Genomic DNA, 72,089 nt, shown 5'->3' with positions numbered 1-72,089 from the left:
TACCCCCGATGATGTACCTGATTTCAACAGTTCTTTTTCGGCTTCGGGTACGAGGGCTGGTGTGAAATTGGCCACGAAGTCTGCTAGGACTTGAGACTTGATGGCCGTGAGGGGTTGATATTCTATATCATACCCACCGAGTTCGACGGCCCATTTGGCCAGTCGGCCTGATAACTCGGGTGTGTGCAAAATATTACGAAGCGGGTAAGTAGACAATATGCATATGGGGTGACATTGGAAGTATGGCCTTAACTTCCTTGAGGCGCTTATCAGTGCAAGCGCCAACCTTTCTAGGAGCGGATATCTAGTTTCCGCCTCTCCTAAGGTTCGACTTGTATAATAAACTGGGAATTGCGTACCTTGCTCTTCTCGAACTAGGACACCGCTTACGGTGACTTCCGATACTACCAAGTACAAACAAAGTTTCTCATCGGTTTTTGGAGTGTGAAGCAGTGGTGCGCTTGATAGATATCGTTTTAGTTCTTCCAATACTTGTTGGCACTTCGGGGTCCAAGAAAAATCGTTCTTCTTTTTGAGTAGAGAAAAGAAATTATGACTTCGATCGGATGATCTCGATATGAATCGTCTTAGGGCGGCGATCCGACCCGTTAGTCTTTGCACGACCTTCACGCTGTCTACGACGGTGATGTCTTCGACAGCCCTAATTTTATCGGGGTTAATCTCTATTCCCCGATGTGATACCATGAAGCCGAGGAACTTGCCCGAACCGACCCCGAAGGCACATTTTCGGGGTTGAGCTTCATTTTGTATTTCCTCAGAATCTCGAACGTTTCCTGCAAATGAATTAAATGGTCCTCTGCGCGCAGGGATTTGACTAACATGTCATCAATATAAACCTCCATTGATTTTCCTATTTGTTCTTCGAACATTTTATTCACTAGGCGTTGGTAAGTGGCCCTTGCATTTTTTAGCCCGAAGGGCATCACATTATAACAATACGTTCCATACTTGGTGACAAATGAGGTTTTTTCCTAGTTCTCCGGGTTCATCTGTATTTAATTATACCCGTAATAGGCATCGAGAAAAGTGAGGATCTCGTGACCGGCCGTGGCATCGATCATGCAATCGATGTTGGGCAACGGAAAAGAATCTTTGGGGCATGATTTGTTCAAATCCCTATAGTCCACGCACATTCTAAGTTTGTTCCCTTTTTTAGGGACTACCACTACGTTGGCTAACCATTCGGGATATTTTACCTCCCGAATGGACCCTATTTTGAGAAGTTTGGTTACCTCGTCCTTTAGGAAGGCGTTCTTTCTATCGGACTGGGGTCTTCTTTTTTGCTTCACCGGTCTGAACCTATGGTCCAAACTTAGCTGATGCGTCATTATGTCCAGCGGGATCCCTGTTATATCTAAATGGGACCAGGCAAAACAATCGATGTTATTGATAAGAAATTGAACGACTTTCTTCCTGAGTTCAGGGCTCAACCCCGTTCCCAAGTATACCTTTTGCTTGGGCCGGCGCTCGATTAATATGACTTGCTCTATCTCCTCGATCGTCGATTTTGTGGCATCGTAGTCATCGGGAATTACGAAAGATCGAGGGACCCTTTGGTCTCCCTCCTCTTCGACTTTCTAATTGTCTGGCTGGGTTGAAGTCGCTGTCTGTGATTGCTATTTGGTGTCCCGTTCTCCTTTCGGGCCCGATCCTTTTATCGGCAAAAGTGAGGACATTGGTTTGGCTTCGTCGACGGCGAACATTTCTTTTGCGGCTGGTTGCTCTCCGTATACCATTTTGACATCTCCCGATGCCGGAAATTTGAAGACCTGGTGTAGGGTCAAAGGCACGGCTCTCATGTTGTGGATCCATGGCCTTCCAAAAAGGGCGTTATACCTCATATCGTGTTCGATCACGTTTATTGGTAAGGCTATCTCCCCTTTGGTGGTTTCGCATGCCATATTGAACCCGTTTAGGACCAGAGTTGCAGGTACGATCCGATCCTGCAGGCCGAGCTGCTCTACTACCTTCAATCGGATGATATTGGCCGAGCTACCTGGATCGATCAACACACGCTTAATTTTAGTTTTATTTACGAGTACGGATATTACCAGTGCGTCGTTGTGAGGTTGGATGACCCCCTCTGCATCTTCATCACCGAAGGACAAAGTCCCCATGGGTGCGTAATCTTGAGTCCGAGATCGCTTTTCCCTCACCATCGATGTTTTTGTACGCTTAAGCATCAGTCCTCGGGGGGTATCGGTGCCGCCAATGATCATGTGGATAACGTGCTATGGTTGTTCTTGCTCGTTCTGCTTGCTGAAATCCCTACTTCTAAAATGGCTCTTTGCTCTATCACTCAGAAACTCCCGAAGATGCCCTCGAGCTATTTCCTCTCTTAGTTGCTTGCAATCTTCTATTCTGTGGCCATGGGTACCATGATATTCGCACGTTTGATTGGGATTTCTCCGGACAGGATTGGTTTGCATTGGTCGAGGCCATTTAGTGTCTTCGATGTGTCCGATGGCCGACACGAGAGCAGATGCGCCAACACTGAAGTTATATTCTGATAATCGAGGTGCTTCTATAGGCTCGGCATATTTGTCGAAGCCGTTCTTACTCATAAGCCCCCGAGAATTTTATCCCCGATCAATTCTTTGACTGTTCCGAACTGCACTGCATGTTGAACCATTGTTTACTCGATCGGTGATGTACGGTCGATATCGGTCTATGTTTGACCTTTGCTCTCTGTCGATCTGCTTTTGATTAATAACTGCCCTGTTCTGATGAACAGGTCCGTACGGGGTCCCCGACTGATCATCCTCGACCCTAATTTTTGATTGATATCGGTTGTGCACATCTGCCCAAGTTACCGCCGGATACTCGATCAAATTTTGCTTCAGCCGATGTGATGTTGTCGAACTTAGCTCGTTCAACCCTTGGGTGAAAGCTTGTACGGCCCAGTCTTCGGTGACCAGGGGTAATTCCATGCGTTCCATTTGAAATCGGGATACGAATTCCCTCAGCATCTCTCCCTGCCTTTGCTTTACTTTGAAGAGGTCTGATTTTCTCGTTGCAACCTTTATGGCTCCATCTTGCGCTTTTACGAACGAATCTACTAACATGGCAAAAGAATCGATGGAATTTGGTGGTAAATTATGGTACCAAATCATAGCTCCTTTCGAGAGGGTCTCCCCGAACTTTTTCAATAGCACGAATTCGATCTTATCATCTTCCAGATCGTTGCCTTTTATGGCACACGTGTAAGAGGTGACATGTTCGTTAGGATCGGTCGTACCGTTATATTTGGGAATTTCAGGCATACGAAACTTTTTGGGGATTGGCTTCGGTGCCGCACTCGACGGAAAAGGCTTTTGTATGAATTTTTTTGAATCAAGCCCTTTTACCATTGGTGGAGCCCCCGAGATTTGATCGACCCTGGCATTATACGTTTCCACCCTCTTGTCGTTTGCTTCGACTCGTTTTGTGAGTTCCTCGAGCAATTTAGTAATTCCGGGAGTAGTCCCTGATTCCTGCTCGTTAGATTTTACTATGGCAGGCTCTGTTCTGGGGGTGACCTCTCGAAGTAACCCCTGCCGGACCTCTCGAAGTGGATTGGAAACCGGCCTGCTTTGTGCTTGAGTTTGGCTCTGTAGCCGAGCTATCACTAATTGCTGGGCTTGCAACATCTCGAAGATCATGCGTAAGCTGGCCCCGATCTCCTCTGGGTTTTGGGTGTCTTGGGCTATGGATCGAGCACCGCCCTGAATGCTTCTTTCCGGTTCGGAACGCTGGTTTGCTTCCAAAGTAATTTGTGAATTGACATCTAGTGGTATTTCGGCTCGAATCTCGGGTAGTGCCAAGTTGTTGGTTTCATCTTGAAGGCCAGCTTCGTAATCGGTCGGTGAAGCCATTCGGTCGGTGGCTATTCGTAGCCGAACCTGAATTGAAGGTGTTTTCGAAAATAAGTGACCATTGTTATCCTTGGCCCCACGGTGGGCGCCAAACTGTTTTCTCAAAAAATGGATAGAGTTGAATTTATACGCAGTTTCGAAGATATGTGGTACAACTTAACACAGAATGCTAGAATAAATAAAAGGGATGAATATAGGTTGGAGAAAACGTAATCCAGGCGAATAAATTATGAATAGTGAATTTAGGATTTTACGAAATAGAATCAATCTCAGAAACTAGAAAGATCACTCTTTTTCTTATAGAGGAAATAATACAGTTTGTGATAGTCTATGGCCCCTCAAAAGGATCCCCTGCAAGAATGATAAACAAGCCCTTTTATAGTGAAGGGGTTTGGCTACAAGTATAATAAAATAACCATTCAGTGGGAGACCCATGATAAATCAGCTTTTTCATAATTTCTGCAAGATTCCCTCTAGTGGGATTACAACGACTTTTGCCTGCGAGCTCGATCTTTCTTAGAATCCTCGATTTTGGTTCGAGCTTAATTTCGACTCGAACTCGTGATCTTGGTTCGAGCCTGATCCTGGTTCAAGCCCTCGGATGGATTCCAGGTCGATGTAGGTTGGTTTTTGGATTATCAGCACAATACATCTACCCGCGCCATGGTTCGATTCTTGTTCGAGTTTGATTATGATATCGATCTCAACACGGACCGGCCTCCCCGGACTCTAGGTTAGTTCGTGCCCCACCTTCGGGATCTTACTTCGATATACCACCATTCGAACCGTACCGGACATGCCAAGGCTGAAATCTATTTCGGTCGTATATAGATAGTCCCCTCGTTTCTCAGAAAGAAATATATGTAATATTAATGTATTGGATTCATCTAGATTGAGTATTTTCGACGTAGAATATAAATTTATATATATATATTTGATAGAATTCGAGGGTCCACCAAACTATATAGAGAACCAGGTTCTCTATTAGTTCCCACAGAACACACTCACACTACAGTAAGTAAATGACACAGAGAAATTTTACGTGAAAAATTCTCAGCTCACGGGATTAAAAACCACGACCTACCCTTGTAGGATTTCAACTTCACTACTAAGCAAACTTTAGATTACAACTTATTGTAACCTAGAAATTAACCTCTTAATCTCTCACTAACTTGTAACAACTCTATTACAAGTCACTTTGTAATAACTCTATTACAAAGACTTTACAACTCGACTAACTCTAGCCAAGACACAAACACAAGGGTTTATGATTTATAAAGGATTTCCTACGCAATGCTTCTAACTAAGCTAAGTAGGAATTACAGGTAAAGAACTTTGACAAAGGTACAACACAACAAAGGACATGTAATAACTCAATACAGGGAATTGGTCTGTTGCTATGTTGTTCTTTGTTCTTGATGCACTTGAGAATCGTTTGGCAGATGATCAATCACTGTGTAGAGTGCTTGAGAAAATTCTCTAAATGTTCAAGTGATGTTTTGTCTTGGTTTAATGTTAATATAACATTGATGACATCACTTGAATGATGTAAGCATCTTGGGTACATGATCATTCCCAATGAAGCTGACTGCTGCACTGTGCTTGTACTGTTACGTGTGCAGGCAACGACTTTACACTTGTTGGAGAATTGACTGGTACGATCACTAGGTGAACTGATGTCCATCTGTTCCCCTTGTTGATTCTTTGACTCCTAAAGCGTTGATTTACAATTCCAGCTTAAGTCTTGTTGTTTCCACAAACTTGAAAATGTGTATTATGTTCCTTATCTGGTTTTTGTCATTAAGTTTGTTAGATCATCAAAACATAACAAGGTACATATAGCTTATCAAAATCTTACTTTGGCTGATTTTATTTTCAACACATATAGTATAGGTATGTTTGTGAAAAATCACTAAAATTACAAAAGAACAGAATTTTGAATCTATAATTTCAAAAGTATAATGGGTTTACGGTAAAAGCATAAAGTTAAAATCCATCAATTGTGAATTTTAAATTCACATCTTTAAAACGGTGCACACGTTCTCTTAGAAATTTTAGATCCCCATGTCGTAACAATCTTACTTTATAATTTTAATCCTTGCATCTAAAAGAAATCCATCGTGAATTCGTGCCTTTGGCCTATCCCGCGACAAAAAGGAGAGTCCCACTCTCCCATTCTCCACCTGGCACTTTATCAGGCATAGACCTTTTTTTTAACGAAGAATTGACCAATCTTTCTTGAACGTACAGATACACCGCACCAAATTCAGTCTACTTAATTGGAAAAAATGGTTTTACTTATCGTCGTAGGATATAATGCATGCAATTGAAAAGTGATCCTGATTTTGAAATGGAGATAGTGCATGCAGTCGAAAAGTGCTCAGGGTTGAATTGCAACATTTATAGTAAAAATGTTTGAAAAATCATAATAAAAATTATTTGACTTCTTAGGTATATTGTAACAGTATTATTATTTGTGAACGAAGAGTGTAACCGAGTATTTTCTGTTTTGCGATAAAAGAAAAATAAAGTACCGATCATTGGAACAAGATGCAAGAATTAAGTTTTCTTGACCATTTGATATATAGTCAATACAGATGAACAAGAAGAATGTATATAAAAAATGTGATTATTAAACTTTTAAACTAGTAGTACGTGGATAGTTGCTGATATAGAAAAAATGCTCCTACAGCTGGTCAAGATCAAATTTGTCCGCCGGGTATCTTAGCTATTGACATTTAATACCAGAAGAATCTGGTCCAAATAAGTGATAATGAATAATTTGCTCATCTTAGGAAAGAAACAAGGAAATACACATTCATCATCCTACTAAAAGAATACAACAACTAGTCCTAGTACTGTCAAACATTTCTATAACAGCATACTTTATAAAATATTCATTCATTACAAAAGTCAAGTTTTTATCAAAACCGATTTTTATATTATATTTACCTCCCTGTGACGGTTTTTTAGCTATAAAAACAACATCCATCTTTATAGAAATTATCTCTATATAACAACCATGTAGAATCTCTATGATCACCAATAATAAAATTAAAGATTTTGACCTCAACCTACTGTTAGCGTTATCTTTTAGTCTATTAGTTGTATTAGGACTTTATTTGATTTATCCTTATAATTATCCTTTTCATATATTGTTGTAACTTCCTTTCCTTATATTATTGTAACTTTATCTTATAAATATAAGTCCGGAAAGGTAGCAAGACTCACGCTTTGACACTTTAGTTTATCTATTTCATCTTGGTATCAGAGCCAGGCTCATCCCAATTATTGTTACCGATATTGGGCCCCCATTTATGTTGTTCACGCTCCAGTTTGCAGGCCTGGGCGTGAGGGGGTGTTGAGTTGTCCCACATCGGTGGGATTTGAGGTCCTTGGTCTCCTTATATGGTCTTGGGCAATCTTCACTTCATAAGCTAACTTTTGAGGTTGAGTTAGGCCCAAGGTCCATTTTATCTTAGTATCAAGAGCCCTAAACGATCCCCTTCAATGGCTCCAAAAAATTCCTCCTCCTCCTCTACTCAAACCGCCATGAATCAATCTTCTCTCGGCCTCCCCATTCCCCCTCAAACAGCTTCCAATATCAAATGTTTTGTTCCTATCAAATTGACATATGTCAACTACCTTACCAGGAAGAGAGTTTTACTCACAGTCCTTAAAAGTCACAACCTTCTTTCCTTAGTAGATGAAACCATACCATGTCCATTACCAGACCATGCTGATTATAAGCTATGGATTCAATGCGATACTATTGCATTAAGTTAGATTAATGCAACACTTTCTTCTGATGTTCTTGACACACTTTTGAACTATGCTTGTAAGACATCTAAACAGGCTTGAGAAACCCTCGCATCACTATATTTGGATCAAGTCTCTTCCTCCGCCATTCACCTTAAGTCAAAATTCCAAAATTTCAAGAAAGGTCCCATTTCTATGGAGGATTATCTTCAGCAACTTCACTCTATTGCCTGCTCTCTCAGGGAAATTGGTAAACCTATTACTGATGATAATTTATACCCTGTTTGGCCAAGCTTCTAAAATCAACTTATTTTGAGAAGTGCTTTTCTTAAAAATATTTTTTTTAAAAGTACTTTTGGGGAGAAGCAGTTTGTACTTGGCTAATTAATTTAAAAAATACTTTTGAGCAGTAATTAACTTTTGGCCAAGCTTTTGAAAATTGCTTCTAAGTGTATTTTTTTCAAAAGTGCTTCTCAGAAAAGTGCTTTTGGAGAGAAGCTATTTTTTTCTACTTCTCAAAAATCGCTTCTGCTTCTCTTCAAAAGCACTTTTTTTCCTTCCAAAAGCTTGGCCAAACACCTCAATATTTGGCCAAAAAAGCACTTTTGACCCTAAAAGAAGCTTGGCCAAACAGGCTATTAGTCGCTCAAGCTTTGCAAGGATTTCCTTCATCTTATCGTACCTTCGTGTCTGGATTAAATGTTACTGGCTCACTTCCTTCTTTCATTGTATTACGACCACTACTTCTCACTGAAGAAGCTCACATTAATGCAAATGCTTCTGAAGAGTCAAATGCTCAAACTGTTTTGCTTGCGTCAACTCAAGCGAAGACCACTTCTAATTTATCATCTTCCTTCAATGAAAATCAGCCTACAAAAGGATACTTCCATGGACGAGGTCGTGGAAAAAATAACAAGGGACAATATGGTAGGGGTCGTGGATACCACAATTCTTCATGGTCTGATTTCCAACATCAATCTCGGCCTCCTTCCCCCGCTACTGGTATTTTGGGTATACCACCTTCCGCTCTTACTAAACAATGTCAAATTTATTTTTATTATAATCGCACTGCGTTGGAGTGCATAAACAGGTTCAACCATTCCTTTGTGGCTAATAATATTCCTAAACCATTTGCTGCAATAAATTTGGAGGAGGTTCAACCAACAGTTTGGTACCCAGACTCTGGGGCATCTGCGCACATGACAAATTATCCTTCTACTCTTACTTCTCACACTCCCTATTCTGGTCTTTCTCAAGTCTTGGTTGGAGATGGTACTCTTCTCTCAATTAAATCTACTGGTTCATCTACCCTTCCAACAACTTTTAAGCCTCTTCTCTTAAAGAAAGTTTTATATGTTCCGTCCCTTGCTAAAAATCTGTTTTCTATTCAACGCTTATGTGCTGATAATAATTATTTTATTGAATTTACTAACTCTGATTTTTTGTCAAGGACTTGAAGACCAAAACAATGTTGCTCCACTGTAATAATTCTAGGTCTCTTTATCCTCTACGTGTCGCTCCATCTTCCTCCTCCATCTTTGGTCTCTTTGCTAAAGTTTTGCGTGCTTCCCTTTGGCACCAACGTTTGGGACATCTTGATCGAGAGTCTCTTAGTTCGTTAGTTTCTAGAAATTTAATTCGTAGTACTTCTTCCATCAATAATAAATCTAGAATGTCTTTTCCTTTATCAAGTAGTAATGCAAATTTCCGTTTGCTTTAATTCATTCAGATGTATGGCATGCTCCTACTTTCTCAAATTCGGGATATCGTTATTATATTTTGTTCCTCAATGATTATACTAAATTCCCTTGGGTCTACTTGATGCGCGAAAAATCTGAATCCTTTGAAAATTTCAAAGAATTTTATGCAATGGTTAAAAACGTTTTTCATAGCTCTATTTCTTATTTCCAGTCCGATGGCGGTGGGGAATACGTTAACAAAAATTTTAGTTCATTTTTTAAACAAAATGGCATAGTCCATCGTTTTTCTTGCCCTCACACTTCTTCTCAAAATGGTAGGGTGATCGAGGCCAAACCTACACCACTATAGAGTAGCGAAGATGATCGATGCAGTTTTACCCAACGAGGTCGGGATCGATTTCCATATTGAGTTAATTTGGCTTGGAGTTGGGTATCTAACTAATCTAGATGTGCGTGTTTTTTCTAATTGCACTTCCAAGTATTGTTGCGATTTATTTTATTCTAATTTTTATACTATTGTATGCTGAGTATAAGCTAAGTACAATATTTTTGGTAAAAGTTTTCAAGTGTTAAAAGGCACTAGGGAAGTGACTTCCGCCTAGGTGAGTATCTAATGGGTATCAAGAATGTAGGACAAACTTGTTATGATTGGGGTCGTGATATAACCATCACACATAAGTGCTCACTCTATACCTCTCGGTAGTTTGAATGACTTTGCCCGATTTGGCTTTCTCAAACCTAAATGGTTGTTCATACAATACAAGTGAAATTGGCTCAAGTCGGGTATTACTATCTCTAGGTTTAACCCTTTAATTGGGGCTATCAATCTCTTGAGCTCACCCCAATTCCTTGTTAGCCTAATTTTCCTAGACTTAGTACCTCTTTTTCAAGAAGAGCCTAAGTCATAAAGGCATGAGTCAGTGTTTGCAACTACTAATTCTACAATTTTAGCATGAATTAGGCTAAATATCACTAACCCATAAATAATTAAGCCCTAAAATTCAAGACCCATTAAATACTCACACTAAGGTTGGGTCACAACCCTAGCTATGGGGTCTAGCTACTCATAATAATAGCAGAAATCAAAGATAAAGATGAAATATAAGCCATAATATTAAAGTTCAAAATGAAAATCTAAAGTTTGAAGGTAAATCTATTCTAAAATTGCCCAAAAAGGAAAAAACCAGCCGTTCACGTGCTCTGCTAAAAAAAACTTAACCTAAAAATGTCAAAAAGGTCTATTTATACACAGCTAAAATTTTCGGACAAAAATACCCATGCGGAGGATTCGCGGATGCGTAATTCTGACCGCGTCCGCGCTTGAGCTTTTGCGGCCGCGTAATAATGAACGCGGTCTGCGTTTCTTCAATACTGGGCTTGGATTGGACTTAGTTTCGCGGATCGCGTAATTTCAACAGCGTCCACGTGGCTTCCATCGCGGCCGCGTATTTTGGACGCGGACCGCGTTCTTCAATTAAGCCCGACTTGCAGGGTCTCAGAACCTCAAGATGCGCTCTCAGCGGAATTCCCTTCGCATCCATGTAAGATCAATTCGCGGCCGCGTAATTTGGACGCGGGCCGCGTTCTTCATTTGAGCCCAAACTGTAGAGTCTTTAAACCTCGAACCACGCTCTCGGCAAAAATCCCCTCGCGGCCGCGCCAAAGATTTCGCGGCCGCACTTTTCCAACGCAGTCATCGGTGATTTTAGTACTGAAAGCAGCTTCTTTGAATCTACTTTCGCGGTCCGCGTAATAGTGGCTACCTCAGTGGTGGTCCTTACGCGGCTGTGCTTTTCTGCCGCTCTCAGCGCTCCAGTCTCAGCCTTGGATTCGTGCAAGTTTGAATCCTTTATGAGTTGATTATGGCTTCTTTGCCTCATTTCGACCAAAGCCTGCAAGCAAGCACATTAAGTTAGTTTTCGGGAATACCTTTACGTATTTTTGACCCAAAACCTAAGCAAAAGAGAGTAAATAATAGGCTAAAATGCCTAGTTATCATAGGGTCGAGCGAAAATATCGTCATATTGCAAATGTCCTACGGTATCTTATTTTTCAAGCATCTATGTCTTTTCAATTTTGGGCTGATTCTTGTTTATATGTTGTCTTCCTTATTAATGTTACTCCCCTTCCAGTGCTGCGTTTTAAATCTCCGCTTGAACTAATGCCAGATTATAATTTAATTCGTGTATTTGGGTGCCTATGTTATCCCTTTGTGGCATTTAGTCATCGTTCTAAGTTTCAACCTCGATCAAAACCTTGCTTATTTCTTGGTTCGTCGGATAAACACAAAGGATTTAAATGTTTGGATCCTTGCTCAAATAGGATTATAATCTCTCGGCATGTCCATTTTGTTGAGGACTCATTCCCGTTTCAAACTTTATTTCCTACTCATACTCCAAGTACCTCACCTAATTCTAAATAACCAGTCCATACCACACGTCTTGGTGGAATTCTCCCCCCTTCTCTTTCGCAACAACCCATTTCAAATAGGAAAAATCTTCAACTTCCTCCAACTTTACAGAATCCTATTTTAAATGGGAATAGTCATCCTACTTCACCTAATTTGCAGCACCACATTTCAAATAGGAGTCTTCAAACTCCTTTGAATCACGAGAATATTTTCAGCATTTCTCCTTCTTCACCATGCACTTTTTCTCCTTCCTATTCTCAATCACCTTTGGATCACGTAACTTCTAATAATCAACCTATCGTATCCACTTCGAGTTGCTCCTCTCTCTCTCCTATTGCACGTGATTCTTCATCTCATGCACATTCTACGCCAACTCTTTACTTCACCCGACAACCTTCAAGTATCTCGTACACAATCAACAACTGTACAACCTCAAACTCATCATATGACTAATCGCTCTAAAACAGGGTCTCTCAAGCCACGCATTCTTCCTTCCTTGATGGCTTCTACATGTCCCATTTTATCCGAACCTTCCTCCTTTGCTCAAGCTTCTAAAGACACTCGTTGGATGCAAGCAATGAGTTCTGAATTCGATGCTCTCATCCAAAATAAAACTTGAACTTTGGTGCCTCCTCCTCCTAATGCAAATACTATTGGCAACAAATGGGTGTTTCGAATCAAGTTTTGTGCAAATGGCTCTGTTGAAAGATTTAAAGCTCGTCTAGTGGCTCAAGGTTTTTCGCAACAGCCTGAAGTGGATTATTTTGAAACTTTTGCTCATGTAGTCAAGCCTAGTATAGTGCGTTTGGTCTTATCCTTGGCTCTTCAGCAAAATTGGTTCATGCACCAACTCGATGTGTCAAATGCATTCCTTCATGGTGAGTTATCTGAGACTCTTTATATGCGTCAACCTAAGGGGTTTGAGCATCCAGATTATCCCCATTATGTCTGCAAGTTGTAACGTGCTCTATATGGTCTTAAACAATCTCTGAGGGATTGGTTCCATCGTCTTGCTCGTTTTCTTCTTGATCTCGATTTTAAGCAATGTGTTTCGGACCAAAGCATGTTCATTTTTCACTCCGGGGGTGATTGCATTATTCTTTTAATTTATGTGGATGATATAGCTATTTTTGGTTCTTCAAAGTCCTTAATATCACAATTTATCTCTTCCAGGAGTACAGAATTCTCAATGAAGAACTTGGGACAGCTTCACTACTTTCTTGGCATTGAGTTAAAACATTACTCTTTGGGACTTCTCTTACTGCAACATCGTTACATTACTTCGATTCTGCATCGCTTTAAATTGGAAAAGTGTAAACCAATGCTTACTTTGCTTCATAGTAAGCTAGATTGGAATTCCACCTCTTCCCCGTTGCTTGAAAATCCTTCTATCTATCGTCAAATGGTTGGAAATCTACTATACTTATCCTTTACTAGGCCAGATATTCAATTTGCTGTCAACCTTGCTTCTCAATTCCTTCACCAGCCGAGACAATTGCATTTTCAGGCGGTAAAACGGATTTTTCGGTATCTTAGTGGCACCATCGACTGGGGCTTACAGTTGTATAAAAATTCTCCCTTGGCACTTACTGTTTTCTCTGACTCAGATTGGGCTGGTTGTTCACTAGGCGGTCTACAACTAGATTCTGCATTTTTCTTGGCTCCAATCTCATCTCTTGGTATGCTAAGAAGCAACCTACTGTTGCACGCTCAAGTACTGAAGCTGAATATCGAGCTCTTGCTATTGCAACTGCTGAAGCTACTTGGCTCCAGTATATTCTTCGTGATCTTGGCGTTTTTCTTACTTCTCCAGTCTCCGCAAAATGTGACAATATTTGAGCCATTCATCTACCTCACAATCCAGTTTTTCATTCCCGTTCCAAACATGTTGCATTGGATTATCATTTTGTTCGTGAAAAGATTAGTCATGGTGATCTGGTGGTCTCTCATGTTCATACCTCTGAGCAACTTGCAGATTTATTCACCAAAGTATTGCCCTCTACCCGTTTTCCTGAGCTGATAGCCAATCTTCACGTTCATTCTTTCCGGTCAGATTGAGGGAGGGTGTTAGCATTATCTTTTAGTCTATTTGTTGTATTAGGACTTTATTTGATTTATTCTTGTAATTATCCTTTTCATATATTGTTGTAACTTCCTTTCCTTATATTGCTGTGACTTTATCTTATAAATATAAGTCTGGAAAGGTGAGCAAGACTCACGCTTTCGTCACTTCAGTTTATCTATTTCATCTCCTACTACTACTTGGACTAAAATAGAAGATTTATGAATTGTTAAGCTCGTAGATTGCCTTCAAGGGAAAACCATCAAATACCCTTTTGCTAAAAGTTTAGACACAAATTTTCGCCAATTCAAGCGTTATATTGTTAGTAAAAGACTGAAATCTACGAAACAAGCTATAATTACAGAGTTCTTCCGTCAATCTTGAAAGAATTTAATCTTCTAGTAGCTTTGAAATATGTTCCTTAGATTTTAAATTTTTGCACATTTAATTTGAATTTATGAATAATGTTTAGGCTTTTTTTAATATTTAATTAGTGAAATATGTTTTTTTTTATCTTACATGTAACAATAAAAAATAAAAAATAATTTTTGGATAATTTTTATTTATAACAATCAAAAAATAGTTAAACATCAAATGTTGTTATAGGTGTATTACACCCATTCACTATAAAAGCTATAAAATATCGAAACAAGCGATGATCTTATAGAGATATTTAACTGTATATACAAAGAATCCTTTGGTATAAAACACAGAGGGAAATATGTGTACTTACAATTTAAATTATTTTTGTAGGATCATGATCATAAATTGATTCATAACAGTAGGTAATTCTTTATATTAAGCTTAACTAATATAAATAGCATTGATAGTGTAAAAATTCTTACATTATTAGCATTGATAATATAAAAAATTTTACATTGTTATTAGTGATAGTGTAAAATTTCTTATACTATATAACCAAAACTCAATAAAGAATACTATCATGTGTTGACGGCTGAATCTCCCAAAAACGAATGTATAGTCAGATAAAGACGCGGGGCTACTGAAAAATTAGAAAAGTATAAGACAGACAAAATACATGTTCCTAATTTGACCAATTAAGCCTACCCATGCTTTGAAAAGAATAAGAAAAATAGCAAATGATCGATATGCCGGCTTTTAGCCATCTCCTAACTTCAAACCAAATAAAAAACCTAAGCTATTTAAAAAGACTCCAACTTTTCATTATTCAACATGCCCATCCCTTCATACTCTACTACTAAATTCTTTATACTTGTGTTTCCTCTCCATCATTATTCATTAATCCCACTACTGTTTATAATAATTGATTCATTTCATCATTAATCATGTTTCTCTATTTGTTAGGAATCATCCCTCTGTGTTTCTTTCTAAAGTTTGCATCAAAAACCTCCCTACTTGACATCCTCAAGAAATGGTTGAGGTTATTAGAAGAAAAATGCTGTGTGTACCAGTACTACAAGGTCCCTCAATTCAACGACAACATGCAAGAAAACCAACTCTATCGACAAATTAGCACGTATCTGAATTCTTTACCCTGTCTTGAAGATTCTAATTTCATCAACCTTTTCTCGGGATACAAATCGAATGAAATCAACCTCCTTCTCGACGACTCCAATCAGAACATCATCGTAGTAGACAATTTCCTCGGCGCCAGAGTTTGTTGGATCAACGAAAAGGATGATAAAACCGGTCTGAATTCATTTGTTCTGAAGATAAGGAAGAAGGATAAACGTCGACTCCTTCGTCCTTATCTTCAACACATTCACACAAAGTTTGATGAAATCGAGCAGAGGGGAAATGAAGTGATGATGAGATTATTCATCAACATAAACAGACGGTGGATATCGGTGCCTTTTACTCATCCGGCAACATTTGACACGGTCGTAATGGAACAGGATCTCAAGAACAAAGTCAAAGCCGATTTGGACACGTTCCTAAAGTCAAAACAGCATTATACTCGTATCGGTAGAATTTGGAAACGGAATTATTTACTGTATGGACCTTCTGGTACAGGAAAATCAACCTTCATTGCTGCAATGGCAAATTTCCTAAGCTACGACGTGTACGAGATTAATTTATCAAAAGTATCTAACAATTCGGATCTGAAGTTACTGCTGTTACAGACCATGAACAAGTCGTTGATTGTCATCGAAGATCTCGATATTTACCTATCATATTCATGTGACAAATCAGCGGCTCTTACTTGGTCGTCCGCAATTCTCAATTTCATGGACGGAATATTTTCGTGTTGTGGGGACGAGCGAGTTATGATATTCACGATGAACAACAAAGATCAGATTGATCAGACGGTTCTAAGGCCCGGAAGAATTGATTTTCACATGCATTTTCCTTTATGTGATTTCAATGCTTTTAAAAGTCTAGCTACTAGTCATTTGGGTTTGAAAGATCACAAGCTTTTCCCACAACTAGAGGAGGTTTTCCAAAACGGGTCGGTTTTGAGTCATGCTGAGATCAGTGAAATCATGATTTCGAACCGAAGTTCGCCGAGTCGGGCGTTGAAGTTGGTGATTTCAGCTCATCAGAGTCATACTAAGCTCCTCCCGTCCACAACATCTGATAAAATTAAAACGATACAGACTAATATTGAGGCCAACGTGGCAACTAAGCCTCCACTATGGTTAAGCAAATCTAGATCGGTTCGACCAGTGGAGGAATCGGCTGTGTTTCCACAAGGTTTACGCAAATCTCAATCGGTTCGACCCGTGAATGAATTGGGTACATTTGGCAAGGAAAGTGTGAACGAGCTTAGTAACTTCTATGGACTTATAAGGATAAGGAGTAGCAGAGGTGGATCTAGAATTTGAGGCTTAATGGGTAATTTCAGCCACCTTTATTGATTATGAACATGTGTTTGTTTGTTCAAATAGGTAACATGAATTTTACGTTTAGGGCTCCAACAATTAGTGGACCCTTTGTTAGATAATCGTTAGTTTCTTTAGTGTTTCAATAGTCAAAGTAAATTTAGAGTTAGACGTTCACGTGAGTTGATGTATATAGGATTCATTATTATCCTATTATTTGATTCAAGTTTAGAAACTTACTGATGGCTTTATCTGATGATGTTTTCTCCTTTTTGCAAAGCGAGTGAACTTAATCACCTTTTTGAAGCAATAAATTAATACTTCAATAATAATGTTAATTCATTTATTTTGCATCACTTAATATGCATAAGAAGTAAAAGTCTAGCCCTCCTGATCCAATATATAGACTTTCGGAGCCCTTTATTTAGTAATTTGAGAAGGTACACGTCAAGAATATAATTTAGCATTGACAAATTAAACTAGCTGAGTTGTTAGCATCTTTAACTATTACTCTGAATACGTAAGTCAAATTTGAGAATGGAATCGTATCAACGATAAAGTTATTTCCGTGTAGGTCACAAGTTCAAGCCGTGAAAACAGTCATTAATACTCGTATTAAGGTAAACTGTTTACATTGCATCCCTTGGGTGCGATTCTTCCTCGGACCCTACGTGAACTCAGGATACTTTGTGTACCAGATTGGCCTAAATCAATTTTGACTCACTACATTTACTTATTTAGATAGAGATGGAGCAGTCAAAGCCGTTAGCCGCAAGGTACTTCAAATCAGTCATCTTGGGATAGTTAATTATATTATTCATATGTTCAAAGTTTAGACATTTTCTTCCAGTAAGCAGCTCCCTCGATGTCTGATCATTTCATGCCCAGATCACTTTGACGACAAAAAGAAAAGGAGAAAAGGAAAAGGAAAGAGGAAAAAGATAGAGACCCCATAACGTTGATGTTTTTTTTTTCTTTTCAATAAAGGGAGTTCCGTGGTTCTTTCTTCTTCCAATTCACTATTAGGAAGCTGTCTTAGGTCACACTACATATCAGCAACCTTTATTGATTATCAATTGCGATAAGGTATAGGTGACTGGACGGAGAAAAGAATCATACCAATTAATAAAAATCGTGGACTATGTGTGGATTGCCACCAGTATAGGTATAAAGTCTATTCTTTAGCTTGGCCAATTAATAAAATCGTGGCTTAGCTTCTCCAGTGCCGCCCGTTTTTCTTGTTGACATATTCCTGGCATATTTCATAAGTTGGGTCTTGACATTGCGCACAACCAGGGTTTGGCTATGGACATGTCAGTCCTTCGCCTGGCACTGAGCGTCACTCTCGCGCGCACAGTTCAATCCTCAAGCTTGACACTTGTCTAGCCGTGCTTTGTCCGATTAGGGCAACTTTCAATCCTTGGCCTTTGTCATGTACGTCTTTCTTAAGATGCCTATGGTTTTCGTATGGCATTGGCAAACATAGCCCTCACAACATACATCCATCCCGCATAGTACAGCGTCACTCCACGACTGCACGTCTAGGCCAATGGACCCTTGCTTCCAAGGCTGAACCCAAGCCATGCTCATAATTCAACACACGAAGAACTTAAAAGTTGTGCCTCGAGTGTCCAATCGGTACAGAGGTCTTTGTCCTTCCCTACGGTAGCCCGCATGGCCTAGTCGTTCCATACGTCAAGCCTATGGCACTAGTTGTACGCCCAAACGCTAGCATTGAGGCGCGACACCATCCATAGAGTTCCCTAGCTCGTATGGATACCTTGGACACTCCTTAGAAATGTCTAGGAAGGCCCTTGACATTCCCCCTCAAGGTTGCTCGCTTGGTGCGGTTTGGTTGCAGCGCGCACGGGGGAGGTTAGCTGAGCAATCAACACCTCTGCTCCCCTTATATATATGCTTAAAAAGAAGAAGAAAAACCATGTTCCCCCACTTGATATGTTTTGGTCAGAGAATCATAATGGACCTTTCTCTCTACTCTGAACTCCAAATGAGGCGCTGTTTGTTCTCAATGATTTGTCTTGACTTCCTTCACACATTCATGAAGTTTCATATCATTCCCATATCCTAGGAAAGAGATATAGCCTTCGCAAGATTCAGCTAATTACGACAATGCGACTAAACTTGGCTAAGTCAAGCCCATAGATAAACGAACTCCAAATGACGCCGAACTTGGTAAGCATATATAAGGACATATCAGGAATACGGCCTTAGCCTAAATCCTTACATTTCATCAATGGCTTGAAAACGTGCGGTTCTAACATTCACGGCACGCACGCGACCGTCGCCCATAGGCTAGACCCTTAGGCTCCTCCCAAGTCCTTGCTATACTTCCTTGGCACTCTTAGGACATTCAATACAACATATATGGATGGTCGTTGCCTCTCGCAAAGTCCCTTTTCCTGATGCTCCTTCTTGAAGCCTATCGTCAGTACGTGTCACCTGCACGGCTGACACTCGTAGAGCCTACTCGAGGCGCACAAGAGCGCTGAGAGTCAACAAAGGCAACCTGTAATATGTTCCCCCACTCAAACTTGCCATCGTCCTCGATGACATAGCATGCCTACGACAACCCGGAGTCTGTCCCCTCGAGGTCTTACATCGTGGCTCCCAAATCCTGCGGGTCGGACTTCTCAAAGCCCATCTCAAAATGGAGTCGCGCCCCATGCATTGTGAAGTGCCTCCGCACTTGCACCCTCTGGTGGTTAATTTTGTGGTGACATATATGTCATCCACACCGTGACCCTCACGACCTTCATCTCCATCTGGATCTCTCGACTCCCCTCTTGGTAATTCAATAAAGCATCCTCTAGTATGGCATGCGTAGTCCGACCGCGACTTTATCGGTCCCCTTACCTTTGGAATCCTTCAAGCAGACACCCGTTCCCAATGTCTCTTCATAGGCGGACACTCCCACACTCAAAGTGTAAGACACTCTTGTCGCCACTGCGATGTTGGCTCTCATGGTCCAGGTAGACATCACTCGATGTGGCCACTCTTGCCAACCATTCTCTCATGGTCCTAGTCATCTTCCCTCTGGAAGATCTCACTGTAGCAACTCTGCAAACAAGGTCAAATCTCGATCCCATAATTCAGAGTGACTTGCAATTTACTTGATCGCACGCTCAAGAAGACAGATCACGGCTGATCCAACATCTTGCCCATCACTGAGGGGCGATTCAACACCCAACAATGTCCCAATTGAAATATAACATGGCATGTGGAAACCCATGCTGCAACATGGTATCTTCGACCTTCACACGCTTTGCACCTTCTGGTACTAAGCAAGCTTGGGACGTAATCCTGGTGAGTACTGCATATTCTCAAAGTGATAGCTTCGCAACATTCCCGAACAACTCTTTGTTCTCAAGTCGCCCCTTCCTCAGCAATTAACCAATGTTCCCGGTAAGTACATTTGTACTCAGCCCCATAGCAAGAACCCTCTTGATTCTCCTATCAATGGGCCACCTGGTCTGATGTGTACATGGACCCAAATTGTTCGTTCCCCGGTGGTTATCCGTAAGTCTGGGAAGACCACGCTTTCAACTTGGAAATCTGTTCATCTCTGATGCTTAGCTATTCCTACCCTGATCCTGCCTCCTCACATTTGTGATTCATTGCAATGCATCCCTACATGGTGGTTTGGCAACCTCGTATATCCCCACCTCAGTGGGTTCGACACTATTCCCACACTTTTCTCCCTAGACGAAGTGGTTGACCCAACACTCAAACTCCCCACAAAGAAGCTTGCTCACAAGTCCTCCCTTACGGTTGTCGTGGCCCTCTAGCATACCCTGCTCTAGCTTTGGCATCACACAATACATAGAGCTCAAATTCTCAACCATTGTTCCCCCGCGATGGTAGGCACTAACATCTATTCGCCCAAAGTGATTGTTAGTGTGGCACTTGTGCCAACACCCCCACGCTAGCTCAGCATCTGCCTCACATAGCACTCAAACTTACAAGCCCATCTTGCCCCATGCTCACTTGTCTGGCTTGGTTGTTGAGGGACTCACCTACCATCCATTGAAACCTTTAAGATGGCTAGGCTTCAATCACAATGTTTAACTCATTGGAAGGACCCACCTCAATGCCCTCAAGTTGTACCCAAGTCTACCCATCTAGAAAGATGCTCAAGTGATGTGTCGCTCGCATCTATGGCAAGATCTACGCATGATCATAGCCAGAGTTTGTAGTCTGTGGCTCACACTCTTCGCAACATGGTTGCTCGACCTGCAAACATGGCCTTTTCTTAGCCACCCGACTCATTGGCATATCAACATTCTCAACGGAAGCCCAGACTGTACGAAAGAAAATTTGTGTTTACCAATTGCCCCTTTTCAAAATGGCCAACAACTCTGACTTGATGCATAACATGAACAAAAAATCGTGAACTGCAAGTTTTCGATGCAAATGAACCCTCTAGAACAATCATAATCTTCACTTAACATTCTAGCCAAGTCCACGCCTCGCTTAGTAAATTTTCTAACCCACTGCTAATAGATTTTCTTACTCACTGTCAGATTATCACAATTAAGAACATTGGCGCATCAGCTAATGGTGCAATCGTTGATCAATCGCACTTAGCGCTATAGCTAACCAAACATGCCTTAATGGATCCTTATGAAAATAGCACCCACTGCACGGAAGATCCCTGACGATAGAACATTCAAACTAGGATGCCCTAGAACCAACTCCCAAAACACAGACGATGGCAGAAACAATGGCTATGAAATGGCTTGATACTGAAAGTCGTAGTTCATTGCTGACAAAACAATTCTACCATAATGCACACAACCAATCCCTTGTAACTAGCGGTATCGGGTTCTCTACTCGAATGGCATGAAGAATATCATTCATGCTTTGCTGTGATATATGCACTGATATTCCGTCGATGCGCTAAAATATTTTAGCCCTCATAAGCTGTGACATTCAACCAAAGTTTCATTTTGATCCATTTGCGCTAATATCAATCTTGCATGGCATCAACTCAGCCATATAACGAGCCTTACACAATGGCTTCATCTCACATTACAATGCAATGCTTTGCTCTGATACCAACTGTCACGAGCCGACTCCTCCAAAGTGTCAGCGGCACACAAATAGCCCGTACAAGCTATCCTTTTCTTATCCCGGATTTTCTATCATGATCTTGTGCCTATGTCGAAGCTTGCCCCAGAGGCTTAGCTTCTCATGTGATTCTCGTTGGATGCCAAGGCTTTAGCGTTGTCTTGTTGACATATTCCTGTGACGCATTTCATAAGCTGGTTCTTGACATTATGCATACCCGAGGTTTGGCTACGGACATTGTCAGTCCCTCGCCTGGCACTGAGCGTTTCTCTCGCGCACAGATTCAAATCCTCAAGCTTGACATTTGCCTTGTGCCTTGGCACGTGGCTGTGTTTTGCCCTAGTAGGGCAACTTTCAATCCTTGGCCTTTGTCATGTGCGTCTTTCATAAGATGTCTATGGTTGTCATATGGCATTGGCAAACGTAGCGCTCGCAACATATTTCCATCCCATATAGTGCAGCATCGCCCCATGACTGCACGTCTAGGCCAACGGACCATTGATTTTGCAAGGCTGAACCCAAGCCATGCTCACAAGTCGACATACAAGGCTCTTAAGAGTGGCGCCTCGAGTGCCCAATCGTCACAGAGGCCTTTGTCCTTTCCTACGGTAGCCCGCAGGGTCTGGTCGTTCCATACATCAAACCTTTGGCACTAGTTGTGCACCCAACGCTAGCCCTGAGGCATGGCGCCATCCATATAGTTCCCTAGCTCGTATGGATATCTTGGGCACTCCTTAGAGATGCCTAGGCAGGCCCTTGAGGTTCCCCCTCAAGATTGCTCACTTGGTGCGGCTTGGTTGTAGCACGCACGAGGGAGGCTAGTTGAGCATTCAACACCTCTACCCCCCCCCCCCCCATATATATATGCGTAAAACAAATGTCCATGCTCCCCACTTGACATGTTTTGGCAAGAGAATTATAATGGACCGTCCTCTCTACTCTGAACTCCAAATGAGGCGTCGTTTGTTCTCAATGATTTGTCTTGACTTCCTTCACACGTGCATGAAGTTTCATTCCATTCCCATATCCTAGGAAAGAGATATAGCCTTCGCAAAATTCAGCTAATTACGACAATGCCACTGAACTTGGCTAAGTCAAGCCCATAGGTAAATGAACTCCAAAATGATGCCGAACTTTTTAAGCATATATAAGGACATATTAGGAATACGGCCTACAGCCGAAATACCTATCTTCCATCTATAGCTCAAAAAAGACAGCCCGTAACAGTATATATGGCTATTGCGACATACGCACCATTTAACCTGACCAATTGTGCTGTAGACTGAGTCAATAGATAAAATCAATGTAGCATCACGATTGACACATCATATCCAACCTGATTAACTATGTTGTTAGACAGAGTCAACTACAACGATTTTGACGCTTCACCATGGCAACAGACTCTTAAAATCTAGGGGATATGTACATCTTCATTTGTCAAAGTTTTAACTTGGAATTGTAGCTGATTAACTGTGTCATGCCTTAATAGAAGCAACTTGTAGCTGCTAAGAAAGAAGTCCCTTTACGGGACTTGGAATAAGCGTATCTTTGTTAGATGGTTTCCACTTATTTTTGTAGCAACAACTCTTCTCTACTTCATAGATGTAGGAGAGCTTTTTACTTTTTGACAGATGAAACTAAATGCACATGGGCAGAGATCTTTTGGATGATGTAAAAGACATCGACAGATAGTTCTCTTATGGAAAAGAGAATTAGTATTAAGGGAAGGATCATTTGTTAGGTCTTCCATTAAATCTTACGTTTGAAAGAACATTTTAGGATGTATTTAAGTTTTTGGTTAAACTTAAACGAAAGTTTTGGCTGAATGAAAACTCTTTTTCAATGGACATTATATTGTTGTTTTTTCAACTAGTGTAGTCTCTAGCAAAATCTTGTAGACCTCTTTGTCATTGCATGTGTCGGTAATAAAGACAATGAAGATGTAAATTAGAAATGGTAGTGGACACATCAATGGAACGCATTAAACTCTCAAAACTTGATAATCTACAATATCAATCTCAGCAAAAGTAATGGAGGGTTCGATATGTACAAATTAGGAAATTGGTGCAGCAATTGTGATGAGTAAACTTCACTCTTCAGAAACTGTTGGTAATCCTTGTTTGAACCAATTATAGAGCCCTCCCTCCAAATGAAATACGTTAGAATAACCATTGAGAATTAGCAAAAATGCAGCAATAAGTGACCTGCACAAGAAAATTTAGTAAGTCTTTTCTCTTCTCTTGTATATATCATGCAAGTTTCTTGTTGGTACGCAAGTGTAAAATAGGAAAAGAAGCAGAAGAATTGAAGAAGAACCTTGACTGTTGTCCCTCGGGAAGATTTTGGGTAGGCTTCATTGTACCCCCAGATGAGCAAGCCACTATTATCTTTGCATCCTTGTTTATTTTTGATTCAACCACTGCTTGACAATATGAAAATTGTTAGTTATCAATTGATGCTGTGAATCAATCCGAAAGTAGATTAGTATTACTTTGTATGAATTCGGGGTTTTCTTCAGTTCCAGAAAATATGCCAAAAAAGGCAAAAGCAACCCGTCTAGCAATGTCCCATGCTGTCCATTCCTTTATTAGCCTGTATATCTGGACATTAATTGCTCCTTCTGGATGAGCCTGCAAATTATTAAGTCTTAAATTGAATTACTCTTCATTCAAACACTATATATAATTATATAGTCATGGGACTGACTGACCTCTTTGAACTCGGCTTCTGGTCGTACGTCAAGAATCACAAAATTGTTCTCTTTCTGAAGTCTCAGTGCTTCCTTTGCCTCTACACTTCTTACCTGAAATTATTAAGCCTTGTTACAGCAACTACTACTACAAGAAGTAAATTTGAGTTATATTTCTTAAGTTGTAATCAAAAGCTCCTCCATAGTGCTAACAACTTGGCATTTTCTGCACAGAACTAGGATAAAGGTCATATCGATCAATTCTTGATAAACATCGATTTTATGTGCCAATGATAAAACAAGCACATATCATGACTGAAAGAGAGAGAGTTTCGTTTACCCTTTTCTCAAGCAGATATGCCCGTTTAGTTGACCACTCTTCTTCAGCTATTCCATCCAACAATAAAGTAGTCAGAGATTAACTTGGAACACTAATTAACAATATAGAAGAATTATGATACACTTCATTATTGCCTTAAACAGAGAAATTAGGTGGGGTTGGTTGGGTACCTGGTGATTTTGCAGGTTTGGTTGCTGCATTTCTGATTCTGAGGGTTGAGGGGTAGTAGCTCAGTGAGAATCTTCTGCTTACTGTTGTAGCTAAGCCATATGTCACAGATTCTGAATAACAACTAGTAGTAGAATGAAATCGGTGCTGTAGAGATGAGCCTGCGCTAACTGAAGTTATAGCAGCCATATATCTCACTACCAAATCTGGACCTTCTAATTAAGATTGAATAATGAAAACTTGATGTGTCTGCTTTCTTTTTTGTCTTGAAATGGCATCCCTGGCCTTGTAAATATCTAGACATGTGGATATTTTAGGCAATCTGAGTTTGTGGTGCTAGTTGGATTTCATTGTGTCCATGTCATCTTTCTTTTTGAATTTTGATCCCTCATTCTAGAGGTGAAAATCATTTTTCAAATTACCTCTTCAACTTTGAAATATACATGCTTTTTCATCTATACATGTTTTTCTTCTCCCAATTCTAAGCACTATCTATTTAGTCTTTTTAGATTACTAATTTCACCGCTGCCCCTTCCCCGCCCCGCTTATGTAGTTTTTTTTTCTACTTACTTATTTTAACCTAGCTAGTTGCCTGAAGCAATCTTTTAATTCCTAATCCAGCTAGGGCTTCCTTTTGCTAACTTTTTAAAGGAAACCGATAAACAATTTGTTTCTAACTGATGGCCATAATTGGCTCCTTAATTTGAAAAAATACCCCTTGGGAAAAATAAGGTCTTTGATTCAACAACCCTATACCAATCAAATAAGTTCGAAATTCAACACTTTTAAGTTTTGATCTTTCCTCTTCATTAACTATTGTAATACTTAACAATTGTAGCATAAAAGAAAATTAAGGAACACTAACCATTGAAGCATAAGAGAAATTAAAATAATGTTTAAGCAATATTAGAAGCATATAAAAGAGAAACTTTAAATTTCTATTGTAATGACTTTTTCATGTTGATATTGTAATTTAACATTTGTACATATATTTTTACAATGTGATGACCGATAGGTCATTTATAGCTTTAACCTTCATTTTTGTGTGTCGAAATTTCGATTAGCTTCGTTTAGCCTTTCTCGATTTGTGTGCGCAACTCGTGTCTTTTTCCGGAAGATTTTTATGTGAAAGTTTGATAAAAATGTGAAATCATGCCTTAAAAACTCATTTGAGTTGACTTCGGTCAATGTTTTGAGCAAATGGACCCGGATCAGTATTTTGACGGTTCCAGGGAGTCTGTATCGTGATTTGGGATTTGTGCGTATGCCCGAAATCGAATTCAGAAGTCCCTAACTCGAATTATCACAATTTATTAAAAACTAGAAGCTTAAAGGTTTAAAGAATTAATAAGTTTAACCGTACTTTGACTTTGTTTCTACCAGATCCGGATTTCAGTTCCGGAACTTAGTATAAGTTCATTATTGTATTTATGACTTGTCTGCAAAATTTGGTGCAAAACGGAGTTGATTTGACGTGATTCGGACGTTCGGTTGTTAAAATGAAAGTTCTTAAGCTTCTTTGAAAATTTCATTGTTTTGGCATCTGATTCGTAGTTTTAGGTGTTATTTCGGTGTTTTGATCGCGCGAGCGAGCGAGTTCGTATGATATTTTGGACTTGTGTGCATGTTTGGTTTGGAGCCCGAGGGGCTCGGGTGAGTTTCGGATGGGCAACGGATTTTTTTGAACTTAAGAAAATTTCTGATTTTGGCTTGTGCTGTCATCTGGTGTTTTCTTCTTCGCGATCGCGAAGTGTAATATGGGCTGGGGGAAGTTTTTCTTCATCGCGAACGCAATGGCATGTACGCGAACGCGAAGCCTTGGGGGTTGCCCTTCGCGAACGCGTAAGGTTAAGGACCTTGGGAGGGGGGATCCGTTTTTTGCTCTACGCGAACGCGAAGGCTTGGGGGGAGCAGCCTTTGCGAACGTGTGAGTGAACTCGCGAACGCGTAGGCTATTTGGACCGTTGTATATCGCGAAAGAGGCAGGCCCTTCGCGCACGCGAAGAAGGCCTGACGCCCAGACCTTAAATATTTTCAAACACGGGATCTCACCCATTTTCACCATCTTTTCATTACAGCTCGGCCTAGAGGCGATTTGGATGAGAAAATTCATCATCCTTTCATATGTTAGTATACTTTAACTTATTTTCTTCCATTTCTATCACCCATTAATTTCTAGCATTAATCGTTGTTCTTTCATGGCAGAAAATTAGGGATTTGGGAAGAATTGGGGATTTTTTGCAAATTTCGGATTTAGACCTCAAATTGGGGTCGGATTTCGAAACTAATTACATAATCGGGCTCGGGGTGAATGGGTAAATGAGTTTTGGTCTGAATCTCGAGTTTTGACCAAGCGAGCACGGGGTTGACTTTTATTGACTTTTGGAGAAAAGTGTAAAGATCTTAATGATTGTAATTTAATTCTCTAGTATTATTTGATGTTATTGAGTCGATTTTGGTTAGATTCGATTGGCTTGGAGGCGGATTTTAGAGGAAAGGCCCCAGTAGAGCTTTGATTTGCTTGCAGAGCGAGGTAAGTATTGGGTTTAACCTTGATTTGAGAGAATTAGGAACCCTTGAGCTATGTGCTATGTGAAATTTATGTGTAACGACGTATATGCGGGGTGACGAGTGTATGTACGCCGCCAAAATACTTGTTTCCCTGCTTTCCGTATTTCATTAATTGTTTCATTCCATGTCTCTTAACTGTTACATGATTTAAATGCTTCCCCGCCTTTACTTGCTATTTGTCAATTATTATTCTAGTGGTAAAAATGTTAGATTCTCCCATGCTTCCATGATTGACTGTTACTTGCCTTAATTGACTTACTTGCGCCCTTTAATTGTCATTTACTTGATTTGTCTTACTGCTTAATATTAATTATAATGAATTCCTAATTTGGCATGAGACTTCCTTTCTGGTTCTGCTCCATATTCGTTAATCGTAGAGATTCTTGTGATTCGAGTTGTTAAATTGATTGCACTCATTGATTTATTCATATTGATACGGTGGGATCGGGTTGTGCGCCGCAATAGGTGAAATAAGGGTGGATTGATATGGTGAAATAATGAAGAATTATGATTTTGACTCTGATTATATGGAAGGATCGGGTTGCGTGCCACAACAATTTACTAGTTTCTATTTCTTATTGTGTTGTGATGGCTTCGGTACTTTCTGTATTCACACTATGGCGCCGCAACAGTTTAGCTGTATTCACACTTTCTGCTTAAGCTAAGCAAAGTACGGAAATAGATTAAATGATGTCAAAGTACTCATGCTTTAAAATATTTTCTAAAGTCAAAATACACTGGACTTAAAATATATTCGGGCCAGCAAATAACTGGGGCTCAAAAGGTTGAACGCAAACCCACAAATTATGACGTAGGCTCAACCACTTGGGCCGACCTTAAACAGGCACCTCTCCAAAGTGCAATGGAGGTCACCAGCCTAGGCCATGGGTCTTCCTGATCGCCCATCATTGACCCCGTCCGGGTAAGTATGTTTCTTCTTCGTACTTGGCCCATTCTTATACTACCTTCTTCAGCCTCCGTCCTCTTTATTTGTCCCAACTGATTTCTTGCATTCACTTCTCTCGTTGACCACATTACATACCTACTCGAGGAAAAAGCAAATCTTTGTCATTTTTTAATAGAACAGTTCAAATTCTTAACTAAAATTAGCTAATTCTTAGCAACAACAAGATATAAACGCATAAAATTATCCTTTTGAAATGAATTAACAAATACAACTTACACGCTAAACTTTCCCCATGATTAATGCTTTTCACTTTATGTCATGTCTCAAACAAGTATCCAGTAATGTTTGTAAATTTGGTTTTAGACTTGGTTGACTGTTTTTCTTTTTAATGAATTCTTCAATAGTCCATTTTGTAGCATTGGTATATTTTTGGCGAAAGAAAGAAAAGATTTTATGCATATTGGGATACCGCATCAACCTAAAGGATCATATCACATCAGCTTTATATGGTTTGCGACTATGAAAAAATATTATCTGCTCTTCATGAAAAGAAGAGCAGGGATGACAATGAATGTCATTAGAAACTAAATTATAATATGATGGCACGACTCAGAACTTGATTAGTTGCAAAAGACTAAGATCTAGTTCCTGTTTGTTAAAAAAAAATATATTCCAATGGTCAAATAAGCAACTTTTTTACTAACTCGAACATGCGATGCAAATACATTGTTGTTATTTGTCTTTACCCATTTTATGAAACTGACTCTAGGCTTTTAAGAATCCAGACATGTCGTGCAAACTAAATCTTGCTCTTTATGGTCTGTGTAGCATTGCACATTCCTCTTTATTAATTTGCTAAGGAAACGATTCTTCTTCTTGTTTATATATATATACTGATGGCATATTACCTTATTTGTTCTAACAGTGAGATTGTATCCGTAATTTATGATGCATTATTGAATCTGACAATAGCACATGTAGAGGAACTTTTAGTCTGGATTACATACATGTACGTACCACTTACTTTAACTTGGGAAATATATATCTTAAGATATGTTACGCGTAAATTATCAAAATTCTACAGATATCAAACAGAAAGCGTTGGACGGTAACATTAGAGACGTAAGAAGAAAAAAAGTTTTGGCATTGTAAAGTTACGTTGTTCATTACAAGGATGAACACATAAATTAGAATCAGCAACTACATTGGCAGTGGCAACACAAGGATAGAATAAGCAAATCCAACATTTGAAAGCAAAACCAGAGAAAATGTAGTATGCAAAGCTGTAATTAAAGGCTATGATGTGTCCGCATTAGGCCACCCTCCCTTCTCTATTACATGACCATGCACCAAAAATGTTTTCCAAAATCATTCTAAGAAATAAACCAAATCCATACATCATGGAATGGCGGAGCTAGGTGGAAGAAATTGAATCTCCTTAGTTCAAAAAAAAAAAACATATATAAACAATTCTAGTGAGGTGGCAACGGGGTTCAAGAAGTGCTTTATACAAAGTCAATCGAAAAGTCTCATATAATCATGCATGCTGGTACCTGAATAACGATTAAACTTTCATGCCACGACATCTCTCTTGAGGAAAAATATTATCCAGCCCAGCCAAAAGCTAAAAACATCTGCAGTTGTACGTACATAGAGCAAGAAGGTCAAAACAATACTTACCTTTTTTCTTTAAGAAGGCAGCAATTTTAATCACATTCTGCTGCCACTTGTGTGAATATGGCTTCTCTCAAGTCTCAACTCAAGTTAGATAGCTAGATATTTAATAATTAAGCTTCTAATCATTCACCAACCAGTACCAGAACCTCCTAAGTAATAACATGTAAAATCACTTAATTTTTTCAACCAAAAAAACAAAGGTATTTTGGGACTCTTTTCTTGGTTGAATTCGAGAAAGATAACTTTTGAAGAACTTCACTTTCGTCAAATTAACAACTACTTAAAGAAATTATATGGCAAGCAATGCAGGACTAAAACCAAGTGACTTCTTCCAATGAAGCTTACCAGCAGTCGATATGTGAGTCGCATAAACAGATCACCAAAACACCAATCCTGGCAAAATCTTCTAGACCTTCAACAAGAAATCAGGCGTCAGTATCAGCTTTTTTAAAACAAAAATAATAATTGGTTGATCTTGTGTTAATTTAGCCTTTTGCAACAGTTTCAGCCCAACCCACTACTTTAGACATAGGGGAAAAACCCTTAAAATGGAGTATATATACGTAATAAACCCCTAATTTTAAGACTTTTATTAGCCCATCGGAATTAGCAGGTGACAATATAATATACATTGACGTGCTTTTAGACAACTCGATTGAAAAAGACCGTCACGACCCTCGCTTCTTATATTATATTAGGCAGATTAAAATACTAGTCAAAGTGGGCTTATGCATTTTGAAAACTGTTCGATCCAGAATTTCCTACTAAGAAAATACTTTAGCCGTCTTTAACACTTCTTTAATAAATAAATAAAATATGTAGTTATTGCTGGGTGATGCTTACCTCCTTTCCTTTTATTTTTCATTTTTCATAATTTATTTGGATTTTCCAAAAATAAAAAGGAAATATAAATGATCAAAGAACATCACACAAAATCTAAGCACATGATAGACAACCAGATAATGGCTCTAAAACCTTCATGGAGTACGTTTTACAGAGTCCTTTTCCTTGAAAGATTATCCAAAGTCATCTGCCCATGTATTTTCTTTTTGTTAAGTATTTCATTCACGGTTTGTTTCCAGCAAAAACCCATTCAGTAGTCAAATATTGCGGGAAGTTTGACTATTTTTTTTGGTTTCCCACCCGGTATCCGGTACCCGCATTGGAGCCCGACTATATCCGTATTCGCGCCGCATAGGACCTCATTCGGGGGAAGCGCTCCATACCAAAGATTTTTCCATACCCACTAAAAATAAAGATTTATCAAAAATAAAGGCAGTCCATTGATTTGTAATAGAATGAGCATGCCACGCAAACTTTTAACCATGTGATGAATCCACATAAAACAACTCAACTTGATCCACATAACCAAGTACGTCAACCGTTGACAATGAAGTTAGATTAAACTGACTCTACAAATATCAAGAATGAAGAAAATAAACAAACAGCAATCACAGTGATATTGATGGCATGCATTGATGATAATACTAGGAAAGTCGACTACTTTTTTGCCCTCAGACTCGGAGTCATATACCAACCACAAAAGGATGGAATACACACATTGAAGGAACATGGGACTCTATAAGTACAATTGTAAGAGCTTTCATAGACTCCAAATAAACCCTTACATTTGAGGACACCCCCCCCCCACACTCCACCCCCACCCCCCCCCCCCCCACCCCCCCCAACCCCAAAAAAAATAATAGAAATAGTTCCTCTAGTACCTGTCAGAAAAGTTTTACTTGGAGAAGGTAACCAAAACCATCAACAGATGGAACCATGGGAAGGCACAGACACTTCTAGCAAGTATTGTATTTTCTTTGTTCCCATCAACCTTAAAAGTCTCCACGCCTAAATGATAGCAAGCAAACAACCAAAATTGACACGAAAAGCCTCCCAGTTCTTTCATGAACAGAGCAGATGTTAATGCCCATCATACAACACCCTGAAATGTCTACTAAATCACAAGAGGTTTAGTGAATTTAAAAATGAATTCAAACAATTCATGGCATGATCGAACAACCAACTTTTAGAACTGCTATGCAGCAACTCCACTTAACATTACACGTACATTGTAACATCTTAAACGCAAGATTCAAGCAATATCATCTCTTGTCTGTCCAGATATGAAATTTAACAACGCGTGGGTCCAGTAAAGTCGAGGCAGAAAATTGAGGTTGAAACGAAAGCTAAACGCTTTATCGCAACTATCACTTCCTCCCCCGGATAAAGAAAACCCAGCAATTTCAAGCTGGTCCTAACGAAAGCCCCCGATCAGAGAAACACATCGCACACGAAACTGCAAAGCCGGCATAACGTCTCTAAGTATCATAAATCTCCAAACTTGGGCAAGTCCTACACAGAAGTATAGTTCCACAATTTAGTTTGATCTATGAATTTCTAGCATATGTTATGGCCATCGATAATAAAGGGTCAAGCGCATGGAAGTCTAGCATGTCACCTGTAAAGACGCATAAGTTCTAACGTTTTCCGCGATTCCCACCACCTGACCTCGCACCAGGATTGCGAGCATATTGCAGCCTTAAGCTGACCGAATCACGGTCATGCTCATCGAATTTATAACCTGCAAGATTTAGTTTTACTACCTCACCAGCGCAACAAATTTCTCTTTCACTGACGACTCAAATATACACCAGCAAAAATGTGATGTTGTGCATACATTGCCCAACAATTGGACATGGAGTTGCTTTCAAGCAAAAAAAGTTTCGTTATGCAACCACAACTGACGAAACAGGTATTCAGCAGGCTATGGCAGAGTCAAAGGCACATGCAGAGCTGCGCAATAGTGCAGTCTGCAAACGTCCTTCAACTTTTATGAAAGTTTAGTGCCCCTTAAATTGCCAAGGCCAAGATCTTAACATGCAATTCACAACATGAAATAAGATGAAAGAGCTACAGAAGAGGTGGTAGGGGAGGGAGGAGTAAGCCTGAGTTCTAAGATTGAGCCTCGGAGACAGCAACACCGAGATAAACTAATCTTGTTCAGTGCATATAACATTTACCTGAAGGATCATCACACTCAACGTATATAAAATGGCTTCTTCCCACAAACCATCTACAAGCTGTCCCCCATTAAAATTGTCTCTTACCAAAAGACTCAAAAGATTTAATTTTTTTTTTGTAAATAAGAAGTTAAAAGTTAATAGAATGCATAAACAAAGTCTTGGTCCTCAGAGGAGTCAAAATTTGGAGTTTATGTAATCTCCTGTAACATTCCCCAAATTATTAAGCAAGCAGTGCCAATTTCAATCATTGCTCATGTGTTGACTTTGGGTAGATAGAATCAGACTTAAAACTTTAAGACTCACGAAAAATCACCATCTTTTCCCCTTTTTTTTCCTCTTGTCAGTTCCAGAAATTTATTGATTTCATGGCAACTGGTTTGGAGGATAATTCCACAAGCCAATAACTAAATTACAACCCACTGCACAATAACTCATCTTAATTAGAATTCTATAGCACCATTACCTCTTTTGACTTTTGGCAAAATTAAAGAATAGTTGACAAGCCAGAAATTGGGTCTGTAACAAACCAAAAGGCCTTACAATGACAAGCTATGCATAATCAATGGTGCCTAAAGGGAATGCCAAAAGAGCAAACAATCAATCAATTAACTCAACCCCAAAATAGTTGTGACCCACCATATGAATCCTCAGGAACGCCAAAAGAGCAGTGCAAGAAAAAGGAAAAAGAAAAAGAAACAGCAATTGAAAAAGGAGAAAAAGCCTAGAGCAGAAGAGCAAGGCCATACATCAAATGGAACACATATCCGCCACCCAATATTATGTCAGATCCTTCAGCACGGAATCATGATCTTTCTTTACCTTTTATCAGTTAGCTGTTAGACTTCGTAATATTAGAAAATGATAGTTAAAGTTGCATTCTTCCACCAAAGTTGACAATTGGTGAAGCGCTGACACTGTTTATACACTAATCCATAAGCACTAGGCCTTTGTCCAGAAACAGCACCATAAGGTAATTAAGAGGTACGGTAATTTACAGAGCTACAAACTCTCCAACTCTGCTCCACCTTAAAATTTTTAGAATATTCACAGTATTTAGCATTTTGTTTATCTGATGAAAAATGAGGATTCTCTACAACCAGCACTCAGTATGAGGTACCCATGTCAGCTCTAAAGAATACATGGAGAAGTTTTTATCAAGAGCTCTGACAACAAAAAGTAAAAAGAGTTAATATCGTGTGAGCTGATGGCCCACACATTAGACATTAAACTGATAAGAACAGATCTACACTTGATTATACTAGTTGAAAAGGTTACAGTCAGAATTAATGAAGCATACTCCAAGCACTTACCCTATGCTGAAAGACTACAAATTATCAATGCAGTGCTTTTCCCTATATACAACTTTAGGGGAGCTGTATTCATCCTCCCTCAGTGTATTGAAAGAGGTGGACAGAAAATGTAGATAGTACTTATGGGGGAGCTCTGAAGAGGAGAAAAGTTGCACTGGTATCATGGGACAAAGTCTGTATCCCTAAGAGATTTGGGGGTTTGAACATACAGAATTGCAGGAAATGGAATGTAGCATCAATGGGAAAACTATTATGGCAATTGACAGAAAAGAAAGATGTCCTATGGGTAAAATGAGTAAATCAGGTTTATATGAAAGCAAAAGGGGATATTTGGAGTCACATACCACCACAAGATTGTTGCTGGTACTGGAAAAAGCTAAACTCTCTAAAGGGTCAGATGCAAGAGTGGTACCAAAATGGAACATACAGCCTGACTGCTAAAGGAAATTACTCAGTGACAAGTAGCTATTTAGCTATGCTGGGAACTATTATAAGAATGAAGGAAGCTGATTTAGTATGGAGTTCAGTTATGCAGCCAAGACAGCAGATGATAGTGTGGCTAGCAAATCAAGATGCTACTTACTAAGGAGAGGATGTACAGACTGAATACACCCAATGGATAGTCACAAATGGTGCTTATGTGAAGCAGATAGTATTGAAACAAGCTATCATCTATTTGCTGATTGTAGTTGGATCTCTGAAGTGAGAAATGCACTAGGGGCTTGGGCTGGTGTACGTATAGTAAAAGCCGATGCAAAACAGAGTATACAGTGGCTGAAAAGGAGGATACGGACTCAGTTTAAAAAAGAGACAGTGAGCGCTGTATGGGGAGCAATGATCTATTACACTTGGCAAGCTAGAAATTGGAGGATTTTCAGGAATTCTTGTGTAAATACCAGTTTTGTAATAGCATAAATACAAAAGGAAATTAGGGGTAGAATAGATTGGATAGGAAACTCGAAAAGAGCAAAGAAATGTCAATACTGGATACATAGTTTATGTAACTAGAATGAGAGGCTATCTGGCTGTTTTGGGGTCCATCAATTACGGTAATCTTCCTAGAAGGTTGCTGTAATTCTGGATGCTCTTTAGTTTGTACATACTTTGTTGGTTAATGGTAATATTTCACAGTTTATTACCACACAAAAAAAGTAAAAAGAACTGGTAGAACCACGATCTGCACTTTTTGAGGAGGTGAAATACGTTTGAGAAAGATCTACCGAAGATGCCCAAAAATGGCCTAACGCCCAAGGATCACCACAAATTCAGGAAGTGGTGTCAGTGTCACTTCACATGTACAAGTATTCCTCAAATATATAAGAAAATAACTTATAGAGGAGACAAGTCAGTATGGGCATTCGGAAGGCTGGAAAGAATAAGGAGAAATTGAAACCAAGAGGGAGGAACCAGCATTATCAGGTAAAATAAAAAGAGAATGACCCTGGTGAATCAAACTCGGAAAAGAAATCGTTCCTTGGCCGAGATATCAGTCTACTTAGAATAGACTTTCATGGATCATAAATGAATAGTATGAGTGTAACCTTATCCCCAAGGGAAAAGAAAAGAGTATGAGTTTAGGAGTGAGTAACCTATTGTAGAGGTTTTTGTAAGTAATCACGACTTTTGGCGCAATTTGACAGGATTGCATATGGATTACTCACTCCTAAAAATGACAAAATACAATACAATAAAAACTATAATACCTTGATAGGTTAGGCTACAAAGCTACTTTTGCCTACGGAGCACTGGAACCTCTTATGTTCCACAAGAAAGGCAAGGACGTATTTATATTGCATACTGGAAAACATATTAAGTACTGGGTATATGGCGCATCTAGTGAAATAAAGAAGGCAAAAGCCTAGCAGGCCATCAAGGAGACATCAACACTTGGGCTAACTTCCTCATTTCTTAAGGATTACTAAATGCAAGACCACACACAATCAAGAATCTGAGCTGACTGACAAGCCTGCAAACGGAAACTATTCTTCCTGGTCTCAAGTTAAACTAATCTGATCCACCAAGAATTGTAGGTGATATTAATTTTGCAAATTAGAAGCAAAAAATATTTGTTTTTGCTCTTGTTTAAACTTTGAAAACCTCATTCTTATAGTTGTTTCTACAGGGCTGCATAAGTTGATAGTGCAGTGGATTTCAAAGTAACAGTAAACAGAACTAGGTCTTGATAGATGCAGAAGGTTTCTTTTCTTTTTTTTTTGGACAAAGTAAGATAAGATGCATGAGGATTCATATCGCCGACCCCCACTTGTTTGGGACTGAGGCATAGCTGTTGTTGTTGTTGAAGTAAGATAAGATGCAAAAGGTATTCTTATAATTGTTTCTACAGGCTTCCAAAAGGTGAAAGAATATAAAGGCTAACTGTATTACTAGCAGTCACGAGACAAGACTACAGATGGGTATGTCAAAATAGAAGGGTGCGTCAAGCTCACCTTGCAAGGCATCCATTGCAGCAGCTGCATGAAGTGGAGTCACGAAATCAACAAAGCAAAGAATCAAAGGATCGCCTCCGAGCTGCATAAGTCGATAATGCAGTGAATTTCAAAGTAACAGTATACAGAACTAGGCCTTGCTAGATGCAAAAGGTTTTTTCTTTTTTTGGACGAAGATAAGATGTATGAGGATTCATATTGTCGACCCCAACTTGTTTGGGAATGAGACGTAATTGTTCTTGTTGTTGAAGTAAGATAAGATGCAAAAGGTATTCTTACATGTCGCGATCCTTTTGGTACCAGCCTTACTTCTTTGTAACCTACAAAAGGGCGAAATATATCTGCAAACAAAAGTCAAGGAGAAAAGTAGAATGGGACGCATAACAATAAAACAGGGAAGCAGACCACACAAGGATACGTGACACCTCTCTTCTTGTACAATCCGCAGGCAAACCCTCTACAAACAATGTACTGCTAGCATCCGGAGGAAGGGAAATTTCTGGTCTGCCACCTACCATTCCAACATTCCTGCTTTTTAAAGCCAGCGGGTCAGGTCCCCCAATCCCCATAACACGTGGATCTTCAATAGGATGGCCACTAATTCCACTATTTATGGATCTTGCAGACTCACTGGCAACATGGGAGGAAATTTGCTGGAAATTTTACCAATACATTAGACCTATACGGTATCGAGGAAACACGTTCAAAAGAAAATAAAAATGAATTACCCCACTACGGAGGTAGCGCTCATAGGATGCTTCTATAGGATCTGTGTCTCTAATGACACGAGGCATTCCCCTTTCATCATCACGGCCATAATAGCCAGGAAACTCAGGACCACTTGGAACATCTACGAAGGGCAACACCAAAAGAAATTAATTACAGAAAGAGAGAAACAAGCACTAAATTGTGTGTCAAAGAAATATCTTTTTTCCGGTAATATAAGACCACAAACAAACAAGAAAAGAATAGTAAAATGAAGCTAATTGAAGTGCAACAACTATCAACATGAGCATAAGATAACAAAATAGAAACCAAACCAGCTACTTGACACGATTTTTATCCTAGTTTCCCTCGAGAAAAGAGTTAAAGGTCTAGTTAGGTGAAAGCAATTTGTGGTCATGCAGAGTTACAATTTACGAATCTTTAGTACCAACATATGTGGGCTAACACAACCAAGCCAATAATATCATTGCACTTCCGTACTTTTTATCTATATAAATACAACATGACTACAAATCAATCTTAAGCAAGTTGGAATTGGCTATATGAATCGAACATTTAAACCCATATCCGTCCAATATTGTAAAACTTAGTTTCTCTAGCACTAGAAATTCTTGGATAGGTCCTACAAACCGGTGCATCCATTAGGCATAAATCGAATTGGTTCTCTATCACTCTTGTAGTGCCCCAAGGCTACGTCTTATTACTCTTTCCTAAAAAAAAAATTTTTTTTTTCATAGCCACAATAGTTTACACAACTTTGAATATCTCCTTTGTTCTTACATATTAGAATCAATGTACTCTTTCTCCGCTCATGGAACATCCTACCACCTCGCAACAAATGCAATACACTTCAAATATGGACTACATACTTTTCTAATCTGCATATTTTCATGGTATCATTTACTTCTACTTGCCTAATTCTACAAGTTTAGCTAAAGTTTCTATTGGAAAAAGATGTATGGAGATTGATAAAGTTATCCTAGTGATTCGAGAGCAATTGATCAAAATAGCCTCTCTATCTCTCTTGTGATCTCATTATCTCCAAACAACACTTTTTTAGAATCGCCTTTAGTACACTTCAACTAGCTTAAGTCCTTATGCTCTTCTCTCTCGAGTGGTTTATACATTTGTTTCTCCCATTTTTGAATCCCTAACTTTTGTTACAAGCAATCTAGAGCTTCTTCTCGAGCTTTGCTTATGGACTTTTTAGCTTTCCTCTTAGCTCTTTTATACTTTTCAAAGGCTTTTCCAACTTGTGTTTTTGGTAATTTCCAGCTGAACTCTCGTTTTATTTTAGTAGCTCTTTGCACCTCCGCATTCCACCACCCACATCTTGTGGTCGAGGTCCTAGGCGTTTAGACACTCCTAACACTTCACTTGCTACTTTCTTAATGCAACTTGACATTTACTTCCACATGATGTCTCTATTTCCATACGGTTTTTCCTCTATCGTTTTTTCTTGAAATGCTAACTAGTTTGTGCCTTATAGTTCCCACCACCGAAATCTCGGTTGTTTGTAACTCATCAACTTTCTAACTCTTCTTTTTTGCTTTACATCCAACACCACCAATTTATGTTAGGACGCCATAGCTTCTCTTGGTACAATATCGCAGACCTTATATATTGTTCTATCACGTCTTCAAAAAAGGATAAAGTTTGTTTAACTATGATTATCACTCTTAAATATTATTAGGTGAGATTTTCTCTCTTTTAGATATGTGTAGCTACAAGTAAATCATAAGTTAAAGCAACCTCTAGTATAGTCTTTCACCTTTAGTATAGTCTTTCCTTCATCATTTCGGGTACCAAACCACATTCCTTGTGTACTTGACCGAATCAGTCGTCTGCGAGCTGGGCTTTTAGAGATGAGGCCTTTTGGCGAAGCCAAGTATCTCTACTCACGTGACTATTCAGATCTTTCCTAATAAAAATATGTTGGTCCCCTCAAAACTCTTAGACCAATGTGTCCATATCTTCTCAAAATTTAGTTCCAGATTCTGCATCTAATCGTATTTCTAGTATAACTATTGTAACATTGATTGTCTTATTCACATACAAGTCTTAATGAGATAATCATATTCCAACTTGTTTTACCTCTCCAACTTTATCCCTAAGTCTTGGCTCCACTATAATATCACGTGTTTTTTATTCTTGTCCATCAACAATACCACAATTTATGACTTGTGTTGCCAATCTCTCTAACCCTTTTTCCCCTAAGGGGAAGTTTTTTATAGCATGCAATTCCAACCCTCCTTCCTTTTAAGGTATACACTAATCCCGCAAAAAGGCCTACTCTAGAACTACCTCCCCAATCCAACTCTCTTGGAATATCTCCTTTTACCCTCATAATGGTGGGGAAACCCTTTCCTATCTTGCACCACACCTGGGGTGCCGATTGTTCATAATGCAGGAGTCCTTGCTCATACTCCCTCCGATCCCGAAGGCAACGCTATCGAACCTCTTGCTCATTTTTTATCGCACTATGTGTCAATGTAACCGTCCCTAGATGTACACGTCCCAACGTACTTTGTATTGCGAGGTTTCGCCATAAATTAACTGCTTTTACACAGATTGTCAACAAGAACAACAAACAACACAACAACTACACCTCATCCCCAAACAAAGTTAGGGCCATATGAATCCTAATTTTTTTTTTTAAGCTCAACTCATATCATCATCATGCCAAAATAAAATAACAATTGTGAAAAAAAGTTTTATATCTCTAACAAATTTAAATCCTATTCCTAACTAGTAAGTGTGAATCACCTATATGGATCTTTTTCTTCCATTGTACACTATCTTTAGCTAAGTCTGCATTAATTCCAAGGATTTGTAGGTCTTTTGGGACAACTTTCTGTCATGTGATTTTAGGTCTATCCCGTCTCCTTTTAACACCTTCACTCACCATAGTTCTACACCTACAAAGTGGTGGCTCTGTAGGGCGATGGAAAACATAACCAAACCATCTCAAGCGACCTTCTCTCAATAGAAAAATTATAAGTTCAATCACCTAAGCCTAAATAAGCCCATACACCTGAAAGGGTCATCTAATGTATATACACAAAAAAGAACAAGCACTTGTATTGAGCCAGATTTATTTTGGCCATTTCCCGCTTTATGGGGACTACAAACAATACAACTACTTTTTTCTATTTCATCCTCTTGCTTCTGCGATACGCAAGACATTCTTAATGAGTATTCTTCCAACCCCTAATTTACCCGTCAATCTTTTGACCATTTTCCGCTTTAGGGGGGGGCTATAACCAGATTCTACAATTTTTATTTCCTCCTCTTACTCCAGCAATGCCAATGAACTCTTGAGTATTGTTCCAATCCCTTACATAACTGTGGATCTTTTTGCCATTTTCCACTTTAGATGGACTATAAGCAAATACTGAAATTTCCTATTTCCTCCTCGTACTTGCAATAACTAAATCATTTTTGGCAAGTACGCTTCCGATACCAAACATAGGCCATAGCTATCACATTTTTTGGCCATTTTCCCCTTTAGGGATACCAATAACAAAATACTAAGTACCATTTGTTTTATTTCCTACTCTTACTTCAGCAATACCCAGGACATTTCGGTGAGTATTCTTCCAATTCCTACCATAACTATCTCATCAAACACATGAAAAGCCACAAAGGTAAAGTTCTTGACTGAAAAAGGTTGTAAATGAATAAACCCTAGCTTTTACAAACCCTCTAAGTTGAGAAAAAATATGCAGAGATCTCGAATTATTTAGACACAAAAACAAAGCGGGAGATGATTAAGATACCATATTCGGTGCGAGGACGTTTTGCGACGAGTTGAGGAGGAAGAGCCGCCGCCTGCTGCCCACCGCTGGTGTACCTCCAGTAAGCATCCGCCATGTCACTCCACTGTTTGTGGGAGAGACAACAAGTAACGAAAAGGGTGAATTCAATTTCGATTAAAATCCAAGGAGAAAAAGGAAAGCGTTGCGCCCTTTCTCGAGCTGCTCTGCGAGTCCGATAAATTAACGACTACAAAATGAATGGAAAGAAAGAGGATCCGCCTTTATTTATTGGCGAAGAAAATGACAAATTTAATCCTATTTTCAGTTTCTAGAAGTGAAAAAGGTTTACGTTTGTAATTTAATCATATTTTCACTTAGTAAAAGGGAAAAAGGTTTACGTATGTGGTAAGATTTATTTGTGGGCGTTTGGGCACAAGAATTGTAAAATTCTAAAAAAAAAAGTGAAAAAAAAATTCAAGTGAAATGGTATTTGAAAGCGGAAAAATTTCACATAAAAATAATTGGGCTTCTTATTTTTTAATTTTATAGCTCATATTTCAATTTACAACGGAGTAGCCCAAAAATAATAGGCTCATATCCGAAAAAGGGGCGTTATTTCCATTTTTGGGGATTCAGAAGCGGGATTTTCTCTCTTTCAGCGAGTTTTTCTCTCATTCTTTACATTCTTCTTCCCCAAATCTACAAAAATGCGATTTTACACTCAATGCAACTCCAAAAAACCTAAAAATTCTTCTTCATCTCGAATTAACAGCAAATCAAACACGAAAAGTGAAATTTTTTTGTTGCAATCAACACGATTTTCATTTTTGCTGCAATTTTGATTTTAATTTTTTGTTCGATGGAGCTTTATCCAGTTTACGTTCGTCATAGTGGTGAATGGGATGACAATAAATTTATCATTTTCGTCGGCGATTGTGTAATAATCGAGTCTACATTCGGCTACAACAATTTAGTTGAAGTAATTTCGAAACAGATTATAGTTGATTCTGAGTTAAATACATTATAGATTAAGTTTCTCCCAAAGGATGGTTTGCCATCGATCCTGATTTACAACGATACTGATGTTCGGGTGTATATTGAATTAAAGAAGAAAAGGTTGGATTTCACTGAGTACTCGTTGTATGTGACTGTGAAAGAGATTTATGATAATTGTTTGGTTGCTACAAGTTCCAGGTGTTTGGTTGCTACAAGTTCCATTTGTATAGATAAAGGCAAATGTGTAAATGATATTGAAGATGCATCCACAATTTATAGCATTGAGATTATGCCTGATATCGAATTTATTGAAAATACCGATTATGGTATAATAGATAATATGTTAAACAAATTGGTTGAGGAGGATCAAGTTTATAAAGATAGAGAGACAGTTGTCAGTGTAATGAAAAACTCGGTTGTACGCGAGAGGTTCCAATTCAAGGTGAAGAGATCAAGCGCAATAATGTATGGCAATAGTTGTATATTCTGCTATATATATGTATAAATATATATAAAGTAGTATATATTTGTATAGAGGTATTAAAATTAGTATATATCTAGTTATATTTTTGTATACAAGTGTATTTAGAAGTTGAATGATCTTTAATCCTAGGTATCACCTTATGTGTGTGGATGACAATTGTGTTTGGAGTTTCAAATCTTCTGCCGTTTACAAGGCAAACATATTCAAGGTGAGAAGTTATAATAATAATCACACATGCGGCTATGGTGAAAGATACTTAGCACAACGTCAAGCTACTTCAGGTGTAGTTGCTAGTATAGTCAAGGACAAGTATGTTAATCCAAAAAAAGTTTACACCCCAAATGATATAATAGAGGACATACAAAAGCAACACGGGATTAAAGTGAGCTACATGAAAGTATGGAGAGCTAAAGAGATAGCAATGGCAATAATAAGAGGGAATCCGAGCGATTCATATAAGGAGTTGCCGAGGTATTTGTATATGTTGGAGCATACAAATCCAGGAACGATTACAAAGTTGCACAAATCAGAATATGGATGCTTTCTTTACGCATATGTTTCGCTATATGCATCTATCAAGGGTTGGAAAAATTGCAGGCCGATAATGGTTGTTGACGGAAGTTTCCTTAAAGCAGCATATAAGGGTACCATATTGACTGCTTGCACATAAGATAGAGCCGGTGAGTTGACTGCATCTACCTTATTTCTGCAGTTTATATAATATTGTAGTTTCATGTATAAACGTGTATAGGATTTTAGAGCTGATGTTTTTATAAGATTTGCAGTATGTATAAAGTTGTATATTCGTGTATAACTGTATATAAGATTTGTATAATTGCCTGAATCTTAATATCTACTTTGTATAAACATGAAAAATCCTTCCACTTGCATATGCAATTGTAGATTTAAAGAATAATAAATCTTGGGAGTGGTTCTTCATCCAGATAAAGGGTACTTTTGGTGTTAGGGAATGGATGTGTATAGTTTCATATAGAAATGAAAGCATCTTCAATGACACAAAAACTGTGTACTAAGAAGTTCCACGTTGTATTTGCATGTTTCACTTGTGGCGGAATGTCAAGCGCACATTTAAGAAACATCACAAACAATTGAAGGATATCTTCTTCACTTTGGCTAGAGCTTACACGATAGAGAAGTCTGACTACCATATGATATAGATGTGCAAAATTGATCCGAGGGTGCAGCCTTACTTGTTTGAAATTGGCTACGGAAGGTGGTCTAGGGCATACTCCAAAGTGAAAAGGTCGATGGTAATGACTTCCAATATTGTAGAATCAATTAATGTAGCAAACAAAAATGCTAGAGAGCTACCAATAATGTAATTGCTGGAGTACATGACAAATTTGCTACAACAGTGGAACAACAAAAACAGAAAAGAGCAATAGAGACATCTATAGAGCTTGGCGAAAAGTACGACAAACTCATTCGGGAAAATCTAATTGCATCGGAGCAAAAATATTCAACAGGAAGCAGTCAGGTAATAATGCTGTAGAGTAACTAATCACAGTCTAAGTCCGGGGAAACCAAATAAAGGGAAAACCAGCAATAACTCAATAAGAACAACCGCTTTCTCACCAAATCTGTTCAAGCATTTCCACAAGGTACCGAACCTCATAATCACAGCTCACGGGTCCCAATTCATGAACCCTAATCACTTGGCATCTTGTACCCACTTACAACTCATAACCGCACGGACGACTCAAGTGCCAATAGAACAATCTTCACACAGAAGGCAAGAAGATAAGAGTACGTATAATGGTTAATGTCGTTAGGATTCACCTTTTAAAATCGATATGGGTAATTTAACTAAGTGTATGTTTGTGCAAATGTTCTACCATAATTCCAGTCAACAAATAAGAGTAGAGTCAATGAATGGCACATAAGCAATGATCACCATGAAATGTACGGTGTAACAGAAGCAGCAATGCAGTTTGAAGCAGCGGCCAACACAACAAGATTAGCTACACAAAGCTGGGCAAATAGTGCAACACATAGGAAAAAAATTAATAGTATGCTAAACAACAATCAAAGATAAGTACAAAGAAAAGGGGAAATGACAACAAGAGCACTCCTGAGGTACCGCCTCGTAGTCTTAAATCATAAATGAATCACAATTTTCCTTATATCACCGCGGGAGCCTTTATATTTAGTTTTAGAAAATCATTTTCCCGAAATAGCATCCCGCATTTTAGCCCACCTTATCACATCGCATGGCTTCTAGTAGTTCCCCTACTAGCCACGCGTTTCAAGCCCACCTTATCTCACCGCATACGTATCAATAACAATCGCACGGTAGAAATCTCGTACAACACAATAACAACTGCACGGCAGAAACCTCGTGTAACACAATAACAAACACACGGCAGAAACCTCGTGCAACACAATAACAACCGCACGGCAAAAACCTCGTGCAACACAATAACAACTGCACGACAGAAACCTCGTGCAACACAAGAACAAGAACTTCAGAATATAAAGAAACGGAAGAACAAACTCACAGAGAAAAACACAACAGGGAAATGATACTCTCAACAAGAATAGTTCAACAAGGGAGAGGTAATGTGTAACAATGATTCCACGAAAGTGCAATTCGACGACAAAAGAGATATCATGAATTAATAACCCCAAATAAGAATACGTCAACAATGAAAGGGATAACAACCTTCAATTAAGGATAAGCAATTACGGAAGAGATAATAATGATTTCAATTAAGGTTAAACAATTACGGAAAGAATAGCATGACGATAAAAAAAAGGGGCAACAACTTCAGTTAAGGCACATAAGAGTTTAATCGGCAATAAGAGTAGAACATGAAGCAATTAATTCCAATTAAGACATGTAAGGGTGAATTTAGTAAATGGAGAATTTAACATGACAAAACAACTTCATATTTGATGGACATAAGAACCTAAGAGTACCAAACAGTCAAATTTCCACAAATAAGTCTGAGCACGTACTCGTCACCTCGCGTACTCGGCCTTCACATGACACAATTAGCACAAAAGACTCGAATCCTAAGGGGTAGTTCCCCCTCCTCCCTCCCCACAAAGTTAGGCAAGATACTTACCTCAAAGAAGTTAGACCGTTACTCTAAAATGACCTCCTCAAGTAAAACACCCTCCAGACGACTCAAATCTAACCAAAATAACTTTAATTCATAAATAAAACTCATAGAAAACAATTTCGGATAATAAAGCTTCAATCTTTAACAAGAACTAAAAGTCAAACCTCTGGCTCGCACCTTGGAACCCGACCAAAATTATAAAATCCGAACACCCATTCGATAACGAGTCCAACCACACAAGAATTACCAAATTCCGATAATGAATCGCCCTTCAAATCTCCATTTTACATTTTTGAAAGATTATGCAAATTTCTCAATTTCTTCCATTTGATTTACTAATAAATGATGAAAATAACCATATAATCATGAAATACAACCAATTTCGGATATAGAATACTTACCCAAACCAAACTCATGAAGAATCCCTCCAGAATCGCCCAAAACCGAGGATTCCAAATCAACCAAAATAATGAAAAATGACTAACTTCGATCCTTTATGTTTCTGCCCACAATCACACCTGCAAAACAATTTGTGCGCCTGCGATGTCGCTTCTACGACACAAGCCTCAGTTCTGCGGAGTCCACTACCAGTTGATACCATTGCACTTGCGGCACAAAGTCTGCTTCTGCACAAACGTAGGTGCGAGCTGCAAATGCGCTTCTGTGCTAACCTCGCTTCTGCGTCCCCAGGCACCGCTTCCGCGATCACGCAGGTGCGGAAAATAACATCGTACTGCGACCTCTACCCTGATCCTTCCCAGCCGCTTCTGCGGCTCTTTCCTCGCTTATGCGACTGCGCACCTGCGATCAAATCCATCGCAGGTGCGATGGCACCAATCTAGAACTCCTCAGCATTTCTAAAGTCCAAAAATCCTACCCGTTAACCATCCGAAATCCACCCGAGGCCCCCGGGACCTCAACCAAATATACCAATACGTCCTAAATCACGATACGGACTTAATTGAGGCCTCAAATCACATCAAACAACGTCAAAACTATGAATCGCACCACGAATCGAACTTATGAACTTTCAAATCTTCCAACTTCCAAAACTCACGCCGAAACATATCAAATCAACCCGGAATGACGTTAAATTTTGCACACAAGTTTCAAATGATATAACGGAGCTAATCCAACTCTCGGAATCACATTCCAACCCCGATATCACCAAGGTCAACTCTCAGTCAAACCTTTCAACCTTCTAAAACCTCAACCTTCCAATTTTTTCCGAAATGCTTCAAATTACCCTATGGACCTCCAAATCCAAATTCGGACACACGCCTAAGTCCAAAATCACCATACGAAGATGTTGAAATCATCAAAATTCTATTCCGGAGTCATTTTCTCAAAGATCAAACTCCGGTCAACTCTTTTCATTTAAGCTTCAAAAATAAGAATTGTTCTTTCAATTAAATCCCAAATCATCTGAAAACTAATCTCTACCACACACGCAGATCATAATACACATTACAAAGCTTCTCGAGACCTTAAGCCGCTGAATGAGACGCTACTTCCCAAAATGACCGGTCGGGTCATTACAGAAATAATTTCATAACAAACTAGGGAAAGAATAAGGAAAGTTTGACTTTTCCTCTCTAAGCTTGGGCGGCAAGTAAGAGCCTTTCCTTGTCTGATGTAGGGCACTCTTGAGGTCTTCTTGTGCAGAATTAAGCTCAAATTAATGGCTAAAAATGTGGCTCTATGTGATGCTCCTTGGGCGACAAGTTTGGGCACATTTTAGGTACCAAATTGGCCCAAAAGTGGACTGATTTGGACATCCTACAAAGGCTGCTTTCGAGGTCCAATCCACCTCTTATTGGAATTGAAATTGGTTTATAAAATAATTATAACACCCAGCTAATTCATATCCTTTAGCATTAAGCGCTTCCTCCAAATTGACATATTTTTTATTTGCACTTGAAGTCCAATGACCTTGTTTTGCTACTCTTTACCTTGAGATTATTTTAATTACCTTATTAGAGATTCTAAAGTTTTATCCTTGTACTTGAATATAGCTGAGCTTCATAGGATTCTATCATTCCCCTATTCTTGAGGAAATTCGTCATCGAATTTTGACCTTGCAAGAAATGAAAGACGCGCATTAGTAAATGACATCCACCAACTAGAAAAAATAGTAGGAATAACACAAGATAATGATCATGTCTTCACTTAATCCTATTAAGCCTAATAGGTATAAATACACCCCTTTAAAGCATATGAACATCATCATCCCAACAAAATTTATGTCTACTTCGATAAGTACAACAAAATCTCTCTTAGATATACCAAGCAATGAAACTTGCAAGTCCAATTTGATTTTGCCAATAAAATAGTCCAAAATTTCACATGACAAAAAAATTACAAAAAATTGACCATGCATCCATTTTGTCCAAGTATCCCTACAACATGCATCAAATAGAACACTTTTATGGTAGAGCCAAGCATCATCAATTACAAATCTCATGGATTCTTCTACTTGTAAGCTTTTTAAATAAGCACTTAAATCCTAGAGAAGGTTAGAAGAACTCATAAATCTAGAACTTTTATTATATTCAAACTCATGATTGGAACCTCCCCCAATAATAATCCCAAAATTGATGAATTCTAAATAATTACCCAAAAAGTCATAAATAGGTTCATGAAAGAGTATTTAATCACTAATGTCACTATAATCATGCATCTCATCTTCACTAGTATCAAGCACTTTTATACGTTCACAATTGACAGCATGACTCTAAGAACAATGTTCCATCGTACGACAAAAATTATATCCCAATAAATTATAACATAAAAACCCATTAGACACTTAAATAAGAGACGTAACAATAATTAACTCATTCTTAAGCCTTTTCTCATAAATACCATACCTCTTTTCACAAAGTTGGAATACATAATCACCTTTGTCATACTCAATTTCAAAAGAAAATAACTTACTCTTGCACTTGAATTTAGATATTATAATTAAGGACTTGATAAGCATCAAAATATTATCATCCTCAAAAATAATAAAATTACCAACATAAAATATAAGAGTATAGTTCATTACCTTCATAAATACCTTAGATGTTCTAGAAAGCCCGTGAATGCGAATAAACCAATTACGCACACCATACCTAGACTTATTTACACAATAAAACATCATCGCCTTGTATTTTTTATGCAATGACTCCAACTTAGCAATGGCTTTAGGGAACTCCATGTAATAAACCTGTAAACAAGAATCAAAATAGTCAAATCAATAAAAAAGAAATCAACCTAGCTTTTATCTTCCACCATCAAACAAGAATTGATTTTGCCAAATTCATCTTCGAATTCAGTTGGTCCTTTGCCACCATCTCTTGCGCCTCACCTTTCCTTACAAAAGGGTTTTCAACACTTGGCTGCACAAAATCACAAAAACTAAAATAATAAAGAGTTAATGGGTTAGGAAGTAAAGCATTTGTTTTTGCTTATACTTTCTTTGGATTTTATCATAATACTAAATTTTTCTGCACCCTTGCCTCTTTTCTCTCACAAATATTTTTGTATTTTTCTTTACTCAATCCCTCTTATTTCTCTCTCTCTCTCTCTCTCTCTCTCTCTCTCTCTCTCTCTCTACCTCATGGAATTCTCTCCTTTCTTTTCTCTCAAGTTCACTATTTTTCTCACTTGACATCCCATTCTTTTCACTCAATACAACCTCTCGTTTTCTCTCTCTTGGGATGTCAATATACACTCCCTTACTCCTCTCATTCTTTCTTTCTCATATTTTTCCATATTCTCTTTAACAATATTTTTATCTTCAAAAAATTGAGAGGGAGTCAAAGGGCCAAGAGTGAGTTTCTTCCCATTAACCTCAAAAGAATATTTATTTTTTTCAGGATATATGCAGGTCTTCTATTGACATACCATAACTTTCCCAATAAGATATGATAAATATTGATGGAAATGACATCACACCAGATCTGATGCTCATACCTTCCAATAGAGAATTACAATAACACCATTGTATTTACCTTTACTCCTTTCAACATGTAGGGTCCAATATGCTCAACACAAGGTAAGTTCAATTTCTCAACAATATACGTCCTAATTGAGTTATAGTCAAACCCTTTGTCAATTCTAAGGGCACAAATTTTAGATAGTACTTTAGCTCCAGTTTGAAAAATAACTTTATCATCGTCTTCCTTATATTTGGCATATAATAAGTTCGATTTTTTAAGTTGTTGAGTCATAGCTTGCCTCCTTTCATCATAACTACCTATTTTAGACATCCTAACAAAGATTAGAAGAAATATGTATCTCTCAAATTTGGCTTTTTCCTCTAATGCTCTCATATCTCTTGCCTTTTTCTACTCAAAATAACTCTTGATCGTTAATCTTTAGATTTATTAATAAACCTTACTAGTCACAATCCTTAGTAATAAGAATAAAGAGTAAGAAAAAGGAAAGAAAAGTGAAAAACCAAACCTAGGAAGAATAGGAATTGGTTAGTAAGAAAAAAGGGAAAGAATTTAAGAAATCCAAAACCCACAAGAATAAGGAAATAAGTTACCTTAATCTTCAAGAACTTGGATCCTCTCTTCTTATTTCCTTTCTTGACTTAAATACTAATAACACTTAAATTCGGAAAATAATGACGAGCAATAATAATTTTAATTTTTTTTTTTGCTAAAAAATCTTCCAAAATTATCAAGATTGAAAGTTTGATTAGCATATTCTCCGATACCACTTAATAACAACTCGGGGTCCAAGAAATACTAAAGAAAAAAACAAAAATATCAAAAAACGGGTGGAAGCTAGAAGAAATAAAGAAACGAAAAAGACCAAAATTAAAGATAGACTGAATTCAAGAGGTCTTTAAATCCTAACAACAATAATTAGCTAACGAAAAACTAACAGCCTTTGATAGAGAATTAAAGACAAGAGCAGATTGTGAAACCCGACCCTTTAGAATAACAAGAATAATAATAAACCTAAATCTATCGCCTTTCTTGAATATCTAGAAGTTATCTAAGATTTCGAAAAGAGTTTAATCTTACCACCTTAAGTTGAGTCTTGAATGTTAAATAATAAATTCAAGAGTAGCCACATATAATAGTGCAAGAAAAATCTTACAATTTTTATTGATAATAGTATGTAATAATCTAAATCTAGAAACAAAGAAGAGAACCCTTTATATAGGTATAGGGGGTCACGAAAGTATGCCTAAAAACAATGATATAAAGTCCTAAACTACTTTGGACAACAAGCCCAACTACCTGAGGAAAAGAAAAAAGACTAGAAAATAAAAATCAAGTCAAATCTTGGAAAATAATCTCAATAAGCATAGGAAAAGGAAAATACAACCATAACTATTTAAGAAAGCATTAAATATGTCATAACTAAGTAAATAATTCCATAACAAACTAGAGAAAGAATAAGAAAAGTTTGACTTTTCCTCTCCGAGCTGGGCAATAAGTAAGAGCCTTTCCTTGGCTAATATAGGGTGCCTCTTAAGGGCTTTTAGAAAGAAAGTAAGCTCAGATTAATGGCTAAAAACGTGGCTCCATATGAGGTTCATTGGGCGACAAGTTTGAGCACATTTTAGGTGCCAAATTGGTCTAAAAGTGGACTGATTTAAACATCTTTTGAAGAGTGACTTTTGGGCTCCAATCCACATCTTCTTGGACTTGAAATTGGCTCATAAAGTAATTATAATATCATGTTAATTTATATCCTTTAACCTTGAGTTCTTCCTCCAAATTAATAGCTTCTTTATTTGCACTTGAAGTCCAATGATATTGTTTTGTAACTCTTTAGCTTGAGATCTTTTTAATTACCTTCTTGAAAATTCTAAAGCTTCATCCTTGTATTTAAATAGATTTGAATTTTCTCGGATGCAATCATGCTCAGTGGATCAAAGGTACACCAAAGATAACGTGGCTAATGATTCCTAAGAGCTCTTATGGATGGAATTGTTTGGCATCTTAGGTAGAGATGTCAAAACGAGCCAGGCCAGCCCAAGCTTTATGGGACTTTGAATTTGGTGGGTTAGGACTGTAAGGACCCGTAAAAAAAAAGATTTAACCAAAAAAAAATAAATCGAGGTTTCGTGGTGCCAAGATAGATTCCCGCGTTACTATAGTAGAAATAACGAGCCGCAGTTCGGACTTTTTGGATTGAACAGTACACTACAGACTGAGAGAAAATATTTCGCAGAAGAACGCATTTCTGCAGCCCATTATGCGGCCGCATAATCACTCTGCGGACCGCATAATGGCCGCTGAGTGAAGTAGTAAGTTTGGCCAACTTGAGGTCAGTTTTGCGGTCGATTATGCGACCACATAATCGATATGCGGACCGCATATCGGTTGCATAATTCCTCTTGGGTTTCTGCGGAGGGAGTTCTGCGGTGCATTATGCGACCGCAGAACAAGTATGCGGACCACATACTGGTAGCATACCTGAGCCGAATGTTAGGCCCCTAAGGGCCATTTCTGCGGTCACTTTGCGGATCACATAACCATTATGCGGTCGTATATGCGACCGTAGACCTATGTCGGGGCACCATTTTTTTAAATTTAAAACCCGACCCCCATTCCGTTAAAACACTGATTTAGTCTATTTTGAAGCTCATTTTTGATATTTATAGAGTGTGAGAGAGAGAGGGTTCTAGAGGGATGGCCTAATTTTCATCAATTAATCTTCAACCATCACTCAAAGCTTGAAAATATTCAAGTAGAGCACCAAATTCTTCATCCAAAAAGGTAAGACTTCATCACCCCATCTCTTAATTTCAAACATAGCTATACTGGGGTACTAGTGTGATATTTCATGGGTATAAGGGTGGTTTATCTTACATGCATGTATGATAAAGAGTGTGGGAAAAAGTGAGCTAGAACCATGAACGTTTTCCTAATTCTAGGTTCAATTTGTATATTGCTAAAATATATTGAGGTTGCTAAGGGTTCCGGATAATTGTAGAGTCTAAAGAAGCGCAATTGAGGTATGTATGACTAACTCTCTTCTTCCTAGAATCGAACTCCTGGTGTCCGAATAATGGGTGTAAGTTCTAACTTGATTATACTAGAATTGTTTTTCTTAGTGTGTTGGATTGAAAGATTCATGTTCCCTAATTATTTTAGATGGTTACCATATCATCATGTTATTTGAGAACGTAATTATAATTTTCCAAGCTTCTTCCCTTATGTGTGAAATACCTTATGTGATGGTACTTATCGACATGAATGATGATGTTATTTGAACGAATAAAAAGGGAAAGACTTGAATTGTAAAATGTTCCCAAGTCCAAGAACTAATTAATAAATAAGGCTGTTTGTGCCATGTAACGAAAGATGGGAAAGAAATGTGAATTGAGTGAACAATTGAAAGAGGTTATGTCTCAAGTGAGATGGCTTAGCCGATCGGGCCGAGATCGGACGCCATGCTGTACACATGGTGGCATTTGTGTTGAAATTATTGATTTACATTATGGATATGGATATGTCTTACTTGAGATGGCTTAGCCGGTCGGGCCGAGACCGAACTCCGTGTAAAAACACGGTGGCATTGTGAGTTGTGACTTTGGCACTAAAGATTATTAATCTAAAAAGATGGAAAGATTGAATTGGAAACTATGTGATCCTTACTTGGTGTTTCTTTGTATTTCTATGAAGTACTTATTGAATATTATGACTGCCTTCTCTTTGTTTCCCTGTTCATTCTACTAAGATTGATGTTTGCCTTACATACTAGTACTATTCGACAGTACTAACATCCCTTTTGCCGGGGGCGCTACATCTTTGAATGGATGTAGGTGGTTCCATCGCAGATAGTGCCGATCGCAGATAGTGGTGCTCTCTTTCTCTCCTCACAGCCGTCTTGGTGAGCCCCATTTCTCCCAGGGGTCATGTAGTCCTTCTTTTGTATATGTTTTCATATTTTGAGGTATAGCCGGGGCCTTGTTGCCGGCATTGTCATGTTGCTCTTTTGTACTCTTAGAGGCTCCGTAGATGTTTATGTGGGTCATGTATGTATGTTGGGGTGGTCGTTGGATCGAGTTAAATTTTGGGAACTCAACTATGGCATAATGTATATAAGGAAAAATTAACTAGCAACGTTTATATATTTATATAACTGATCTCTCCCTTGTTTTACAAATGGTGATGCGATCCCTTTTTGGATTATGAATGAGTCGGGTAGGAAAGGTTTAATAGGCTTGCTCGACCGGGTTCATTCAATTGAGCACCGGTCGTGCTCCCTGAGGTTTGGGAGTGACAAGGACGGGACGGCCTGCCATTTTAATAGGTCTTTAAATAACTAGCCCAACACAACCCTATTAGGGTTGTAGGATAGGACGGGGCCGACCCTTCATTTTTTTAAAATTTATTTTAAATTTTTTAAGGATTTCTTTGTCACATAATCGCCTAATTATATTAGAGTCGTACAAGAAACTTGAATTTGATAAAGAATATCGTAATTAAATCCAAATTCTTTATATCTTTAGCTCTTTTTTTAACATTACATAAATATTTTGTTAGTACTTTTTTTTAATTTCTCCAGCTTCAAGAATTGCTTCAATAAAGTTATATGATGATGTCTTTTAATTTACTCAGTTTCAAGAATTGCTTCAATAAAGTTTAGCTTTATGCAAGGATGAAGGCAGAGTTTAGCTTTATGCAAATAGTGAAGGAAACATTTAGCCCTATGTAAAGGTAAATGTAGTGTTTTGCCTTATGCAAGGATGAAGGCAGCATTTAGCCTTATGAAAAGTGAAGGCAACGTTTATCCTTATGCAAGTAGGTGAGACAATGTTTAGCCTTATGCAAACAGTGCAAGGCAATGTTTAGCCTCATGTAAATGATGAGAATGCAGTGTTTAGCCTTATGCACGCATTGAGAAGGAAGTGTTTAGTCTTATGCAAATGATGAGAAGACAATGCTTAGCCTTATGCAAGTAGGAGAAGGCGGTGTTTAGCCTTATGCAATTGATGAGAAGACAACGTGTAGCCTTATGCAAGAAGAGGTACGCTAGTGTTTAGCCTTAAGCAAATTATGAGAAAGTTGCGTTTTGCCTTATGCAAGTAGAAGTAAGGCAATGTTTAGCCTTATGCAAATAGTGAGAAAGCAATATTCAGTTTTATGCAAGTAAAGAAAAGCAATATTTAGTCTTATGCAAATGATGAGAAGGCAGTGTTTAGCCTTATGCAAGTAGAGAAAGGCAATATTTAGTCTTATGCAGGAGATGGAGGCAATATTTAGCCTTATGCAATGAGAAGAAGGTAGTGTTTAGCCTTGTGCGAGGAGTGAAGGTAGTGTTTAGTCTTATGCAAGGAATGCAACAACGTTCAACCTTATACAAGGAATGAAGGTAGTGTTAGCCTTATGCAAGGTGAAGGTATTGTTTAGTCTTATACAAATAATGAACCTTTGTGCTTGTGGTACGTGTCCCTTTGTGAGTGTTCTTGCTAATGTTGTACCTATTATTCCTATATTTAAAGAAAATTCATCAATTTTAGGGGGGAGGTTGATTCGTGCTTAGATTCCGCTTCTGCTCTTCCTTGCTCTTGCTTTGATCTCGGGTGCTCAGGACTTGTGATCTCGGCCAGGTGTCAAGTTTGGTGAATCATAAACCACGACATGCTTTGAGATATGACGACATCCTTCCATGAGTCACTTTTTACACTGATGTTTTTTTTTTTGTTTTTTAGGTATCCCTCAATAATTCTGCCCCAGTTCAATATAGCTATCTCTTCCGGTGATGCTCCTTTGCCATAGAATGATGAATCCGTTGTTAAATACCAAATTTTTAGGAACCGCAAAAATTTTACCCTAGTTTTGTATCTTGAAAGGGAAATAAAATTTTATTATAATGTGACAGAACCCATATGGTTGCTTACGTATCCCCTATTAAAGGGAATCCAGACAATCATAGTTCATATTTGAAACTTATATAATTGCTTGAGTGCAAGATTTATATGATCGAATAGTACTTATCGAAAGTTCTAGTGAATTCTCCAAGGAACAAAGTGTGACTACGAAATTGAGCTTAGACATAACAACTTTAGAAGAGTATCATGGTTGGGCAGCCGGAGATTGGTAGAGTAATAGCGTAGCGCTTGGATGGTACTCACCATTGAGATTGAAGTTCTCGAGAAGGTCCCAATGATCTAAGATATGGACGAATATTTTGGAAGTAAGCAAACAAAGTGCCGAAAGCAAACACAAGGGTCTAACCTACTTGGACTTCGAATATAATGTCTTGGATGTAAAAAAGTGCAAGATGTGCAAGAAACGAGGCCATAATGTTTGAACTAGATTATGCTGCATTTGACTGCTAAGATAAGTTGAATTACAAGTGGAGATTGATTGTATGAACAAGAGAAATTTCCTATCTTTTAAAATATAATATTATGCTAGTTTGGTAAAAAAGTCTGAAGAATCAAAGTTAAGAAGGTTTCATATGACTCGAGTATTTTATAAGTTGAGATACAGAACGAATATCCAAAAATAACAATATTCGGATGCTAGCCATGAGGTATGATTTGGACTGAGTTGAATGGAGGATAGCAGCAATGGGAAGGTAAATATGAAACATTTATACCACATGAGGACAATCGAGATGAAATATCACTTGAAAAAGAAATTACGCCATTAACTAAGAATTATGGTAGATTAGTCATGTTATGTAATCGATGGATGAAATATTCCATTTAAGCAATATCAGAGATTATGCCCATGGGACGGAATGATAGTTTGTTCATGCCAAGATTTGCGTGATTCGAGCCTAAGAATAGAAGTATAAGAAAGGTCCTATAATTGATTATGTTAATCGCGAAGTGATTTTGAAAGAATATGTCATGAGTATTTTGAAATAAATAGCAAGCGAATAAATATGGACATATAAGCAAGAAAATAGATACACATATATGTAAGGCCCCGTAAGAGTTTGCCAAGGATATAAGTTTTTATGGTGCCAAGGTAAGCTAATGTGCTACAATATGAATTTTTGGATTGTGCAATGCATCGTGGAGTTGGTAGAAACATTTATAGAAAATGGAGATTCTGCGGTCAATTATGCTACCGCGGATCTGTTCTACTAAGGCGGAATGCATCGCGGATCGGTTTTGCGACTACGGATCCGTCTCGGATCTGACCAGACGCAACCTAGATTTTGAAGACCATTTTGTGGCCATTCCGCTGACCGCGGATCTATTATGCTATCGCAGAATTGACATCAGGGGGGTTATGTTTTGAAATTTTATAATCCGACTCTATTTTGATATAAAGTCTTAGGGGGTCATTTTAGAAGGTATAACATGAGGTTTTAGAGAGAGGAGAGTAGTTTAGAGAGAGAGAGAGAGAGAGAGAGAGAGAGAGAGAGAGAGAGAGAGAGAGAGAGAGAGAGAGAGAGAGAGAGAGAGAGAGAGAGAGAGAAGCTCTTTCAATTCTACTCCTCAATTTCTTGCTCTAATCTTGAGAATTCAAGAAAGAAAGATCTAAAGTCTTCTATTAAAGAGTTAAGACCTTGCATGTCATGACCCAATTTCATCATAGGCCGTGATGGCGCCCAACACTATTTAGGGCAAGCTAACACTGATAAATCAAGTGGTTTCCACTTTTAATATGTTTGCAAAGTGAATAACTTTCCTCATTGGTAAAAGTTTTAGAAAATTACAGCCGTAAAGTAATTAAACATAAGCAACTAAGTGCAATTCGAAGTCATAACAATAAATCTAAAGTCATAAGTCTACTAGTGTATGCCAAGACCTGGTGTCACAAGTGTGTGGGCTACTAGCAGAATATACAAAAAAATACTAGTCTACTGCCTCAAGGAAATAGACAGAAATATAAATTCAAAAGAGAGACTCCGGCTGCTGCTGAACGGCTCGGAATGGCAGCTTACCGTGTAGTCTCGAGCTAGAAGTCAAGAGTGCGCGCTGGACTGGTAACCAGATGCACCTACCTCAGATTCTGCACATCAAGTGCAGAAGTGTAGCGTGAGTACATAAATAATATGTACTCAGTAAGTATCTAGTCTAACCTCGAAGAAGTAGTGACAAGGGGTCGACTTCGACACTTACTAAGGTCCAAAAACATAATAACGTGAGGTTCTAATTAAGCAAGTAATATACAATGATAATAGCGCTCGAGACAAGAAGTAAGTAGACAAATCCTTCTTTCAAGTAAGAATCAGACCATTTCTCTCATTTATTCCTTTCACCTTTCAGTCCGTAAAACATTATTAAATATAAAGAAGGGATTTCGGTAGCACTATGCATGAGTTATGCCGAGGACGTACGGCCTGATCCAAATATACATAATAATATATTGTGCACTGCCGAGGGTCGAACGACCCGAACCATATAATATATCAATAAATTATGCCGAGGCAGACGGCCCGCTCCCATGAGAGTAGTGGAAGTTTACCCCGCTCGCGGAATATATTTGCGAAGCGGTTGAACAGATAATTTCTCGATTCATCGTAGTATTCCTCAATTCCTTTTGTAAAAATAAGAAATTCAACTTGGACCTTAAACATTGAAACCCTCAACCTCTGCTTTAATCCAACAACTAGTAAGCATAAACAAGCAACGATATCAACAAAGCATGGTGTAAGCCTAAATCTACCCGGACATAAGCATGAATAGTAGCTACGCACGGACTCTCATCACATCGTGCATACGTAGCCCCCCCCACAAATAGAAGTACATATTGATTAAGTTCATCTATGGGGTTGATTCCCTCTTACAAAATTAGAAAAGAGACTTACCTCGTCTCAAAGCCTTCTTCCCGGTTCAAGAATGCGCTCACACCCTCAAGTCAGTGCCGAATCAATCCAAACTAATCAAATAATATACAAACTAATCAATACGTGCTCAAGAGTTCGTATTCCAACTATTAAAGAGATTACCCAACCCTAAATACAAGATTCTAAAAATTCACCCCGAGCCCACGTTCCCGGATTCTGAAAATTTTCAAAGAAAGTTGTTACCTATAACCTTAGAAACATAAATATATGATTTTCACTAAAGTCCATAACCATTTTTGTGGTAAAATCCCATTTATTTTTTTTATCAAAACCTAGGTTTTTCATCTAAACCCATGATTTCCACAAATTTTCATGTTAAATTCTACCCATAATCTATGTATTAAACTCACATTAGGTAGAAATTACTTACCTTCAAAAGGTAGGTCGAAATCTCCTCCTTAAAAGCTCTCAAATCTCCCAAGAGTGAAAGAAAATGTGTTAGAAATAGCCTAAGTCCCGTATTAAATGAACCCTTCTGCCCAGCGATTTCCACACCTGCGGTGCCTTGGCCGCATCTACGGTCCCGCACCTGCGGCAAAATCCCCACAAGTGCGCATTCTTTTCACCTGGACTCCACATCTGCAGATCATTGGGGCCACTTTTGCGAGCCCATCCGCTCCTGCGATCAGGTCCCTCGCACCTGCGGTTACGCAGGTGCGCCAAATATTTCCGCACCGAGCTCGCACCTGTGGCTGGCCCAGCGCAGGTGCGATTATGACAGAACTGGAGGTTCAACAACTGCTCCAAACTTCCAACTTGGTCCGATCCTCGTCCGATTGACACTCGAGGCCCCTAGGGCCCCGCCCGAACATACCAACAAGTTTGGAATCATAAAATGGACTCGCTCGAACTCTAGGAACGCCAGGAACAACATTAAAACTAAGAATCGCACCCCAAAACCAATTGAATCAAACTTATGAACTTCAAGTTCTTCAATTTACTCCTAATGCACCGAAACATACTTAAACTACTCGTATTGACACCAAATTTTGTGTGCAAGTCTTAAATGATATCACGGAACCATCCCCGGTCTCAGAATTCCGTTTGGACCTCGATATCACCAAAACCCACTCCAAACCAAATTTATAGAACTTCTAAACCTTTAAAGAACCAACCTTCACAATTAGACGCCGAAATGCTCCCGGGTCATCCAAAACCCGATCCGAGTGTACGCCCAAGTCCGAAATCATCATACGAACCTATTGGGACTGTCAAATCCCAATTCCGAGGTCGTTTACTCAAAATGTTGACCGAAGTCAAACTTAGCCTTTTAAGGCCAACTTAAGGAACCAATTATTCCGATTTCAACCCGAACCCTTCCAAATCTCAAACTAACCACCCTCGCAAGTCATAAAACAGTAAAAGCACATATGTGGGGTCTTATTTAGGGGAACGGGGTTCTAGAAAGCAAAACGACCGGTCGGGTCGTTACATTCTCCACCTCTTAAACAAACGTTCGTCCTCGAACGGGTCTAGAATCATACATGGAGTGCTGAACAAGTGAGGATATCTGCTCCGCATGTCCTCCTCAGACTCCCAGGTCGCCTCCTCGAGTGGTTGGACCCTCCACTGAACCTTTACCGCGGAAATCTTCTTGGATTGCAACTGGCGATCCTGCCTATCAACAATGGCAACTGGCTCCTCTTCATAACCCAAACTCTCATCTAGTTGAACCGTGCCGAAGTCTAACACATGTGACAAGTCGGGATTATACCTCCAAAGCATAGACACGTGGAAAACTGAATGAACTCCCGATAGACTGGGAGGCAAAGCAAGCTCAGAAGCAACCTCTCCAACTCGCCTCAACACCTCAAATGGGCCTATAAACCTTGGGCTTAACTTGCCCTTCTTCCCAAACCGCATGATTCCCTTCATCGGCGAGACTTTCAAGAGAACCTTCTCGCCTACCATGAATGATAAGTCACGCACCTTCTGATCCTCGTAACTCTTTTGTCGGGACTGGGCTGTGCGAAGTCGCTCCTGAATCAACTTTACCTTTTCCAAGGCATCCTTTACCAAATCAGTATCATACAACCTAGCCTCGCCGGGCTCAAATCACCCAATGGGAGAACGACACCGCTGACCATATAAAGCCTCGAATGGAGCCATCTCGATGCTGGACTGGTAATTGTTGTTGTAAGCAAACTCGGCCAAGGGCAAGAACCGATCCCACTGCCCTCCAAAGTCAATCACACATGCTCTGAGCATGTCCTACAATATCTGAACTGTCTGCTCTGACTGCCTGTCGGTCTGTGGATGAAATGTTGTGCTGAGCTCTACATGGGTCCCCAATTCACTCTGTACTGTTCTCTAGAAATGTGAAGTAAACTGAGGACCTTTGTCTGAAATGATGGAAACAGGCACACCATGCAGCCGAACTATCTCCTGGATGTAAATCTGGGCCAATCTCTCCGAAGTATATGTAGTCATCACAGGAATGAAGTGTGCCGACTTGGTCAATCTGTCTACAATGACCCAAACTGCATCAAACTTCTGCAAAGTCCCGGCAACCCAACTACGAAGTCCATAGCAATGCGCCCCCACTTCCACTCAGGTATAATGATCTGCTGGCTCTAGGTCTCTGGTGCTCATACTTAACCTGCTGGCAATTTAGGCATCTAGCTACATACTCAACTATGTCTTTCTTTATCCGCCGCCACCAATAGTGTTGCCTCAGGTCACGATATATTTTCATAACACCTAGACGAATGGAATATCGAGAACTATGTGCCTCCTCTAGAATCTTCTCCATCAGGCCATCGACATTAGGAACACATAGACGACCCTGAAGTCGCAGGACACCATCCTCACCAATAGAAACCTCCTCGGCACTACCCTGTAGTACCGTCTCTCTGAGAACCAATAGGTGCGGATCATCAAACTACCGAGCCTTGATCTGCTCCAATAGTGAAGACTGGGCAACGACGCAAGCAAGAACTCGGTTGGGCTATGAAATATCCAACCTCATAAGTCTGTTTGCCAAGGACTGAATGTCCAAGTGTAGTGGCCTCTCCTCTGCTGAAATGAATGCCAAGCTACCCATACTCTCTACCTTCCTGCTCAAGGCATCCGCGACTACATTCGCCTTGCTCGGATGATAAAGAATGGTGATGTCATAATCCTTCAGTAACTCAAGCCATCTACGCTGCCTCAGATTGAGATCCCTTTGCTTGAACAAATGCTGCAAAATGCGATGATTGGTGTAGACCTCACAAGACACCCCATATAGATAATGCCTCCAGATCTTAAGAGCATGAACAATCGCGGCCAACTACAAATCGTGCACAGGATAATTCTTCTCTTAGGGCTTCAGCTGACATGAAGCATATGCAATAACTCGCCCCTCCTGCATCAATACACAACCCAAGCCAACACGTGAAGTGTCGCAATACACAGTATACATCCCTGAACCGGAAGGCAACGCAAGGACGGGTGTTGTGGTCAAAGCTGTTTTGAGCTTTTGGAAGCTCGCCTCACAATCATCGGACCAATGAAACTGAGCATCCTTCTGGGTCAATCTAGTCAAAGGTGCTGCTATAGATGAGAAGCCCTCAATGAACCGGTGATAATAACCTGCTAACCCCAAGAAGCTTCTGATCTCAGTCGCCGAAGTAGGACGAGGCCAACTCTGAACTGTCTCAATCTTCTTGGGATCCACCTTAATGCCCTCTCCTGGTACCACTTGCCCCAATAATGCCACAAAATCTAACCAAAACTCACACTTGGAGAACTTAGCATATAGCTTCTGTTCCCGAAAGGTCTGAAGCACCACTCTCATATACTGCTCGTGCTCCTCCATTCTACGTGAGTAAATCAAAATGTCATCAATGAAGACAATGACAAATGAATCAATATAAGGCCTGAACACCCTGTTCATCAAGTCCATAAATGCCGCTGGGGCATTATCAAGCCGAAGGACATCACTAGAAACTCATAATGGCCATATCTAGTACGGAAAGCAGTCTTTAGAACATCTGAGTCCCGAATCTTCAACTGATGGTACCCTGATCCCAAGTCGATCTTGGAGAACACCCTAGCATCCTGCAACTGGTCAAACAAATCATCAATACACGACAACGGGTACTTATTCTTAATGGTGACTTTGTTCAACTGGCGGTAATCAATGCACATCCGCATAGTCCCATCTTTCTTCTTTACAAATAATACTGGTGCACCCCAAGGTGATACACTTGGTCTGACGAACCCCTTGGCTAGCAACTCCTCAAGTTGTTCCTTCAACTCCTTCAATTCTTTCAGAGCCATACGGTATGGTGGGATAGATATAGGCTGGGTACCTGGAGCCAAGTCAATACAAAAGTCGATATCATGATCCGGTGGCATAACTGGAAGATCAGAAGGAAATACATCAGAGAACTCCCGGACTACTGGCACTGAATCAATCATCGGAGACTCTGTGGTGGTATCCCAAACATAGGCTAGATAAGCCAAACAACCCTTCTCGACCATATGTCGAGCCTTTAGAAAAGAGATGACCCGACTAGATGTGCTGACAGATGAACCCCTCCACTCCAACCTCGGCAACTCTGGCATCGCTAAGGTAACAATCTTGGCATTGCAATCAAGGATGTTATGATATGGAGATAGCCAGTCCATGCTCAGGATGACCTCAAAATCAGTCATATCAAGCAACAGAAGATCCGTTCTAGTCTCATAACCACAGAATGTGACCATACAGGACCGATAGATCTGGTCCACAACAACAAAATCACCCACATGAGTGGACACATAGACAGGAGTACCCAAGGACTCACGAGGAATATCTAGAAGGTGAGCAAACAGAGATGACACATACGAATAGGTAGATCCTGGATAAAATAATACTGAAGCATCCCTACCGCAGGCAGAGATAATACCTGTGATCACGACATCTGAGGCCACTGCATTTGGTCTGGCTGGAAAAGCATAAAATCTGGCTGGAGCGCCACCTGCCTGGCCTCCGCCTGCCTGACCTCCACCTCTAGGACAACCCCTACCCACCTGCCCCCGCCTCTGTGCGACTGAACGGTTGGTGCGGCTACTGGAGCTGTAATCATGGGCTGCTGACCCTGCTGCACTGCCTTGCCCCGAAGCCTGGCGCAATGCCTCTTCATGTGACTAGGATCCCCACACTCATAACAACCTCTCGGAGTGGTGGACTGCTTCCCTGAAGTCTGGCCCTGATGGCCTGAATACCCACCGAAAGAACCCTTGATAGCTGGTGGGCGATATGAACTCTTTGGCATGGCACTGAAGTAGGCACTGGAAGAACCCTGATGACCGGAGTACCCATTGGAAGAACCCTGAATAGCCGGCGACCGGTAAGAACTCTCGGCATAGCACTGAAATAGGGCCACGCTGGAATACCTCGAGGAGGTGGTGGTGCTGAATATGGGGGCCTGCTGGGCTGACCCCTCCCAAAATGACCTCTGCCCCAAGCTGGGGCACCTCTGAACTCCCCAGAAAAATGAGACCTCTTGTCCCACTGCATCTGCTCTCTACCCCTCTGATGGTAACCCTCAATCTTGTGAGCAATCTCCACCACTAACTGATAGGGAGTCCCTATCTCAACCTCCCGAGCCATGCTAGCCTGAATACTAAGTGCATCATGCAACGAACCTCCGCACTCGCTCCGCGTCAGTAGGAAGTATCATAAGTGCATGGCGAGACAGCTTAGAAAATCTCGCCTCATACTCGGTCACTGATATCTGACCCTAATCGAGCCGCTCAAACTGACACCGAAACTCTTCCCTCTGGAAGGGTGGAATATACCTATCCAGGAATAGGCTTGTGAACTGATCCCAAGTCATAGGAGGAGAATCTGCTGGTCTGCCAAGAAGATAAGCCTTCCACCACCTACGTGCACTGCCCTCCAACTGAAAGGTAGTGAAATCTACCCCGTGAGACTCCAATATGCTCATGTTGGGCAGTCTGTCCCTGCACCTATCAATAAAGTCCTGGGGATCCTCATATCGCTCACCCCCAAAGACCGGAGGGTGAAGCATAGTCCATCTGTCCAAAAGCTTCTGCGGCTCGCCAGCCGCAGCTGGTCTAGGCTCAGGTACGGCCGCTACAACTGGCTGGGCCCCGCCCACGGGTAGTGTACCTGGGGTCTGATATACGGCAACTGCATGCCCAGGTGCCTGACCAGTATGGGTCTGTGCTCCCCTTCCCGCCTGAGATGTGGCTAGGTCTGCTGAAAATAAACCAACCTGGGTCATAGAATCCATGAACCGCAACATACGACCCATGACCTCCTGAAAGCTCAGTGCTGACGTGAAACCTACCGGGGCTGGCTCTACTGCGGGCACCTCGCCCTGCTCCTCCATAATGGGATTCTCCATTGGCTTCGCTGGCGGTACAACTGGGGCAACTCTGGGACGTCCTCACCCCCTACCTCGGGCCGGTTCCCTCCCCCGGCCTCTAGCCACAGGGAGAGCAGCCCCTCCCAGGTCTAGAACGTCTGCAGCGCGTGTTCACACCATCTGTGAGAGAATAAGAGGGAGAAACTTAGTACACTATCAACTGCATGATAGGAGATGAATAAAGAGTAATTTCCTAACACCCCATAGCCTCTCGAAGATAAGTACGGACGTCTTCGCATCGATCTGCAAGACTCTATTAGGCCTGCCCATAACTTGTGAGACCTACGTGAACCTAAGGCTCTGATACCATGTTGTTACGACCCAATTTTATCATAGTCCGTAATGGCGCCCAACACCGTTGTTAGGAAAACCAACACTGATAAATCTAGTGGTTTCCACTTTTAATATGTTTGCAAAGTGAATAACTTTACTCATTGGTAAAAGTTTTAGAAATTTACTGCCGTAAAGTAATTAAACAGAAGCAACTAAGTGCAATTCGAAGTCATAACAATAAATCCAAAGTCATAAGTCTACTAGTGTGTGCCAAGACCTGGTGTCACAAGTGTGTGGGCTACTAGAAAAATATACAAAAAAATACTAGTCTACTGTCTCAAGGAAATAGACAGAAATATAAATTCAAAAGAGAGACTCCGGCTGCTGCTGAACGGCTCGGAATGGCAGCTCACCGTGTAGTCTCGAGCTAGAAGTCAATAGTGCACGCTGGACTGGTAACCAGATGCACCTACCTCAGATCCTGCACATCAAGTGCAGAAGTGTAGCGTGAGTACATAAATAATATGTACGCAGTAAGTATCTAGTCTAACCTCGAAGAAGTAGTGACAAGGGGTCGACTTCGACACTTACTAAGGTCCAAAAACATAATAACGTGAGGTTCTAATTAAGCAAGTAATATACAATGATAATAGCGCTCGGGACAAGAAGTAAGTAGACAAATCCTTCTTTCAAGTAAGAATCAGACCATTTCTCTCATCTATTCCTTTCACCTTTCAGTCCGTAAAACATTATTAAATATAAAAGAAGGGATTTCAGTAGCACTATGCATGAGTTATGCCGAGGACGTACGGCCTGTCACACCCCAAAACCGGGGAGCGCGACCGGCGCTCAATCGAGTGAACCCGGTCGAGCAAGCCTATTAGATTTCCTTCTACCCAAAACTTATCCATGAATAAATAGGATACACATCTTCGTTAATTAGACTATAAGATGTTCATGTCTATAATACCAATTCATAATCAATTGTTCCATCATTTTAAAGTCTTAAATAGAACAAGTAATACAACATAGTTTGACTTTCCCAGCACCAATACATAACCCACACTTATGTCTACGGAGCCTCTAAAATACCAAAGAGTACAATGATAGTGCCGGCAATAAGGCTCCGGCTATACCTCATAATACGATAACACATACGAAACAAAATATGCATAACCCCGGAATGAGATGGGGCTCACCAAGTCAGCTGGGAAGAATGAGCACCACTATCACTGGTCGATATCCTCCGCTGTGGAACCACCTGCATCCATTAAAGATTCAACGCCCCCGGTAAAAGGGACGTTAGTACATGTCGAATAGTACTAGTATGAAAACCAAGCACTAATTAAAGAATTCGGAAATACAATATAAATATGATGAACCAGGGCGACAATAAAATAACATAGATAGCCGTTTAAACCAAAGCAAGCTTATCAAGAGTTGTCATTAACATTTATAGAATTTAAGATGAGGACCTCTGTAACTATTTTCACAAAAAACGGCCCCGCCGCCTCACCCCAATATATGTGGGTGGAGGTGTAAGCACAATACCCATTTTCACACATAGCGGCCCCGCCGCCTCACCCCAATATATGCGGGTGGAGGTGTAAACACAATACCCATTTCCACACAAAGTGGCCCCACCACCTCACCCCAATATATGCGGGTGGAGGTGTAAACACAATGATACTAATACCTACACAAAACGGCCATGCTGCCTTACCCCAATATATATATGTGGGTGGTTGTGCAACAACAATACTAAAATGATACACAAAGAAGCTCTTCCGCCTCACCCCAATATATACGGGTGTAGGTGTAACCCCAATCATAATCTCTACACAATTTGGTATAATAGTTTCCTACATAAATCACGACTTGGAATCATAACACATAGATACACGATCCATAGTTTGGAACACATCCTCAATTTAAAATACAATATGATAACAACATTTGAAACACAAATTGAACATATACCTTTTGTCACAAAACTTATTCGGAATACTCAACTTGTACTAAGTATTTTGGAACTTACAAGGATATTGGGATTCCAATTCTTAAAGAAGAGTTTAGCCATCATACCTCAATGGAGCTTCCTCAAACTCTAAAATATTTTGGAATTATTAGCAACTTCAATCTATTTTAGAAATATAACAAATTGAACTAAAATTAGGAGGATGATCATAGTTCTAGCTCATTTGAGCATTTTATCAAACACTAGGTGTGCATTAAGGTTTAAAGGTCCTTTTATGGAGGATTCCATCATCCCACAACCCAATCTTTACCATTTTTAGCTCAACAATCTTCCTACATCCTTTAATAACACATGCATGTAAAATAAACAACTCTCATGCCCAAATATTATCTTGCTAATTACCCATTTCTAGACAAAATTCGAAATAGAGGGTTAGGGTGTAGAATCTTACCTCTAGGATGAAGACCTAGTGAGTTTCCCTTCTTAATCTTCCAAAATTTGAGCAAGAATTGAAGAACAATTATTGAGGAACACCTTCTCACTCTAGGGCACTCTCTCTCACTCTAAAATGTCAGATTTTAGCTCAAAAATGGCCCAAAGCGTGTATTTAACGAAGTAGGATCGGGTTTTAAAAAACTAAAATGAAGCTTCGGAACCAAGTCTGCGATCGCATAATCGATATGCGGACCGCATATCGGCCGCATAATTGGTGTCCAAAGCTGGCCAAAAATCTTCCTGGGTCTGTGGTCACTATGCCCGCAGACCTGTTCTACGGTCGCATAATGTACCGCAGAACAGTTCTGCGGTCGCATAGTCGACCGCAGAATGGCATCCAAAATTGCCCCTCTCCTGCCTCACTCTGCGGCCATTATGCGGTCCGCGGAGTGATTCTGCACCACGAAACATTATTTTCTTTTGCAAAATTTTACGGGGCCTTACATTCTCCCCCACTTAGGATCATTCGTCCTCAAATGAGGGTCAAAATCTTTTATTAGCATCTTATGCAACTCAGTTTTCATACCACCCACTAGCAGCCCCAAATTTGACTAACTCTCTAAATTTCCAAAAATTTCGTCAGAGTTTCCCTTGTAACTGAGCCTATCCACCTGTCAGAGAGCCCTAGAAATGCACTCTCAAAACATATATATAATCCAATAACGTACCATAACTCATAACAACACCAACCATGGCCTCACATACTATATATTTAGAAAGAAGCACCTTTACATTACCGAACAAGTGATACAAGAATCCATAGGCGACAGTTTTATAGAAAGGTTACATAGCTTATACAAACAACTAAGGATACTTCTTTTTCATCTCTTCCTCGGCCTCCCAAGTAGCCTCTTCAACCTGTTTGTTTCGCCATAGTACTTTCCCGGAGGCAATTTTTTTATTTCTCAACTTTTTCATCTGCGGTGGCTGGGCTGCCCTTAATGGTTCGCTTCTGTGGCTCTTGGCTTGCACCTGCGGCTGGCCCAGCGCAGGTGCGATTATGATAGAACTGGAGCTTTAACAGCTGCTCCAAACTTCCAACTTGGTCCGAGCCTCGTCCGATTGACACTCGGGGCCCCCAGGGCCCCGTCCGAACATACCAACAAGTTTAAAATCATAAAACAGACTCGCTCGAACTCTCAGAACGCCCAGAACAACATTAAAACTAAGAATCGCACCCAAAAACCAATTGAATCAAACTTATGAACTTCAAGTTCTTCAATTTATTCCCAATGCGCCGAAATATACTTAAACTACTCGGATTGACACTAAATTTTGCGTGCAAGTATTAAATGACATTACAGAACCATTACCGGTTCAAAATTCCATTTGGACCTCGATATCACCAAAACCCGCTCCAAACCAAATTTAAAGAACTTCTAAACCTTCAAAGAACCAACCTTCATAATTAGACGCCGAAACGCTCCCGGGTCATCCAAAACCTGATCCGAGCATATGCCCAAGTCTGAAATAATCATATGAACCTATTGGGATTGTTAAATCCCAATTCCGAGGTCATTTACTTAAAATGTTGACCGAAGTCAAACTTAGCCTTTTAAGGCCAACTTAAGGAACCAATTGTCCCGATTTCAACCCGAACCCTTCCAAATCTCAAACTTACCACCCCCGCAAGTCATAAAACAGTAAAAGAACATTTAGGAGAATGTGGTTCTAGAAAGTAAAATGACCGGTCGGATCGTTACATTGCTCCAACTCACATGCAATGTCCTACTATGCATATGAGTAAGATTGTATTATTCTGGAGGTTTATGGGATGGTAATCAATAGCCTAGCCCTCTATCTCAAATTTGGGGTGTGTGAGGAGAATGTGGAGTGTGGTTCTTGATTTGGGGGTGTGTCATTGGGTATGCATGTATCAATGAAGGTGATATGGAGAATGTTTAACTATCGTGGGTAGATTATTATTTGAAATTGGTTGTGGGGTAGAGGAATTCCATCATAAAAACCTTGTAGTCAAAATTTGCACACTTGGTGGGCGTTTGGATATAAGAATTGTAAAATTCCGAAAAAGTGAAATTTCTTTTAAGTAAAAATGGTATTTGAAAATTAGAGTTGTGTTTGGACATAAATATAATTTTGGGTTATTTTTGAATTTTTGTCAGTAATATGAGTGAAAATTTTGAAAAATAACTTTTTAGATTTTTTCAAATTTTTTAAAAATTTCAAAATTCATCTTCAAGTGAAAATTGAAAATTTTATGAGCAAACACCAATTTCGAAAAAAAAAGAAATTTTTTTGAAAAAAAGCGAACAAATGTTCATGGCCAAACGGGCTCTAAAGTTTGATGAAATGTCAATAATGGCTAAACCTATGAACGCGTCCCTAATAGTTGTACAATTTGATTATGTTGCTATAGATTGAAGTGCTAAGAGTAGTGGATCATTGTAGTAATCCTAAGGAAAGCTCAATCAAGGTATGTTGGCTAAACTCTTACCATAGAATCAAATTTCCATGAGCTCCTTATGAATTCCAAGTACGGTTTGACCAAGCTCCCATTCTTATTGTGCTAAATCATCACAAATGTTTTATTTTATCGAATGTCTAATTACTAAAATCATGTCTCAATTGCTCTATATGTATATCATGCTCTCCCTTGGGAAATAGTCCAAGTATGATCGAATCATCAAACGATTACGAACTCAATTTATGGTTCCGTTGAAATTACTATGCTCTTATTTGTAAATGTTTCCAATGTGTTCTAAGCCATTATGTATTCATGAGATGAAGCTATGATTTTCTGGATGTTTTATAAGTGCCTTTAAATGTTTTATAGTCCTTATCAAATGAAAGAATGAAAGCTTGAAGTATGAAATGCGGCCATCGTGCCAAGAATGATGATTTACATGTGTGGCCAAGTATGCCAATGAAATGAAAGAAAATATGAAAGGCTATGAAACAAATATGATTCTTTTATATGATAATTGTTTTGGGAGTATCGTTAGATCACCGAGGATGACTGGGTTATAAATGACCAAGCCCGAAACTACACGTGTCAGTGTAGGAGTTGATTGCGGGGTGAGTCCCCATTATATTATTTTGAGATTATTCCCCTTGATTGGGATGAGTTGATATCTAGTAAGGACATGTCGAACCACACGACATTGTGGTAAGACGGCCTAGCCGATCAGAGAAGATCAGACGCCATTCTGCACACATGGTGGTATTGTATTTCTATGTCCATCTGCATACATTGGAGTAAGACGGCCTAGCCGATCAGGAGGGGATCGGACTCCATGCCATGTGCATGATGGTGTATCGGTCCGAAGGATCTACTAACAAAAAGTGAAAATGTTTACTTGAAGCCCTATTTTGTTTTAACTTGGCATTTAAATATGATTGATTTACTTACTGTTTTACATGTTTCTCATCCTTTTACCCTATCATTCCATTCCATGAGAGGGTATTTAGCGTTAAATAATAGTACTATTCTATTTGTACTAGCGTCCCTTTTGCCGGGGGCGCTGCATATTTAATGGATGAAGGTGGTTCTTCAGTAGGTGGCAGTGATCGTTGATAGCATCATGCCCTCTTCTCAACGAATTTTGGTGAGCCCTATTCTATACCAAGGTCATATGTTGCATTTTCTTCATTTATATTTACTTTTGTTGTATAGCCGTGGCCTTGTCTCTGGCACTCTCATATGGTACTCATGTTCTCTTAGAGGCTCTGTAGATATGTTGTGGGCTGTATTTTGATTGGGGAAAACAAACTAAATATCTTGTAAGTTATTGGATGTTTCCACCTTCAAACTATGCACTTGTAATCTTTTGGCAAATATCAATGGAGTCCATACAAGTAATGAAACTTGGTACTTTGCATTTAACCTCTCACGTCTATATTATTGTTATTGATTCTCAAATCATTCATGGGTAACATTGGGTAGACGGCATCAAGTAGGCTTGCTTGACTGGGATATCTCGGTTTAGCACTGGTGGCGCTCCCCGAGGTCGGAGCGTAACAAGCTTGGTATTAGAGCCTAAGGGTTTTAAGTGTCATAGAATGTCTCAGAGCCGTATCTAGTAGAGTCCTTCTTATCGGTGTATTGTCGACCATATTTATAATTAGGAGGCTACTTGGGCATTTAGGATTGTCACCCTTCTTTGTTATTCTGGAATCGTGTGATAGAGCTTGATTATTAGACTACCCCTTTTTAACTCGTGCATTGTTCTAATTTTCAGTACATGGCACCTAAGAAGAAGGCAAGGAGTGGCCAAAGGGACAATCCCACCCCAGGAGTGGTTGTTGATACTATACCTGATGTTGTGGGTGAGCACCCGAGGGGTGAGAATATTCCCCCAACCACAAC

At 39.5% G+C, this 72,089-nt stretch overlaps 4 protein-coding genes, 1 non-coding gene and 1 pseudogene across 8 annotated transcripts; 2 read left to right on the top strand and 4 right to left on the bottom strand.

Moving 5' to 3' along the window:
* The first annotated feature begins 14,866 nt into the window (after positions 1–14,866).
* On the top strand, positions 14,867–16,906 carry LOC107778333 (AAA-ATPase At2g46620-like). Its single transcript, XM_016598570.2, has one exon. It carries the CDS (start codon positions 15,114–15,116, stop codon positions 16,611–16,613), a length of 1,500 nt encoding a protein of 499 aa, XP_016454056.1. The 5' UTR covers positions 14,867–15,113; the 3' UTR covers positions 16,614–16,906.
* A 6,711-nt stretch (positions 16,907–23,617) lies between these two features.
* On the bottom strand, positions 23,618–25,164 carry LOC107778332 (rhodanese-like domain-containing protein 14, chloroplastic). Its single transcript, XM_016598569.2, has 6 exons — positions 24,898–25,164; positions 24,728–24,774; positions 24,409–24,501; positions 24,190–24,328; positions 24,015–24,117; positions 23,618–23,902 (listed from the first exon to the last, which is right to left on the bottom strand). The coding sequence occupies exons 1-6, from the start codon at positions 25,082–25,084 to the stop codon at positions 23,788–23,790; spliced, it is 684 nt and encodes a 227-aa protein (XP_016454055.1). The 5' UTR covers positions 25,085–25,164; the 3' UTR covers positions 23,618–23,787.
* Positions 25,165–28,122: 2,958 nt separating this feature from the next.
* On the bottom strand, positions 28,123–41,587 carry LOC107778330 (RNA-binding protein 2). 4 transcript variants are annotated; one of them, XR_001646361.2, is made up of 8 exons: positions 41,339–41,587; positions 37,562–37,683; positions 37,252–37,486; positions 37,113–37,174; positions 36,834–36,915; positions 30,396–30,462; positions 29,927–30,007; positions 28,123–28,508 (listed from the first exon to the last, which is right to left on the bottom strand). XR_001646361.2 is itself a non-coding variant. In XM_016598567.2 (7 exons), coding segments are annotated over exons 1-7 (663 nt in total). In that variant the 5' UTR covers positions 41,433–41,587; the 3' UTR covers positions 29,645–30,006. The 4 variants fall into 4 exon arrangements, 3 of the variants coding, with proteins under 3 accessions (XP_016454053.1, XP_016454052.1, XP_016454054.1); XM_016598567.2 differs by lacking the exon at positions 28,123–28,508 and having other exon boundaries at positions 29,645–30,007; XM_016598566.2 differs by lacking the exons at positions 28,123–28,508; positions 29,927–30,007; positions 30,396–30,462 and adding exons at positions 32,003–32,405; positions 32,512–32,634.
* On the bottom strand, positions 28,236–28,396 carry LOC142175647 (U1 spliceosomal RNA). The gene has a single exon (XR_012704741.1). It is a non-coding gene; the product is annotated as a U1 spliceosomal RNA (small nuclear RNA).
* Positions 34,169–34,350, bottom strand: LOC142175621 (U2 spliceosomal RNA; annotated as a pseudogene).
* Positions 41,588–42,176: 589 nt separating the features above from the next.
* LOC107778334 (uncharacterized) lies at positions 42,177–43,467 on the top strand. Its single transcript, XM_016598572.1, has 3 exons — positions 42,177–42,254; positions 42,345–42,778; positions 42,927–43,467. Exons 1-3 carry the CDS (start codon positions 42,177–42,179, stop codon positions 43,465–43,467), a joined length of 1,053 nt encoding a protein of 350 aa, XP_016454058.1.
* The last annotated feature ends 28,622 nt before the right edge of the window (positions 43,468–72,089 follow it).

The sequence above is a fragment of the Nicotiana tabacum genome, chromosome 21 (genome assembly GCF_000715075.1).
Source record: "Nicotiana tabacum cultivar K326 chromosome 21, ASM71507v2, whole genome shotgun sequence".
NCBI classification, from domain to species: Eukaryota; Viridiplantae; Streptophyta; class Magnoliopsida; order Solanales; family Solanaceae; genus Nicotiana; species Nicotiana tabacum.
Note: the sequence above shows the minus strand (reverse complement) of the source record. Positions and strands in the feature narration are given on the sequence as shown.

Coding starts and splice junctions, on each gene's coding strand:
- LOC107778330 (XM_016598566.2), bottom strand. CDS start 41,432: ATGGCGGATGCTTACTGGAGGTACACCAGCGGTGGGCAGCAGGCGGCG. Junction 37,684..41,338: donor ACGTCCTCGCACCGAATATG/GTATCTTAATCA, acceptor TGCCCTTCGTAG/ATGTTCCAAGTGGTCCTGAG. Junction 36,916..37,112: donor TACCAAAAGGATCGCGACAT/GTAAGAATACCT, acceptor CGACTTATGCAG/CTCGGAGGCGATCCTTTGAT.
- LOC107778334 (XM_016598572.1), top strand. CDS start 42,177: ATGGAGCTTTATCCAGTTTACGTTCGTCATAGTGGTGAATGGGATGAC. Junction 42,255..42,344: donor TCATTTTCGTCGGCGATTGT/GTAATAATCGAG, acceptor AATACATTATAG/ATTAAGTTTCTCCCAAAGGA. Junction 42,779..42,926: donor AAGAGATCAAGCGCAATAAT/GTATGGCAATAG, acceptor CTTTAATCCTAG/GTATCACCTTATGTGTGTGG.
- LOC107778333 (XM_016598570.2), top strand. CDS start 15,114: ATGTTTCTCTATTTGTTAGGAATCATCCCTCTGTGTTTCTTTCTAAAG.
- LOC107778332 (XM_016598569.2), bottom strand. CDS start 25,084: ATGGCTGCTATAACTTCAGTTAGCGCAGGCTCATCTCTACAGCACCGA. Junction 24,502..24,727: donor CATATCTGCTTGAGAAAAGG/GTAAACGAAACT, acceptor TAATAATTTCAG/GTAAGAAGTGTAGAGGCAAA. Junction 24,118..24,189: donor AAACCCCGAATTCATACAAA/GTAATACTAATC, acceptor ATTGTCAAGCAG/TGGTTGAATCAAAAATAAAC.